Source organism: Marmota monax, unplaced genomic scaffold (assembly GCF_021218885.2).
Source record: "Marmota monax isolate L192 unplaced genomic scaffold, Marmota_monax_Labrador192_F-V1.1 WCK01_AAM20220418_F8-fsc00208, whole genome shotgun sequence".
Lineage (NCBI taxonomy): Eukaryota > Metazoa > Chordata > Mammalia > Rodentia > Sciuridae > Marmota > Marmota monax.
In genome coordinates, this window is record NW_026693914.1 from 2,687,439 (window position 1) to 2,753,910 (window position 66,472).

The 66,472-nt window shown below is 58.0% G+C and overlaps 2 protein-coding genes and 1 long non-coding RNA gene across 5 annotated transcripts; all 3 read left to right on the forward strand.

Moving 5' to 3' along the window:
* Positions 1–13,903: 13,903 nt before the first annotated feature.
* Rpl38 (ribosomal protein L38) lies at positions 13,904–18,165 on the forward strand. Of its 3 annotated transcripts, none has more exons than XM_046463444.2 (5): positions 13,904–13,983; positions 14,182–14,218; positions 14,381–14,441; positions 17,604–17,726; positions 18,096–18,165. In XM_046463444.2, the coding sequence occupies exons 2-5, from the start codon at positions 14,216–14,218 to the stop codon at positions 18,119–18,121; spliced, it is 213 nt and encodes a 70-aa protein (XP_046319400.1). In that variant the 5' UTR covers positions 13,904–13,983; positions 14,182–14,215; the 3' UTR covers positions 18,122–18,165. The 3 variants fall into 3 exon arrangements, with proteins under 3 accessions (XP_046319400.1, XP_058441283.1, XP_058441282.1); XM_058585300.1 differs by having other exon boundaries at positions 13,983–14,074; XM_058585299.1 differs by lacking the exon at positions 13,904–13,983 and adding an exon at positions 13,985–14,013.
* Positions 18,166–21,865: 3,700 nt separating this feature from the next.
* Positions 21,866–58,759, forward strand: Ttyh2 (tweety family member 2). The gene is made up of 14 exons (XM_046463447.1): positions 21,866–22,045; positions 28,282–28,454; positions 33,923–34,034; positions 39,747–39,967; positions 42,809–42,904; positions 43,278–43,350; positions 47,169–47,238; positions 47,510–47,565; positions 48,229–48,321; positions 48,521–48,613; positions 50,436–50,578; positions 51,085–51,270; positions 51,675–51,753; positions 57,028–58,759. The coding sequence occupies exons 1-14, from the start codon at positions 21,917–21,919 to the stop codon at positions 57,106–57,108; spliced, it is 1,605 nt and encodes a 534-aa protein (XP_046319403.1). The 5' UTR covers positions 21,866–21,916; the 3' UTR covers positions 57,109–58,759.
* LOC131424905 (uncharacterized) lies at positions 25,704–26,538 on the forward strand. The gene is made up of 2 exons (XR_009228538.1): positions 25,704–26,023; positions 26,296–26,538. It is a non-coding gene; the product is annotated as an uncharacterized LOC131424905 (long non-coding RNA).
* Positions 58,760–66,472: the final 7,713 nt, after the last annotated feature.

The following is a 66,472-nucleotide window of genomic DNA, read 5'->3' on the forward strand; positions in this document are numbered from 1 at the left end:
ACACCCCAGCAGCCTGGACAACTCGTGTCCCACATCACCTCCAGGATGAAGCCGAGCCCCTCCCCAACCGCAGGCACTCCGGCCTCGGCCTGGGGCAGGTCCAGGATGCCCCAGTGTCCTCACGGTCTTCTCTCCCCCTTAGCAGGTACCATCACCCTTGTTTCAGGTCACCTCCTCCAGGAAGCCCCCTTACAGACCTGGGTGGGGCCCCCTCTCGGGCCTCCTGGTTAACAAAGAGGGTGCTTGGCTCCTGACCACCACGTCTTGACCTCAGGTGACCCTCCACTCGGAGCCTCCAGCAGGGGCTCTTTCCCAGAAGAGAAGCAGCCAAGCCAGAGGGTGACCAAGGCAGAGGGTGACCAAGGCAAAGAGTGGCCAAGGCAGAGGGGACCAAGGCAGAGGGTGACCAAGCCAGAGGGTGGCCAAGCCAGAGGGTGACCAGTGCAGAGGGTGACCAAGGCAGAGGGTGGCCAAGGCAGAGAGTGGCCAAGGCAGAGGGTGGCCGTGCAATTCAAAGTGCAGACCAGGGTATTTCTCAAAGTAAAAAAGAGCCATAAATTATGATGCAGGGACACCAGCCAATGAGAATGTGCCACCAGCCACCAAGGAACTCTGGCCCAGGGAGGGGTCTGTGGCAAGGACCTGGGAGGAGGAGACAGCAAACACTGGCCCTGGGGAGGACCCTAGTGGAGGACTGGAGCAGAGGACCTTCGTGCTTCTGTGCAGCCCCATCTGGCCACCTGCTCAGTCACAGGCTCATCTTCCTGCCCAGGAGTCTCTGACCCCCACCTTGGAGGGGCGATGGGCTGCCCCTGTCCCATCTACGCTGAGTTTTAGCTTGTGTGGACCTGGGTTCAGCATTTATGGCCAAGTTTCCAGAGCCCTGGGGAATACAGTGAGAGAAGGGGGGACCCCATGGTCCCTCACTTCAGATGGGGACATGAATGGATCAGCTAGTTTAGCACATCCCACTCTGTCCGCAAGAACAGGGTCTCCAAGTACCGGCAGCACCCAACCTGGTGAGCTCCCAGTAAGTGTTGGGTGGACAGAGGGGGAGAGGGCAGGAGGTGGGGAAGGAGGAGGGAGGGCGGGAGGGAGGGAGGAGGGAGGGAAGGAAGGAGTGAGGGATGGAGGAGGGAGGGAAGGAGTGAGGAAGGGAGGAGGGAGGGAAGGAGGGAGGGAGGGAGGGAAGGAAGGAGGGAGGGAGGGAGGGAGGGAAGGAGGGAGGGAGGAGGGAGGGAAGGAGAGAGGGAGGAGGGAGGGAAGGAAGGAGTGAGGGAGGGAGGAGGGAGGAAGGGAGGAGGGAGGGAGGGAGGGAGGGGGAGGGAGGAGGGAGGGGGAGGGAGGGAGGGGGAGGGAGGAGGGAGGGAGGGAAGGAGGGAGGGAGGGGGGGAGGGATGGTGGAGGGATGGTGGAGGGAAAAGTCTGGGCGCTGTAACCACCAGCTGGATTTCCAAAAATCCAAAGACTCTTGGGCTTTCAGAGGCTGGAGACTCAGGCCAGGAGCCACCTTGTCATGTGGAAACCCGAGACAAGCCCCGACTCCCCTCGCTGGGGATCACCAAGTGGCAGGTCCCCTGGGGTCAGATCTGTAGACCCCTGTTGAGAGCCGAGGTCTAATGGACTCGCTGGGAAAGGCTTTTCAGCGCGTGGTAACCGTCTCCCGGGCGCCTGCAGCGGTCATGACTGCACAGGCCGATCCCTCCCTACCTGGCCCCTGCAGGCGGGTGGACAGGGGCTCTGCACAGTGGGGCCTGGGCACTTCTCGGAGGAAGCCAAGGAGGCGGGGGTGGTGGGTCAGTTCCTACCTGGACAAGACGGTGGTGGGGAACCAGGCTGCGCCCCTGGGGGGGGGGCGGTGTCTGCCCCGTGGAGCCTGCAGCCTGGGTGAGTTGGACTTAGTTGTCAAAGCTTAACTAAGCACCTGGTAGTGACCAGGCTCTGTGCTGACCAAACCCCTGAGAGGCATGGCCTACTTCAAACAAGGCAGGTGTTATGGTCCTTCCTTCCTTACAGAGGGAGACGGTGGCTCAGAGACATCAGAGCGACGGTGACCAGCACCGAGCAGGCCTCCACCTCTACCTGGTGAGGTCACGGTCAAGGGCAGGAGGGCCTGAGTGCTCATGGTGACTCTGGATGCCCCCGAGCAGGGACGAGGCTCCGGAGGGGAGATGACGTGTGCACCAAGTCTTGAAGGAGGGATGGGGCGAGGCGGGCTCTGTGCGTGTCTGTAGCAGCTCGAGGTGCGCCAGCCTCCCACTGCCCAAGTTCATGTGCCCCAGGTCTCACCTGCCCACCTCTGGCTTCTGAAAAAGTCAGTGAGGTCCAGAAAGACCTGGGCTGGCTCTGGGCCTCCCGACCTCCCCCAGAGGCGGAGCTAACAGGACTTCTCTTTAGCTGGGTGAGGTCACGGTCAAGGGCAGTGGGTCAGAGCCAACCGAAACCGGGTCAGTTTTTTAAATAAACTTTCCATTAAATGATAAAATGCGTACACTTATGTGATAAATACTTATTTTGTTTCTTGACACTGGGGCCCACCCGGGTCCTGCGGGTTAGCACCAGCCCTGGCTTCCTGATGCCCATGGAATCCTCCGTCCCCAGCTGTACCATCCAAATGTCCTCAGTGTTCCTGGGGAGGGGGACAAAACTGTCCCCAGCCCACAGGGTCAGTTGTAAGGACAGCAGCCGTGGCCCATAGCGTCGAGCAAAGACCCAAAGACCCGTGCGCTGTCCAGAGGACCCTGGCCAGCCTGGGCCTGAAGACAGAGGGAGGGCTAAGGGGGCAGGGCTCAGCACTGGCCAGAGGTCCAGCAAACACCTGGGCCCTCGGCTGGCTCCCTGCTCCAGGGAGATAAGGAGGATTTCAATTAAAGTGATGAGCACTGTTTACCTAGACTCCACGGCCACGTCCCATCTACCGCGTGTTATTGAGGGTTCACAGAAATACAGGAGGGGCGTGGGGGAGGGGAAGCCATTCAGCCCAAATTGGAAAAGTCCTCCTGTAATTACGAGATGGGAGAACATCCACTGAGGGGATCGATAATGGGAAAGCTAAGTGCCACTGTTGGCCGAGATTACAGTTTTGAATCGCTCCATCTTGGATTTTAATTTTCTCTCTCATTGTCACGTCGTCGTCGCTGCCAGAGGTGATCGCAGCCCCACCCCCACCCCGCTTGAAAGTTGGCAGGCAGTGGGGCTCCATCAAAGCCAGGAAGTCCACCCGTATCTGACCTTCTGGAGTTTTTTTTTTTCATTGCTCTGTAACAAATGACCGCACGCTTAGCACTAGAGTCACCCACCACACACCATCTAGAAACTTCCACGGGGCAGGAGACTGGCCATGGTGGAGCTGTCTTCTGCCCAGGGTCCCATGGGGCTGCCCTCATTGTGTCAGCCAGGACTGGGACTCACCTGAGGCTCAGGGTCCTCGTGCAAGAGCGTGTGGTGATGGTGTTCCAGCTGCGCCACTCACCCAAGCTGCTTCTTCAGACCAGCAGGAGGGTCTCTGATCTCCAGGCCCTCTGTGGGAGGGAGACTTTGCCTGATTAAGCCAGGCCCACCCCTGGATAATTTTCCTTGAGATTAAAGCTCACTGTTTCGAGACTTAATTGACATCTGCAAAATCCCCTCACTTTTGCCATTATTCGATTAACTGGAAACAAGTTCCACATCAGACTTAATCTGTGTTCTCTGGCTGTAACAGAATGCCACAGGCTGGGTACGGTATAAACAACAGAAGTTTATTTGACTCATGGTTCTAGGGAAGTCCCAGAGCACGGAGTCGGCACCTGTGTGGCATCCTAACCTGACAGAAGGGCAAAGGAGTATCCCTGGATGGAGGGAGACAGGGCTGGGGGCCAAACTCGTCTTTTTACCTGAAGCCCACTCCCATGGTGGCAGCATGAGTAGCATTATGGTGACGAGATTGCCCCTTAGCGGTCCCACCTCGTGAGGCCGGGTACACTGGTGATCGAATGCGCTTCTGAGTTTTGGAGGGGACCTTCACCCATGGCAACGTCTCACCCACAGCAGGGAGGGGACATTACATGGGGGCAGCATCCCCCGGCTCTCACCAGCGCTCTCTCCAAACCTGCTCCGGGATGCCCAGACGTCCACCCTGAGCCGATGTCCCTTCCCAAAGCTGGGCCCCCACCCACAGGCCTCCCAGCCCCAGCTGAGCCCAACCAAAAACCCAGCAGCCAGATGGACAGAGGTCCTGCCCGCGTGGGGCAGAGGTGGACAGACTTCCAGGACCCGGTTGATCCCCGACCGCCATCCAGTGCTGTGTCCTGCAACCAACTTTGCTATCACTGGTCCCATCTTCACCGTGTCCCACACCCCAGCCAGAATGCCGGCTACCCTGGCCCGGCCGCCTTGGCCAGCTTCCCCCCTTCTTTCTAGGGTGCTGACCCCTGGAGAGACACCACGAGCTCCTCCAGGCTGGACGAGGAGGGAGCGCACTGTCCTCAAATGACACCCTCCTCCTGTCATATCGCTGCCTGGCTCCCAAGGCTAAGATGGCTGCTCCAGCCCCAGCCATCACCCCTGCAGGCCCAACAGAAGGAGGAGGGAGGAGAAGGCATGGCTCACACCTCCTCCTTCCACCCCTAACTATGAGCTAGTCACGTGGCCGCAGATGACAGCAAAGAACGCCGGAATGTGTCCTTTTACTTTGCATATGCTACGCAGGAGAGGGTGGATAGGGGGAGTTCTGCCACTCTCCCCTCTGATTTCTCTGTCTTGTGTAGGCAAACTCAGGTGTGGGGTATCTCCTTGGTATCCAAACACTTGCTCTCTCTCTCTTTTTTTTTTTTTTTTGTACCAGGGATTGAGCTCAGGGGCACTCGACCACTGAGCCACATCCCAACCCTATTCTGTATTTTATTTAGAGACAGGGGCTCACTGAGTTGCTTAGTGCCTCGCTGTTGCTGAGGCTGGCTTTGAACTCGCGATCCTCCTGCCTCAGCCTCCCGAGCCGCAGTGATTACAGGGTGCACCCTGCGCACGGCTGGCCCTCCCTTTGCATAGCCTGGACGTGATTCTGTGTCCACCAGTTCATGGAGCACGGTGTCTGCGCTCACCCCCCTCCTGCCTCCGCCTGCTCACGGACCTCGTTCCGCCTTCTCTCTTCTCTCAGAAGTTCTCCTTTGTGTGTTGCACGGTGCTGGGCGCAGGGTCAGCATCTGGGATGGGCAGGCATGGACCCTGCTCTCACAGGGGCTGCGAGTGGGTGCAAATGCCCCATCGGGGCTGTGGGCGAGGTTTCCAAGGTGATGTCCGTCTGAGTGGTGTTGGGCCGGGAGCCAAGGGCCAGGAAGGGATACTTCAGACCAGGGGGTTCAGAGGAGCAAAGCAGTGCCCTGTCCATGGTGCTGACCCGCTGGCCCAGCCGCAGCCCCGTTCTGAGAGATGTCAGTCATCTCCCCACCCTGCCTGGGCCTGCTCTGGGGCGCTGGGCGGCAGGTGGTGGTGGTGGAGTGACATTCAGCTGCTCGTTCCATTTTCGTAACGACCTTCCAGTTTCCCCTCTCCGTCTCCCTGTCAGTCTGTGACCATTAAATTCCTCATTAGCAAACGAGATTCGGATGAGCTCATTAAGATGAGGGATGGCCCCGACGTGCAGCTGCTGGGAGCGAACCCGCTTCTTCCCCTTCTTTATGTTTTCTCCTTTAATAAAAAATAATGCACCTCACATGGTGTCCAGTCCGTGGCCAGGCCCAGGCGCCCTGGGTCTCTGCAGTGCCGGCCGGAGGCGCAGACAGGGCCCAGGACAGCGAACGGCAGCATGGCTGCCGATGCCAGCACATTCACAAAGTCACCCGGCTGGGCTTTTGCCACTTCAACTCCAGAGTGTGACATTTAATCCCTTCTTGGTCACCTCTGGGTCCCCTCTCCAGCCTCTGCCCTCCTCCCCACAGGTCCCTTGCATCCTGGCAGCCACAGAGGACCTGCTATCCCTGGGAAAGTGTGGCAAGACAATTGACGAAGTGCGCCCGGTGGGGGCTCACTCCCCAGGAACCGGCACAGGCTGCAGATAAAGCCTTGGTTGGTTGGTTGGTTCGGTCAGAAACTGGATTCTAAGCAACTGCAGCACATGTCAGGCACCTGCACGTCTCCCGTCTTTGTCCTGCCCCTGTCCCCTCTGCCTAGTGAGGAACCAGGCCCCTTCCCCTCCCGGCTCCTACAGGACCTAACCTTGCTCTTCAGAAAGCAAAGCAAAGAGCCAAAGGAAGAGGTAGGAGCCCGCGGGAGGGGGCGGGAGGGGGCGGGAGGGGCCCTCACTCACCCAGGACAGAAGGTGCAGTGGGCCTCGTAGGGACCAGGGAGTCAGCGGCTCTGCTCTTCCTCGGGGCCACCCAGGCTCAGGCTCCTGCCTACACCTGTCCACCGTGGCTTCCCCCCAAGAAGCGTCTCTCGCCCTCTAGTTTGCATGAAATCCCAGATCAAGCGGCCACAAACCTGCGTCCCTGAGGTCCAGTTCCAAAGTCAGGAGGGTCCCAGGTTGGTCCAATCAGGAGGCCACGGTGCGGGGTCACGCAGCTCTCCCTGCAGCAGGGACTGACAGGTGGCTCTGAGCAGCAGCGGCTGAGCTGGGCACTGGCCCCTCTCACAGGCTGTAGGGCAGACTCCACGAGGACAGGTGTTTGCTCGCGGCACCGATCCCAGTCTTAACACAGAGGAGTTGCTTAACAAACACCTGCGGAATAAAGGAGCCCCCACCTGGTTTTGGCCCTACTCTCAGCAATCTGTGGAGGAGGGCGGGAGGCTTTGGGGAATTCAGAGGCAACGCTCCACACACAGGTGACGAGGCATCTTCGTCCTCCAGTGTCTAGCTGTGTGATCTTGGGTCAATCACTTAAGCTCTCTGTGCTTCTGGGGCCACATCTGTAAATGAGGCCAACTGGCCTAACTTAGAGCTGTTGTATGACAGGAGATGATCTTGGCACATGTCACATGTGGTCACAGTGGTGGCTTTTGTCCCCTATTCTGAGTCCACAGAGTAGTCCCCCAGCAGGCTGATGGGGGCCAGGTCTGGTGTGACTCCAGCCAGACATGTGCACTGACCCTCTCCAACCCCTACCCTGACCCCTCTCTCTGGGGGTTAAGTTCAAGGGTGAGGCCACGTTGCCCGCAGAGTGTGGCCGCTCCTCTCCGGTCCTCTGGACCCGGGTCTGCAGATTTCATCTGCCGTAATTAACAAGCCAACTGCGGCTGTCTTGCTCCATTAACAGAGATCGGCCTGACAGGCCAGGGCTGCCAGAGAGGCCCAGGGCAGGGGGCTAAGAAGGAAGGGGACAGGGACAGGGTGTGACCCAGCCAGGTCAGCGTGCTGCTCCCACCTGCGCTCCCCACTCCTGCCCCAGGCCACACTGAGCCGGTGGAGGGCAGAGCCAAGGGAACAGCCCCCGTGACTTCCTGCTCAGAACAGGCCAGGTGGGGGACAGCCATTGCTCAGGGGACCCGACCGCAGCAGAAGTCCCTCCCCAGGCTCCGTGGGCACCAGGCTGGTTAGTGCCACTCCCGCCTCCCTCCTTTCTCCTCGAGGATCAGGCCGTTTCTGTCCTGTGAGGGCAACAGGAGGCGGGCGGGCCTCGGGGAGGGGCAGGCAGTGGCCCGTTCTCACAGGTGACCCCAGCAGCGGTCTCCTTGCCCTCGAGAGGTACAGCTCCTCCTCCCCGTCCACCGGGATCCAGTCCAGACGTGCACAGGTCTTCTCCTGCCCGTGGCCACCAGAGAAGAAAACAGAGAGAAGGGGCCGCGGGCAGGGCCAGTGTGCCCGCGCCCGCGCCCCTGCCCGCGCTCTGCCCCCACTCTGCTGGGCTTGGAGCTCAGCTCAGCCGGGGGCAGCCCCAGGCCGGCGGCCCCCACCCCAGCCAGCCGCATCTCTGCTGTCCACACCTCGGGAGGCCGCGCTGGTAATTGCTTTGGGAAACTCGGTCACCGGTTTAATTGGTACAACTTGTCCTCGGCGATGTCACGGGAGGAAGCAACCTCAGGCCCATCCTTCTTGGGACGCGTGGGGACCTGTGGGTTTTCATGGGACCAGGTCACCTGTGTGACCCACCTGTGCGTGAGGCGACTAGCCACCGGGCATCGTCCCTGTTGACGGGCACCTGAGTTGGAGGCCTGGCTGGGTGTGGGACCAAGGGCCCCTGAAGGCCGGTGAGACACTGGGATGAAGGACAAGCCCTGGGGCTCCTCTGCCTTGGGACCTTGAGGGACATGGGACATACCGCCCTGTCCCCAAAGAAGGCCTCCATGAGCCTGTTGGGAGGAGTCCCCAGCGGGGAACAGGGAGGGGCAGACCGTGGGCCGGAGGTCCTCTCCCAGCCTGTCCCTGGGGAAGGTCTCAGGCTCCTTCTCCTCATAGCCCAGGCTGTCTGAGGCCTGGTGACAAAGGACCCTGAGGCCAGCGGTCATCATAGGGCCCCTGCTGTCCCTCCACGGGAGCTCTGCACTTTCCCTCCTCACTGCGCACTGCCCACACCTTCAAAACCAGCCCTTTATGGCAATGCCCCTCAGACTGCCCAGTGGGGCTAGGCCTCTGCGTCCTGTCAGGGCCTGGAAGGCCCCTGGGGTGGTGGGGACAGGGACACGGGAAGCAGACCTGCCCCTGGAACCGGGAGTCTCTGTCCCTAGCAAGGAGCGCCCTGGGGGCAGCTGTCGGCCAGTGACCCCTGTGCGCCCCCAAGGCGCTCCTTGCTAGGGACGCAGAAGGCAGGAGCCTCCAAGGGTGGAAGGAGCCGGTGGCCATGGGACCCCACAGACTCAGGCAGGGACAGCAAGGACAGCAGGACAGACAGACAGACAGGGAGAGGGCGGGGGTGGCAGGGCTGGCTGAGCACCACCAGCTGGAGGGCTCCGCGAGGTCAGCTCTGGGCCCCAGGGCTCTGGCAGAGGGGCCATGACCCACTGGACACTGCTGGGATGCGGAGGGCCACCCGTCCTCATGCCCCGGTGCTCTCTGCGCCCCGGGGGGCCCGGGCTGTAATCTCCGCGCCCTCAGTCGGGCCCTCCTTTGCCTCTGGCCTGTCGGGTGTTTCTCTGGGCCCCTCCGGTCTCTCCCCCTCCCTCTTTTTTAATTTGAAGCATCCGTCTGGAGCATCCTGAGCCGGGGACGTCCGCCGAGCCGCATGCATTAAGCCGCGACGGCTCTATTGATTTTCTCTCCAGCACTGCATAATGCAAGATATATACAGCCGGTGGGCTGGCCCCTGTCCCTTACTTTGAAGGGACTGTGCCCTTTTTCTTTCTCACTCTCATGTCCCCTCACCCTGGCACATGTTGATGTATAGGAGGGGAGCCTGTCCCTTACGCTGAAGATAGATTCTCCTCGGCCCCGTATTACTCTCCTCGCCGCGGGGGGACGAGGTCTAATCTATCCTTTTTACGGGAGCAGATTGGACACGGGGAAAGCGGCTGGTGGAGTGAGAGGGGCCCGTGCGGGGAGGCAGGTGGCTGGGGAGGTGTCATCGATCAAGACCCACTCTGTCCCCCGGGGGGAAGGCAGCCACTTTCCCAGGTGGCCCCTGCCTGCGGGCCACGGCTGGGCAGGGGAGGGTGCTGGCCACCGCAGCCTGCCCCCTCCTCCAGCCCTGGCCTTGGCCTCGCATCCTGTCACCCCCGCCCCCCGCAGAGCCACAGAGCTGCTGCCAGGCTCACGGTCCTCTGTCCCTCACGTCCTCTGGTTCTCAGAGGCAGGGCAGCTGAGACAGGTGTGGAGGCCACCTACGATGGGGACGTGGGCTGGTCTGGGGACGAATGAATCCCCCTCCTCGACTGGAACAAAGGCCAGAGACCAGAGGAGCTTCAGGAACCCCAGCTGGACACAGAACGTGAACCCAAGACTATCCCCCTCCAGTGCTGGACCCCTGGGCCACACCAGCTCCTCCGGAAGACCACCTGGACTAGAGCCAGCTCATCTGAAGGCCCCGACTCTTGTCGCCCTGGAACGTATTGTTTGCACGCTCTGGCTGGTGGCTCTGACCCCCACAGCCCCTCCGGCCCCACAGTGAGAAGCGCTGCCCACAGGTGGCCCGGCCTGTCACTGCTTCCCCTGCAAGTCTGCGAGTCCCCTGAGATGGCAACAGAGATGGCGACGGGATCTAATTTCTGCATCTTCACCTGCTCAGAGCCTGGCCCTAAACTGGAGCCCCACAAAGATGTCCAGAATGGACGTAGCTGTGGCTGAGAAGGTGCCCAGCCTGGGCCCTGGCCGGCAGGGGAGCAGGAGAGCAGGCCCCGCCGCCCTCCGACTGGGTCTCTGAGCTGGGGTGGGGTGCTGCTCTCCCAGGGGCACCAGGCACCGGGCAGTGGGCTCAGGGCCTCTCCTCCCTCCTCCCACCCATGCTGTCCCCACCTGGACACCAGCCTTCCCACCGGGAAAGGTCCCAGCTGAGGACAGAAGCCTCCAGGGTCGGGGTGAGGCTCCTGGCCTCTGGACATTGGCCAGGGGTAACTGACAGGCCTCCTGGAGATTAAATGAGATGGTAGATATGAAAGCACCCCACCTCTCTCTGTGTACTGGGACTGAATCCAGGACGCTCTCCCACTGAGCTACATCTCCAGTCCTTTTTATTTTAAAACAAACTCTCACTAAGTTGCTGAGGCTGGCCTCAAATTTGCAATCCTCCTGCCGCAGCCTCCCAAGCTACTGGGATTACAGGCATGTGCCACTGTGACTGGTGACCTTGGCTTTTCTGTGATGTGCCAACTGGAGCCTCATAGCAGTCCTGTGAGGAAGAACAGAGAGGCAGTACACACTCACACACACACACACACACACACTCACATACACACACACCTTTCAGAACCAGGAAGCGGGGCTGGGGAGTTTGCCTCTAGTGGGAGAAGGTGTGGAGCTGGACCCCAGATGCTGACAAGGGTTCACTGTCCCTGGAGGGGGAACTCCAGCCCCACACCCCCCGGCCTCTGCTCCCCCTGCCCACCCTCAGACCCCTGCCTCTGCTCCCACAGGCAGAACTTCCCCCCGTTCCAGATGCACCTGCACTCAGCTGGTGGGGTGAGTGTCGGGTCCCTCTGTCCTTCCACCTGGAAGCCCTCCACCACCCACTTCTGGCAAATTCCTGTTCCCCCCACAGAGGCCAGCTCCATGTCACCGCCTCCACGCAGCCTTCCAGGAGGCCTCCAGGAGCAGGGGCCCGGCTGGCCTCTGGGCATCGTGTCCAGCTTGCTGGGGGGGCCACAGCCGCCTGTGCTCGTTCAGAGCCTCCTCCTGCTTCTTCCTGGGCCGCGGTGCCCGGCACAGAGCGGGACCCGTTAACGGGAGCCACAGTAGTGGGACCAACAGAATTAGAGGAAAGCCCAGAGGCCAGGAGGACGTCACAGTCCGCTCTGCTCATGCGATGTCTGCAACTACCTCTCTGCCCACCTGCGAGTGGGCACTCGTGTTTTGACCAATTCTGGTGCCTTCAAAACTGGAGGGAGAAATCTAAGCCAATTGGCCTTCCCGGGGCTGCAGGGTGGTGCCTGCTGGGGGGCAGGGGAGGGGTGTGTCCCCCTGGACCCTGCTCTGTCCCCCGCACACCCCTCCAGGGCAGCCCCTGAGCCCAGCAGACCAACAGAGGGAAGCAGGTGGCCAGGATGGAGCTCACCCACTGACCCAGGCCGTCAGGCAGCTCCAGTCTCCGGCCCTGCGTCCACGGCCCTGGTTGAGACTCTCCTTTCTTGCCCCTCAAATGTGGGAGACACTCTGGTCACGGGGTTGGTCACTCTGAGGGTGAGCAGCCCAGCAGAGTGGACTGGCCCTCTCTCAAGCCCGGGGCTCTCATCTGCAGGACCCACTGGAGCCCTGTAGCTCCCCGTGTGTGGGAATCAGGGAAGCCCACGGCCCGGGCAGCGCCAGGGCCCCATTCACAGAGGCGCGGGGCGGGGCGGGGGTTGGTGGAGGCCAGGGCTGGGCCCCTCCTTTCCCAGCTCCAAGTTGTGTCCTGACACTCGGGCTCCTCCACTCTGGAGCCGGGAAGCGCTCCCTCGGGGCCCCTGCTTCAGCTCTCCTCCGCTGCCGTTTATGTGGTCTCCCTGAGGAGCCAGAGGAGACCTGGGCACTTGAACAAATTCGCCTTTGTGTTCCTTGCTGCACGTCCGTGTTCTCTTAAACGGCTCAGCTCGAGTGGGTGAACATCTGTCTCTCTGGGATCGCTGCCAAAAAGGAGAAGCAGCCCCTCCTCCTGTTCCCCTCTCTCTCCCCGTTGGTCCTGCACAGACGGGAGAAACCCCGGTCATTCAGTCAACAACATGTCTGAGCACCTACTATGTGCCAGGCCCTGCTTTGAGAATATCAGTCCCTCTCTCCACGCCTCCCCCCCCCACACACACACACACAGTCAGTCATAGAGTAAGCGCTCTCAGAGGCCAGCCTGAGAATCCTCCAGGTCGGTATCCGGCGTCTGCTACACGCGTGAGTGCTGCTTTAGACAGAATGCCCACCCCTGCCCTCGCCCTCAAAGAAACACCAGTGCAAATGTATGACAAGCTCAATGCGCAGTCCATCAACCGTCAACCGCAATGAGTGACAGGTGACAGTGACGGCAGTCAGAGGTGAAGGGCTCCGACGAGGGCAGAGAGGCAGAGATGGGCTGCAGACACAAGGTGGGTGGTATCAGAGCAGGACAGGGCGCACGTCAATGCCTGCGGGTCAGAAAGGCCCGGCAAGTTGAGGCCCTTGGTTTGGCTGAAAGGGGCAGCTGTTGGGGAGGGACGAGTGGTAGAAGAGATTAGCATCTACCAGGACGGAGGATGCTGGCCAAGTCGGGCTGAGAAATGTGTGGCCGTCCTCGGGTCAGGGCTGAAGAACCCACGGTTCTGATCCCATCTGGGCCTCCAAACACTGAAACCAAGTGCCCATCAACCAGCTTTTCCCCGGGTTACACCCAGACACACTCTGCGTGGCAGAAACACCGTCTGGCTCCTTTGAAAGTGCAATCAGAATAGTTGGCCATCTCTCTGCAGCAAGGACCACTGGTCTACCTTTCCCGGTGTGGCCAGCACCCCTAGGCAGGGCTCACCCTGGGCCTGTTCATCAGAAGGGAGGGTGGGGGCGAGAGGGGAGAAGCTCAAGTCCAGATCAAGTTCCTAGCAAAGGGCAGTTTCTCCCGGAGAAGGCGGTAATGAGCACAAGGCGATTACATTCTGCTGAGTGGTCATTAAATTGGGGGAAACAAAATATAATAAAATGTGGACATTTGCAGAGAGGTTGAAAATAAAGTAAAAGTAGAACATAGAAATAAAACCAATAACCAGAGCCTATCTTATGGGGGTGGGGAGATCTGCATGTTCTGGAGCCTTCTGAAGAGGTGGTGGTGGGGATGGGAACTGGGCTGGGGAATCTGGCCAGGAAGCCTCAGGTAGCAACGAAGCCACCTGTCACACTGCGATGTGTGTGTGTGTGGGGGGGGGGGTGTTGTAACTTCAACTACTGAAAGTAGTAGCTTCTTTTTTGTGTACACCGATTCATAAAGGAATGGGAACCAGTGAATGGGAAGGCACCACTGGCTGGACGACAGCAGGTGTCCCCCAAAGAGACATGATGGAAAAGTGAGAATCCCCAACAAGAGGCGCTCAAGGTACACAGAATAAATTAGGAAAGAATTCTCTGCATGTACGGCCAATGCACAGGTCTAACGACTCTCAGATAAAACCCAGGAAAGCCAAGCTGGGGTGTGGGGGACTTTGGGGTAAGAAGGTGGAGTGGAAGGTGAAGGGTGAGAAAGGAACGAATGTGGAGGACAGAGGAGGAGGAAGGCAGGAGGTCTGGTCGGCAGCCAGGGCGGTCCGTTACTTTAGGGAGCTGCACTACTAACCTAAACCAGAAGGGGGCACGGCTGCTGAAATTGAAAGGGCGCGCGCATAATTCTTGATCCTTTGCAGACACCGTACGACGTTTCCTGCGTTGGGAGGGTTTAACTGCCCGGAAACGGAAGGCTCGCTCTTTTCCGTTCCCTTCGGTTCTCGGCGTTGGTTGTAAGTGTCTCCGCCTGTCCGCGGGGAGAGGTGGTAATCCGGGGCAATCCGCAGCCGGGTGGACTGTGGGGACCCCAGGCTTGCGCCCAGGGTGCGGGAGGGGAAGGCGGGAGTGTGCTGGAGCCGGTATGTCGGGTTGGGAGTGGAAGCTGGGGTCACGACCCGCGCCCCGTTAACGCCGAACACTGTCCCTTGCAGGTGCCGGTCCTCGCCGTCCGCGTGCCTCGTCGCCATGGTGAGTACGACCCCTGCCGGGCACCTTCCCGGGAGGCGCGCGGGGACTCGGGGCGAGGGTGAGAGGGTCTTTCCGAGGCTCTCGGAGGCCGAGGGCTGGTGGGCTTGACCGTCCCCGTAGAGGGTGTCGCTGCCGCTGATGCTCCGTCCCCGTGTATTGCAGCCCCGGAAAATTGAGGAAATCAAAGACTTCCTGCTCACCGCCAGGAGAAAGGACGCCAAATGTAAGTGCGGCGAACGGCCGGGCGGTGGGCCCCGCGAGCGCTGGCCGGGTGGGACCTAGAGCGGGGACTGGCGATGCACGCTGTGACCCCAGGGGCAGGGCAAGTTCGAGGCCAGCCTCAGCAACTCAGCCAGACCCTGGCTCAGAAGGAAAGGAAAGCCTGGGGATGCAGCTCGGGGGTAGAGAATCCCCGGGTTCGATCCCCACTTGTTTTATTGTGTGTGGAGGAGGATTTCTGAGTAGAATCCTTACCCCACAAAAATTCTGGGCTTCTGCAAACACCGAGTTCAGTGTTAGGTATCCTGTTGGGGTCCTACTGTGGGCCACACACACTTCCACTATTAAGTAGGCAGGCATCTATCGGTGTCCCTTCTACAGCTTGTAAGTAAAGGGATAGAGGTGATGGGTCGAAATCATTAAAAAGCACATTTCATCAGGCACCCTGGCACATGCCTGGGATCCCAGCAACTCAGGGGGGCTGAGGCAGGAAGATGCAAGTTCAAAACCAGCCCTGTCTATAAATAAAATACTTTTAAGGGCTGGGGATGTGGCTCAGTGGTTACATGACCCTGGGTTCAATTCCTGGTACCAAAGGGGAGCGGTGCAGGATTTCAGCTGCGGAGCTCCTGCTGCCTTCTCTGTTTGCCCTGTACTTGGGGGTGGGGCACTTGGGTATCTCTTTCTTATAGTTCAAGGTCGTTTGGGGATATGTGTCTAACACAAGATAGATCTTGAATTTTTTTACCTTTTGTTACTTTAACCTGGGGTCTTTTTTTTTTTTTTTTCCCCTGCCACATGAAAAACCCCAGAAGACAAAACTTCCTTTTCCTCTCACAGATTTGTCTTAGGAAGAGCCAGGTGCTTGTGGCAGTAGAACAGGGTTGGGCTGGTGTGTTAAGGTGAACTGAGCACAGGCATCTGTAAGGCTGTCAGTGGTGGGACCAAGATGGTGGCTGGGAGATGGGGAGGGACCGACATGCTTGTGTATCCATTACCCAAAACAGCCTGTCCCCTTTCATCCTCTGTTACTGTGAGCTGGTGATGCCTATGGGAGCAAGTATCTGGTGGGAAGGATGCCTCCCTGCCCCTGATGGGGGCAGCAGGTGATGGAGTGCTTGTTGTGCACACGGTCATGCTATAGAGAATCTATTATCTGGTCAGTTTTAGATCTAACCATGCAGTTTATCACTGTTCTGACAAGTTTAACACAAGGCCACCTTCTCTTTAAAGTGGGTGGCAGTAGGACTCTGAGTTTCTGTCTCTCAAGATTGGCTTATGGATCCAAATTGGATGGCCTATTAATATTAAGTTTCTTAACAGGGACTCTAATACCAAATACATTGGATTTATTTAGGGATGTGTTTGGAAACCTGAACTTAGATGGGGGTCATGATGAATAAACCAATTTTTTAAATTATGGTAAAGTACACATAAAGTTTGTGCTCTTCATTATTTTTAGATTGTATGCAGTGTATTGGCATAAGCACAGCATCCAGAGCTCTCTTCATCTAACACCTACTCCTCATGCCTTCAGGCCCTTGGCCACCACCCTTCTTTTCTGTCCCTGGTTTTGGCTACTCTTGCTGTCTTGTATTAGTAGAACCTTTTGGTTTTTGATTGGCTTATTTAACTGAGCATAGTGTCCTTATGATTCATCTGTGTTGTATGTCAGATTGTCCTGTTTCAAGGCTAAATTTCCTACTATGCACACATCACATCTTCATCCCTGCTCATCTGTTGCTGGGCTTTGCTTTGCTGGCACATTTTGGCTGTAGTGAACAATGCTGCTGTGAACATGTGTGCGAATATTTCTTGTTTTTATGTCTTTTGGATATGTACCCAGAAGTGGAATTGCTGCATCAGTTGTTTAGTGTGGTAATGCTAAAATAACATTTTTAAGAGATCATGTGCCTTCAGTGGTGTTCAGCTAACCTTGGTGGTTTGTGCCTGTACTCCCAGCAGTTTGGGAGGCTAAGGTAGAAGGATTGGGAGTTGGAGGCCAGCCTAAGCAGCTTGGCAAGACCCTGTCACGAGACTGGGGGATGTGACTCAGTGGTTAAGTACCTCTGGGTTCAGTCCCCAGGACCAAAAATAATCAACAAATAAATTAATAAGTAAAAAGAAATGGTGTTCCACTTGGGTTTCAGGAGTGAAGCCGCGGCAGGGCAGTGCAGGGTACTTCATGTGGGCATGCTGAAATAGGATCGGGCGCTTGAATGAGCATCTAGGCACCTGGCTTTGTTACAAGGATGAGCCAAGGCAACCAACCAGTGCCTCAGGCAGGCTCTGAGCCAGGTGCTTCTGCTTCCTTGAGGGGCCCCTTTAGCAATTATTGGCAGAAATGGAGTCGTAGGAGTAGGAGTGCAAGTTAATCTTGTGCTACTTCTGTGAGGCCAAGTGCTGTGTGCTTTTGTCTGGTGAGGTACTTGGGTTGAAGCAATAGGCACTTCACTGCTTTTGTAACAGAGTTGTTGGAAGTGTGTGAGTGGCTTTTAAGGAAGCTGGAACAAGGGATTTGACAAGTGCGTGAAATGGCTAACTTTCTCCCGGGAAGCTGTTCTCTTCCAGTAGCCAGATGGATGGAAATGTGTTGACCTAACACAGACTCTACCTAACCAGACTCTGCCCCTTTGAATTTGAGGTGCATTTGAGGCTCTTGTCTAATCTGTGATCCCTACAGGTGTGATCAGAGCCCTGTCCCTGCAGTCCCCAGCATCCACCCAGAAAACAGGGACCACATACATTTTAGGAGATGAGTGGGCTGGGATATCCTGAAGGAGAAGCTGCATGTTAATGCCTGCAGAGAGTAGTTTGTTTTTTTTTTTTGTTTTGTTTTGTTTTCTTCCAAGTAATGATAAATTAGGTCAGTATAGAATGTTCTACAATGTTGTGTTCACTGTACCAAAAAACCTGTTTTAAACATAAATCAATGAGTTGAAATTGAGAGAGGCCCAGGCTTGTAAGTGTTAATAGGGGGAAATGTAGGTTTCCGACACCATATTTTGATCTTGAAGGCAAAGGGACAGTACAGGGGGTGGGCGCATACTTGGCCCTTGCAGTGGCACTGACTGGCCGGTTGCAGTCCCTAGTGCCTCTTGCACAAACGGTGAGGCATCTGTTTTCTGTGACATGATTTAATGACATATTCTGCTCTGCTTGGTAGCTGTCAAGATCAAGAAAAACAAGGATAATGTGAAGTTTAAAGTTCGATGCAGCAGGTACCTTTACACCTTGGTCATCACAGACAAGGAGAAGGCAGAGAAGCTGAAGCAGTCCCTGCCCCCAGGTGAGTTAGGCCGCCCACAGTGTGGGGGGTCCTGGTTTACCCTTGTGTGGTTTGGGTGTCTGCGCTTGCTGCTGGTAGTGCGGGGAGGAGTCGCGATCTGCAGTTAGACCCAGTGCTGGAGTGGAGTCCTTGGGTAAAGGAAGTGCACGGCTCGATCCTCACAGCCCTCCACACTGGCTGCTGTACTGACCCCCACTTTGCAGGGAGAACAATCAGTTAAATCTAATGGACCAAGTTTTGAGTGGAATGTTTTTATCGAATACTAGCTTGATTTTAATCCAAACCTTCTTTATGAGCCCTAGGTGGAGTACAAAATCAGGATGGCAATAACACAAAAATGACTTGCTTTTGGTTTGTCTTTCCCTCTAGGTTTGGCAGTGAAGGAACTGAAATGAATCAGGCAGGCCGATTTGAACTGCATTAAAGTGTTTACAAAGCCTTATGTGTCCTTTGTCTTTGAAGCTGGGGAAGAGGTGCTGCTGGGTGGTGCCATCTGCTGGGGATGGGTGATGGATCCTGCTTGCCACCTCCTTGTCTCCCAAGTCTAGGGCTGGGATCTCAGTAGACAAATAAGGCCAGACTTCTGTTTGGCCTGTTTGAGACATAGTAGAGGTAGGTAGGCTCTGCCTCGGGGGTAGGGCACCTGCCTAGCGTGTGCAAGGACCTGGGTCCCATCCCAAGCACCACAAGACAGGGCTATCGGGAAGCCCCCATGGGAAGAGGAAGAAGAGCTGGGCATCTGTGTGAGTCACCGTCTGCGTTTGGGACTTAGAGTGGGTTAGGTAGAATGGGTTTCCTTCTGACCAAAGTGAAAGGGAGGTGTTGCTGAGCACAAAGGTAGCCTAAGATTTTTTTCAGCGTGACTTACGTGACGGAGTGGGATTGAAAGTGAGATGATTGCAGAAAACAGAATTATGCTAGCCTAGCATGAGGCGGCAGGACTTGGAGTGACATTTCAGAGGAAGGAGTGGTTCTTCCAGAGGTCTGAGCTGGGCCCTCCAGCCTTGGAGAGAAGCCCGGACAGTGATGGGCTTTCACTGGTCTGGAAGGAGGTGAATCTGACCTGCGAGGGCCAGCCAGGCTCGTTCCTTGGCTATTAGAACTTTGTCCTGCCACTTCTGACTGTTTCCTGAAATGAAAGTAACCACATTGATACCTTTCCTTGTCACTGGCTTACTCAGTGAAATGGGCTAATGTGTGCAAGTTTTTGAACTTCCAACACTGGGAACATTGAGTCATGTTGAGGTGGGCCACAAGGTGGCGCCATACCACCACAAATGAACAGTAGCTGGTAGATCCTTCCTGAGATGATTTTCCATCTCTTTAAAAAGTGTATTTGGTATTGCACTTTAAGTGCTTAAGCAGGTTGTGACACCAAGCACCAATCTTTTTGTAAGAACTCTTGGGTCTCATGAATTCATTGAAAGGCGTGAGTTTTGTTTACTCCAGGAGAGGGTGGCACAGGGAGCCCTGGGTTGTTGACAGACCCAGAGGTGGCTCTGTCAGCAGCTTTCAGTCTTTCCCATTCTTTAAACATTTAGGATTCCCAAGGGGGAGTGAGTTACCACTTAGGCTTTCTTTGTCCCCAGCACATTATCCAGAGACTTGTCCCCGCTCCTAGGAGACGAACCCTGCAGGGATTTGTCTGGCCGCCTGGTCCAGAGAAGGCATCCTTTCATGCGGCACTTCCTACCCTGGCTTGTGCTATGGTCACTTGGGGTGCTTCACCCAAGTGACCAGGGTTAACACCAGTCAGGGTTGCCACTGCTTTGTGAGGCTGCGGCTAACTCGGCTGTAGAAAGCACCTGGAGGCTGCTGGTTCAGGTGGGATGGGGGAGCTATTCCTTCTGGAACCCTGGGAGGTCTATTCTTGTTGGGCCTCTGCTTCCTGGCCTCCCCTCTAGGTCAGTGGGCCTTGGGGGAAGCAGCTGGAAGGCTCGCTGTCTTACTGGCTGAAGATCAATCTGGGCGTTGGTATTCCAAGCACCACTCAGCTGTGGCCATCTCCCAGGGAGAGCCTGCAGCTCACCTACCCAGTGCCCTACACCCTACCCGTCCTCTACCAGCTTCCTCTTGACCCGGGCCCTACTCTGGGGTCCCCTGCACCAGGTCCAGAGTCAGATCTTCAGGTGAACACCAGGACCTGAGTGGAAGATAGACGCCTCCTGTTTGTCATCCCATGATTTGCCCTCCTTCCCTAAGGCACTACAGTGATCACAGCTGGGACTTTATTTTTTCCAAGAAGGACACCTTTTGACATTCAGGGTGCTGAGCAGCTTTAGCTGTGGGTGCCATTGGACTGGAGAAGGAGGACAGGTAGGAAGGTATACCAGGCACCCAGCAGTGCCTCTCCCAGGTTGCAGGGGACATGGGCTGTGGCTGCGTAAATCATGTCCACATTCAGGGAGTGCCCACGGAGGGCGTGAGCTATAAAATGCCCCTGGTAACTTGCTTCGTGTCCATCTTTCTCAGCAACCAGCCGTGGCTGCGGGGCTGTGTGTGACATGGCCATTCTTGCCACTCAGAAGCCTCCCCAAGGACACCCCAGTTAACTCATACACCAACTCCTCCCACTCTGGCTCTGCAAGAAACCTCCCAGCAGCAACTCCGTCCTCCCTCCTCATCCCAACACCGGGCTCTTCAAACCCGCCTCGCCGCCCTCTCTAGACTAAACACCATGTAGACCAGATGTGTGTGCTTTATTAATCACTAGAACCCCTAGAACAAGGAAGGTGTCCTACAAAATGTGCAGCACTCATGAAAGAAACCCCTAGGAGAGAACAAAGTGTTCCCCAGCCTCCTGCTCCCCTCTGGCCTCAGCTGTGGGCATGTGTAGGCAAGATGGCAGCCGCCAGGCTCCAGCTGGCCCAGAGGAGAGGCCCCAGGGGCAGGGCAGGATAGGGCTTGCTCTTTTGGCCCCAGGATCTTTGATAGAACAGGCAATGGCTGTACGCTGGCCCCACTAGCAGTCATGCAGGCCCCAAGATGGAAACCTGGGAGTCCCTCGTGTTCCCTTGAGTCCCCTTTCTCACCCATGCGCTAACCACCCTCAGGCTGGCTGCCCAGAGCTCCCTCCCACCAAGCCCCAACCCAGCACAACCCTTTTCACCACCCACGACCTCTACAAGCCCTTCCCTGCCCCTCACCTGCCTCCAGCCCGAGCTCAACCATATTCTCTGTCTACTGGAGGAAACCTAAACCCCCGCTGGATCTAGAAGACCCCTAGGTGGAGGAGGGGCGGTAAGGCCTCCCTCACTCCACTGCCCCCAGACTTGCTCACAAGCCGTTTGTACTCGCAGGCTGGGTGCTCTTTAAGTGTGCAAAGGCGTGAGGACCAAGGGCCCACAGGGCTTTGCTGAGGATGGCTGCCCCACCCTGTTCCAGTTTTCCCCCAAGCACCTTTTAAGACAAATGTCTTCCTGGGCATACAGTGGTCCACACAGAAGGACACACTGCAGTGGCTTCCGGCTGCTTTGCTCACTGATGGAGCCATGCCTGGCACCTGGTAAGTCTAAGTGCTGCCGAACGCGCTTCATCCCTCCCTGGGCTCCCATGGCCCCTTCACTTCCCTCTAGACAGCCCAACGTTACCCGGCTCTGGAAGCCGGCCTGACCCTTCTGCTAGGAGGAATCAAAACTTCTCAGTCCACCAGACACCTCTACCTCACTCAGGGCCTGCTGCTCGGGCAGTCTGTGCGGAGCTGGAGGGCAGGGACCGACCGAGTCATTTCTCCGAGTGGACATGGTTTACACTACAGATGGGCCAATATATGATTGAGAGTGAATTTAAAACGAGTGACCCAGGGTTGGGTCCTTTTGCCCCCAATAGCAGTTTACCCACCCGGATAAAGCCCTTGGAACCGCGAGCCAGCTCTCGGGCTGTGACTTCGAGCTGCACTGCACAGCTCACACTGATTCGATGTTCAGTCACTAGTAAGAGACGCGGAGACCGAGACTGAAACGCACTTCTTCCACCTCTTGCACCGTCGGGGCAAGACGATGCCAGCCCAGAGGGCACAGCAGGCTTTTGGGCTCCCCAGGATTGAGCCGAGATTGGGTTCAGGCCGGGGCGGGGTCTGGGCGGGTCCGGGGCGGGGCCTAGGCCGCGGCGGGGCGGGGTCGACGCGGGTCCCGGGCCGGGTGGCGGAGGCAGAGGCGGCTGCGGCGCGCCGGCTGCACTCGGGCCGAGCCATGCCGGCGGCGCGCGTGGAGTACATCGCGCCCTGGTGGGTCGTGTGGCTGCACAGCGTCCCGCGCTTCGGTCTGCGCCTGCAGCCGGTGGACAGCACCTTCAGCCCGCGCGATGAGAGTTACCAGGAGGTGAGCGCGCGCCAGACCTGAGCCACCGCGGACCCCCGGAGCCGGCCCGCGCGCGCTCAAGTCCCCGCACCACCCTGCTCCTCTCCGCAGCCCGCGCTCTCCACCGCCTCCCAGACCCCTTCCTCCGCCGCAGCCCCTTCCTTCTCCCATCGCTCCCCTTCTCCTCCAGGACCCTTGGCCCTGCGGCCTCCTCGGGCTGGGACCCTCGGGGTTCAGGGAAAGCGGCGAGATCGGAGTTAAGCCGGAGCCGGGAGGGGAGGACCGGCGCGGAGACTGCCTGCGGGAGGCGGGCGCTGGGCGCCGAGGGGCCGGGCAGCTCGGGTGGGGGCTGGGGCGTTCGTGACCGGGCAGCTCTGGCTCTGGAGGGGCGGGGATGTCGCGCGGCGCCCCGAAGTTCCCCTTGTGAGGTTCCAAGACCGGATGCTGCCTTCCCCAGGATAGCCTGGGGGAAGTTTGGGCAGAAACTGAGTTGAGGCTCCGGAGTCCGCAGCGCCCCTCCTCCCCACCCCGCCTGCCGGGTGGGAGCCGCTGCCGGGACCTCTCTCTGGGCCCCTTCTGCAAGGCTGCAGGGCTGGGGGAGGCGGCGTGGTGACCTCCCTCTCGCGCGCCGGAGCCCACGGCCGCTTGTGTTTGTTTCAGGGAGGAAGGTCGTCCCGGATCAGCCCCACCGCGCACCATCGTCCCCTGGTGTTGACAGCCAACCCCCTCCCTTTGTCCTCGCCTGCGCTGCCCCATCCCTGGCTCGTCCCCCACCCGCATGCCTTCCAGGCTCTGAAATTCTGGGGTCTCCTGCTCCTGGCCCGCCACTCCCCTGTCCTGGCACTTCTGCCTTTCCCTGCCCTGCCCACCCTTCCCTCCGCCCTTTCTGCACCCCACAGACAGAGCCCGGCCTGCCGGACCCTTGTCCAAACGGAAGTGCAGCCCCCGGCTCCGTCTCAGGTGTGCTCCAGGCCAGCCCGGCCCTGTGGCCCTGCTGACTCAGTTCCTTGGTTGGGTAGAGATGCCGGGGCGGGGCAGTGAGTGGGGAAGAGGCGTTAGTCCAGTGCTCTGGCAGGTGGGAGGACTTTGACCCCTCGGCCTCGCCTGGGGTGTCATGGGTGATTCCCCAACCCCTCCCCCCACGCTGTGGGGGGCCTTTCTGGAGGCTGTCCCCTGAGGCCCCTGTCTGCTCCTCCCCTTCCAGGGCTGCCTCCTTAGGGCCCAGGGGATCCTGAAGCCTAAGAAGGACAGTGACCAGGAGTCTAATAATAACCCCTAGTGGCCTCGCTGCCTTTGGGCCCAGGCAGTTGGTGCCAGTCCTTCTGGAGGAGGGGAGAATCCACCTTCCTGCCATGGAGGACGCAGGAGGCAGTTCAGGGGGCGTGCCTGCCCCTGCCTCTCCCTGCGCCCTGCCAGGGCAAGGGCCTGGAGCGCTGCCTGGACTAGCTCGGGGCTCCCCGACTCCCACCAGGGCGTCAGGAAGCCGATATGATTTCAGGAACAGCTGTGTTGTTGGGGGGGGGGCGCCCCAGATCCTGTTCCCGGGTCCCCATCATGTTTTTCTGTCCATTGGAGGAAATCTAAGCCCCCAGCTGGATCAAGAAGACCCCTGGGTGGAGGAGGGGTGGTGAGGCCCCCTCTGGCCGCTCCCGGACAGCAGCACCTGTCTTGCCAGCAGCTGGGCCGAGGGGCCTGTGCCTGCCCCACCCGCCCTCGGTCCCATGGACTGTGGGTAGCTGAGCTGGAGGGACCATTTATGGTCCCTGCCCCTCTCTACGCCCAGCGTCCTGCCCCAGACACCCTTTGTGCTGGGCTTCAGAGGGCACCCCTTCCGTGGCCACTGCTCCTCCTATTTTGTAAGTCCCTCTGTTTTCTGACCACTGGTCTTTCCTTTTCTCCTGAGCACCAGAGGCAGCCGGTCAGTTCACAGCATGAATTGGGCGGCTTCTGCGGTAGGTCATCTCAGTCCTCAAGGCCACCTGCTCTGCCAAGCCTGGGTGACTGTGATAACCGAGGCAGCCAGAGTAACTCTGGACAGTTGCTGAGGGCTCTCTGGGGCGGGCCTTTACAGCGTCAGCAGCCAAGTAGTTTGGCCCTCCCTCTGGGGGTGTTGGACTCCACTTCTCTCACTGTGTGACCCTGGGCAGGTTTCTTACCCTCTCTGAGACTTGCCTCCCTCATCTACAAGTGCTCATGGAAAGTAATGATCATGTAATAGGATGGACGGTCCCTGGCACCTAACAGGACCCAGAGGTAGACGTCACGAGATGATGGGCCTCGGGGTTGCAGCTGTCCAGCCACAGCACCTACAGGAGAGAGAGACCCTGCACTCCTGGAAGCAAAACGCACACAGGGCTTTAGCTCATGCCGCAGGTGTCCAAGCCTGAGGGTCCCTGTGGCTGCATTAAGAACTGGGTGAAGGTGGGCGTGGGCAGTGTGGGTCTCCAGGGAGGCTCTCAGGCGGAGGGACCTTAGAAGAGCAGGTCCCCTGGAAGATCCTGAGCAAGCTCGGTGCACCAGGCTCTGAGGAAGGAGGGGCTCCCGTTCGGTTTTGGGGGAGTGGCAGGAACCCCCAGTTCCCCAGGTGGCTGCCCCTCCCCCCTCGCCTGGGTGAACTTGAATTTGGGTCTTGGGGAAGGGAAGGCCACTTGGGCTGCGCCCACCATGCGGAGGTTGCCCAGCAACGGTGGGGAGAGCCCTCCTCGCCCTGGGGCAGCCCAGACCGAACCTTTGACAGGTGAGAAGGTCTGACAGGTGAGAAGGTCTGACTGGAGACGTCCCCTGGAGGAGCCAGTGAGAGCCCTAGAGTCAGCACGTGTCCACAACCCTGCTCGGGAAGGAGGAGACCCCCTGGCCCAGTGCCCCTCGGGCAGTGTTGGGGACGACAGGAAGGGCACCCGGCCCTAACCCCAGCTGTGTCTCAATGAGTGAGCCACGTCAGTGTCCCGGTCACCATCCACCCAGCGCCCCGCTGGGGGACAGAACTCAGGCTGGTGTCCCCGCCCCACGTCCAGCGCAGGGCAGGCAGAGGCGCCCTGGTCTCCACCTTCTCCCCACTGAGTCCCAAGTGCCAGTCCAGGTCCCTAGGCCTGAGGAGGGTCAGGGTGGGGCTGTCTGGAGAGCTCCAGGAGCCAGCGCAGGCGTCTGAGGAGGGAGGGCGGCCACTGCCCGGCGGAGCAGCTGAGGTGGGAATGAGGAAGGCCATTCACCCTGAACACTGCGTCACCGTCATCAGACAGTCACGCACATGAGCCCCGAGGGGTGGCCTTCCCGTGGGCCTGGGGCTCCCTCTGGGTGCTGCTGACTCCCCTGGCCTCCCCCCAGGAGGGTCACCTCCCCAGCTGTTGCCCCTCCCCCACCCAGGCCAAAGCCCCTGGGGGTCCAGCTGCAGTGTCATGCCACCCAGCTTGGGCCCTGCCCTGTGCCCCCCACTCTGGTTTTCTGACAAACCAGAAATAACTGAAGTGCCTTTGATGTGGGAGAGGCCTGAGCGCTATGTGGAGGCCGTGGGCCTGGCGCTGGGGGGCACGGGGGAGGCACGGGTGGAGTGGGGACTGTCCTCCTTAGCCCTGTCCCCCAGAGCAGGAGGGCCTGGGCCAGCCACAGGGCTCTTCCACCCCCTCCCCTGCCCCTCCCCCCACCCCCTCCCCTGCCCCTCCCCCCACCCCCTGCCCTTAGGGACTGGAGTGTTAATTAGGAGCAGGGAAATAATTGCCTATTAGAGCAGCAGGTGACACCAACTCCCTGCCACCACCTCCCTCCTCTTGCCCTTCCACCTATTGCTCCCTCCCTGCCTGTGCCCCGCCCACTGACCCCCAGCTTCCTGCTCCAGGTCTTGGCCTCCAGCACCCTGGGGGGCTGCGGGTGCACCGCCTACAGGAGCCCTGAGAGCGTTCCCAGGCTTCGCGCCCTTCCCTGGCTGGACGCATTGTCAGGACCCTAATTGAGGCCAGCTGCTGGCTGGAGAGGCCCAGGCTGCAGCCCCGGGGGCTGCCGGAGGTCTGGGCTCCCAGGGGCTCAGGCCAGGGAGGCTGATCAGGCCAGCCAGGCGCGGGGGGCTCTGTGGGTGGGTTTGGAGGAATTGAAGCAGCACCAACCCATACGTCATCTCCACGGCTTCATGGAGGGGGTGCTTCCTTGCACGGTGGGGACACGTGGTCAGCTCAGCAGTGGGACTGTTCAGGAGGCAGCAGGCAGTGGGGCGCATTAGCTGGCTGCATGGGAGGCCTGCCTGGGGGCTGGTGAACTTTTTTTTGTTTTTTAATTATTAGGAATAATTAGGAAGCCAAGCATGGTGCACACGCCTGTAATCCCAGCAGCTTGGGAGGCTGAGGCAGAAGGATCACAAGTTCAAGGCCAGCCTCAGCAACTTAGTGAGGTCCGAAGCAACTGAGCAAGACCCTGTCTCCAAATAAAAGATAAAAAGGGCTGGAGATGTGGCTCAGTGGCTCGGCACTCCTGGGTTCAATCTCTGGTGCCAAGAAAAGCAAATAAAAAGAAATAACTTACAGGAATATGAACAATTAAATGTGCAGCTCAGTGGATTTATTGGTTTTGTGAAATACCATCCTGGTCAAAGTGTGCTCTTGACCCTCCTACAGTCGCTACTGTTCACACCTCTGCTGCTGCCAGTGAGCATCTCTGACCTTGTACTTCATATAAACTGAACATACAGCCTGTGCTGGTTTGTTGCCCTCCTATACATTCCTCTGTGGCATCCATCCACCTTGTGTGTAGCTCCTATTTCCTTTTCATGGCTGCGTACTAGTCCATCTCGTGGCTGTAGCACATGGGCACTATCTTGTTGGTAGACATCGAGGTGGTTTCTCTGTATTAAGCTTCTGTGAACTTTGGTGTATGGATCTTGTGGGAGCATGAGCCCTCCCTTCTGTGAAGTAGAATTGCCTTGGCCTGGGGCTCCAGGGCCTTCCACGAGGGGGTGGACTGGACACTGGAAAACAGGTGACTACCCACTGTCTGAGAGGAACCTCCTGGGGTCACTGCTGGGGACAGTTGTGCTAATGAGTGCCCCCCCCACTTTCTCACCCGAGGGTCGTGGGATGGGGGTGGGGTCTGATGTGCTGCGGCCACTGGTCCTGGCCTCCCAGCTGCCCCCAGGAGGGAAGCCAGAGAGTCCCCAGTGCTCCCCTTGTCCCTGGGGAGCTGAGTCCTGCAGGGCGGAGCAGCTGGACAGGCCCAGGGAAGGGCCGGGGGCTACTGCAGGGGCCCCTACTGCTGTGCTCTGCCCAACCTGGAAATGGCCACAGGCCTCGGGCTGCAGCCGCTAGAGCCACTCTGGGCGTCAGGACCCAGCCTGTGTGTGCCCCAGAGCCCGGCTTGGCCCCCAGACCCCCAGCTCCTGCGGTCTCCCCTGCTGATCGCCACCACCACACCCGGGGGCCCTGGCTCAGGCTCTCCCTGACGGGCACGCTGGACCCCAGGGAATCTGGACGGGGACAGTGCCCGGGGGCACCTGGGAAGCGGGAGAGGCTGTCAGCTCAGGAGTGGACTTAGAGCCAGGTCCAGCGCTGGATGGCGGCCACCAATCCTGGGGCCATCTGGTGTCCATCTGGCTGAATCAAGAGATTGGAGGACGTGGCGGGGGGCTCCCGGGCATCCTGACAGACAGGCTCCCTCTGCAGGACCCTGAGGCGCTAGGTGGCCTGGGAAGGGACCCTGACCGCTCTTGCTGCTTCTGCTGGCCCCTGGATCAGCTGTCCCCTGTGGGGCTCAGTGAAAGGGGCACCACAGGGCGGGGAGGGTGTCCTGTCCCCACGCCCAGCACCGAGCCGTCTCCTCGTGGCTCTGGATGGGCAGCACCTGGAATGGGCGCACTGGGCTCTGCGTGGAGCGTGGCCGGCACAATGGGCCCTTTGCAGGCAGCAGATGTGCCAGCGTCCCTTCCAGGCCCCGCCTCAGGTCCCACTTGGTCCCCAAGGCATCCTGCCCAAGCTGTCCCCTCCCAGAGGCCTGTGGGAGCTTTGGTCCGCAGGACACCCTGCCCTGGTCTGCCTCCCTAGGCGGCCGGCTCGCGGCCCACACCAGGCACCTGGGCTCCACTCCCTCGCAGGCCCACTGAGACCCCCAGCTTCTTCTCCCTGGCCTCCACGTGGGCCTAGTGCCGGGCTCTCTGCCTACAGAGGAGGGGCTCCAAGCAGAGAGCAGGGTGGGGGACAGACGCACAGCTGCACCCCTGCTCCCCTCTGGGCATTCAGGGCGAGGGCCAGGGCACAGCTGACCCTTCCCTCCCCTTCCAGTCGCTGCTGTTCCTCGGGCTGCTGGCCGCCATCTGCCTGGGCCTGAACCTCGCCTTCCTGGCGGCCTACCTGGTGTGCGCCTGCTGCTGCCGGCCGGACCCCGTGGTGCAGACCAAACAGCGCAGCTCCTGCTGCGTCACCTGGACAGCAGTGGTGGCCGGCCTCGTGTGCTGGTGAGTGGCCCCTTGCCCCGCCGGGGTGCGCCGCTCCATCTGCCTGGGCCCCGGCCACCTGGGCTTTACCCACAGCTGACTCGAGGCCGGGGCACCCCCTTCCTCCCCCACCTGCAAGCCTGAGTGACCCTCAGCTGTCCGGCCACCTTCCCCTGACCAAGCTCCTGCTACCTGAGGAAGCTTGTCCCTAAATGAACACCGTCCCTTTTCTGGCCAAGCATTGGGCATCGGATGCCCAGGGTGGCGACGGGGCCCCAGTTCTCCTGCCCCCTGAGTCGACCAGGTGACACTCCCAGAGGGGGGCCTCTGCTCTCTGCACCCCGTCCCCTCCCACCTGCCGCTGGCTCTGAGGTCAGGAGAGTCTGGCTCCAGCCCCAGGATCGATAGCTTTTAGTGCCTTGGGCCCTGGGGGAGGGGGAGCGCTCTGGGCCACCCGGGCAGCGTCCACACAGTGGCGTTCCGGGAGGAGTGGGTTCTTCTTGTTTTTGTATCTATAGTGGCTTTTCCAAAAGCCTAGTGTCCCCAGCCCCAGGTGCTTGTGGGGGGTGGGGACCCTCTGGGATGGGGTCCTTCACGCCTCCACGGCAGGGCTGGCGCCTGGGAGCAGGGACACCTGGGTTCCAACGTCCAGGTTGAGTTGGAACACGTTCTTATCCCAGAGCCCAAAGAGGTAGCCCCGGGGCAGGAGCATGTGGAAAGGACCCGGCAGCTGGGGCTTAAGTATCAGTTTTTTTTTTTTTCTTTTTGTACTGGGAGTTTAACCCAGGGGCACTTCGCCTCTGAGACACCCCCAAGCCTTCTTATTTTTTATCTGGAGACGGGGTCTGGTTAAGTTGTTTAGGGCCTCGCTAAGTTGCTGAGGCTGGCCTTGAACTTGTGATCCTCCTGCCTCAGCCTCCCAAGTTGCTGGGATTACAGGTGTGCACCGCGGTTCCCAGCTTAAATGAAACTTGAAGTGTTCCAGCCCAGGTTGGGAGTTCAAAGACTTGGTATCACCCTCCCCCCACCCCGGCCAAGAGGGAGAGCTCCTGAGAGGTGACTGGAATGTCAGATCCTCCTGCTGAGTGCGGGCAGGGGTGACCAGGGAGCTGGGACCCCGGGGGCAGGACACCAGCCGTGCTCTCTACACAGGATCCTCGGTCCCAGGAACTCAGACTTAAATAAGTAAATAAATAAACAAACCTGTCCTGCAGAGCACAGGCACTCCCAGAGTTCTGACGGGGCATGTCTGTAAACCCATTGTAACATGGAAGACCATCGTCACTGAAGACGCATGGCACACACCTACCCTGCCCACAGCCTGGCTCCCCCCCCGCCCACCTGGACCAGGCTCGGACACGCGCATTCGCCCCTCGAGGGCAGAGTCCCCGGACACAAAGCCTGTTTCACAGTCAGCGCCGCCGAGCTGTCGAACACCGCACTGGAGGTGACCAAGGGGCCGTGTGGGTAGGTCTTCGGGTCAGCAGGTGGAAAGTCTGCAGTAGGGGACCGTGTACTTTAGAACAGTCCAGGTGGCTCCCGGGATGGCCACGTCCCATAAGCAGTAATTGCCTGTGGTTGAAGGAAAACCCAAAGCAGAAGGCGAGTCTGTGGCGGGATTCGTTCACAGCCGTCTTCACATTCGTCCCAGGCAGGAGGGGACCTGGGACACAAAAACCAGGCACAGATCTGCCTTCTGATCCTGTGGCTCTGGGTCTATTTAGGGGAGACAGAGGCATGCACTTGTCTGATGTGAATCATGACAACTAGAGAGAGCCCTCTGAAGGAAAGGAGCTGGGTGGCCTCCGGAGTTAGGTGGCCCCGGGTAACGTGGGCACCGAGGCAGGGTGAGGAGGCACTAACTAGGCAAGGGTGGGGCAGGAGGAGCAGATACTTCCAAGCAGAAGGGAGTGGGACACGTGCCAAGGCCCTGTGGCCGGGGCGCAGAGGGCTGAGAGTGGCCGCTGTGGCTGGAGCAGAGAGCCGGTGAGGCCTGAGGGTGCCGCTGAGGGGTGAGCAGGAAGCAGCCATGGGGGGGGGGGCGCAGTGTGGTGATGGGACAAGACCCCAGGCCAGACAGGACCCGAGCCACGCAGCAGCTTGCAGGCTGCCTTAGGGATTTGTGTCTTTTATTTTTAGAAGAGTGGGGTTCACAGAGACATAGGGTGACCCCATCAGCCGGGTTTAAGCAGCAGCCAGACCCCCTGGAGCATTTAGAACAGAGGGGCTTGAGTGTGAAGAAGTGTGGGTGCAGGCGGTGGTGGGCAGCGTGGCCGATGGGCCGCCTGGGGCACGGGGAGAGGGGAGCCCTTTGGTGGGTGGGTGGGAGGTGAGCTGGAAGGAGCTGCTGGCGGTGGCCCGGGCTCTGGCGCAAGCACCTGGTCCCAGAGGAGGGAGGGGCTCGCTGCCCAGGAACCTGTGAAGCGTCCAGGGGGCAGGGTGGGGGCACAGTGTAGGAGGGAGACTCGAGGGTCACCAGGGAGGCCCATGCTGTGGCCTGGCACATGGGGACAAGGAGCCTGGCAGAGATTGGAAGAGGACCGGGGCCAGGCCTGGAGAAGGAGGACGCTCTGGGGACGGCCTGGGGGCAGAGAGCAGCTGGCCAAGGAGACAGGAAGGCGTGGCCAGGCAGGGAGAAGGCCACGGGCAGAGGCCGCTGGCCACACGTATCCGGAGGGGCTGGGGTTGGAAGGTGCCCTTGGGTCGTGGCGTGGGGGTCATCAGTCACCTTCGCTGGAGGGAGCGGCCAGCAGGGGAGGGGCGCCGAGGGAGCAGGAGTGTCAGGGGACACACCCAACTCAGCCCCCCCCCCCCCCCCCCCCCGGGACCCAGGGAGAGGGGTGGACCCAGGGAGAGGGATACTGTCCCTAGAGGAGCACGTGCCAGGGTCCTGGAAGGCGCAGGGAGGGGCGTGGCCTGCTCTGCAGGGCGGGGACTTGGGATCTGGGAAGGAGGGTGGCGTGGCACCCCCGGGGAGGCAGGGCCGGCAAACCCTTTATTCTGTCTCTTCTGTCCAGCAGATGGCTTCCCACAGCCCAGGCAGGACCTGTGACACCAGGAGGGACCCAGAGACCCTCCTTAGGGCAGGCTGGGGAGGCGAGGTGGGGGTCAGGGAGGATGGTTTGAGGCCCACCTGGGTGAGCCGGCTTCCATCCCCAGGAGCCCAAAACGCCAGGGCTCCCCTGTCCACAAGGCAGCTGCCAGCCAGGCCTGGGCCACCGGTGACAAAGCCACAGACTAGGAGAAGGGCAGACCGCCGGGTGCCGCCATGCCCAAACAGGAGCGGGGACGAGCATCGGCTCAGGGTCCTCAGAAAACACCAGGCTGTGGCTGAGACTGGAGGAGAGGACCGTCCCCAGAGAAGGAGCGGTTCTTCAGCACCTTGCTCACTTTGGGGCTGGGGTGGAGGCCGCCTTAGAGAGCCCAAACCCCCAGCCCACAAAACCAAGAGCAAGTCACCAGTGGAAGACGGTGTCGCAGGGCCACGCATTTAACGTCTGCATAGTTCAGTTCCTTGACACTGAGGAGAAAATGGAGGGCACCAGGTGCAAGTGGACTCGCGCCTTGTTACACGCTGGGATTTACACTGTGGACCACGGACTGTGTGTGTGAGAGACGGAGGGAGAGAGATCCCGACAGAGGGAGAGAGGGAGGGGGAGAGGAGAGGTGAAACGCGCAGGACCCTCCTCCTAAAACGTGGGGTCCCTAGGCCAACAGATCAGTGGGGGCTGCTTGTCCGCACCTTGAAAGCCTTCCAGGTGGGTCCGTACCTGTGCCATGGCCACATCCTGAAAAGCCGTGAACCAGGGGTGACGGTGTCCTGGAAGGAGGTCCCCCAGGGGGTTCCCTCCTGGGTAGGCCTGTGGGCCTCTGGCCTCTCCCCACAAATGAGTGTTCTGGCTGGACGCGGGAAGCCGCTGGTCAGTCTCACTACAACCCCGGGAGGCGTGGACCAGATCGAACGTGATCGATGCAGAGTCAGATCTGAAATGGTGTGCTCAGGCCGGAACCCTGGGCCAACACCAGCCAGATGAGATTTCACAGAGGGATTCAGGTTCTGCTTTTGGTTAAGACTCAATAAAAATCCACACAGCACTTTGGAGGGAGGAGGGACGGGGCTTAATGGCAGCTCTGCCAAGAGACGCAGGCTCTGCGCTAGACCTCAAGGTCAGTGGGGGAGGGAGCCCAGAGCATTAGCCCCCGAGCCTGGAGCTGGGCGGGCAGCTCCATGTTCCAGAGTGACACTGACCAGGTAGACGGTGGCACCGAGGGGACAGTGGTGACAGGGACCAGGGCCTGCAGACCTACCCAGGAAGGATACGTGCCTGACCTGAGGAGCGGGAGACGGCAGGAGGCCGCACGGAGGTCAGGGCAGTGTGGGAAGATTGGAGGCACCTCCTGGGCCACCCTGAGAGCAAGCCAGGACCCCAGGGGCGGGAACCAAGGAAACCAGGTTCACAAGCTGGAACTGATCTGCAGGGACGTCAGAGGACAGGGTCGAGGATGCGAGGGCGCCCTGATTCCTGAAGGTGTCGGGAGGGCCGGGGCTCAGCCCTGGGCATGTGCTCTCCCGGGACCACAAGGCCAGCTGTGCAGAGTCCCCTGGGGAGGTGTGAAGGTGCGGGTGCCCACGCCCAGCCCAGCCCCGCTGCAGTAGAGTCCCCAGCTGGCCCCTGGTCTCCCACCTCCCAGGGTCAAACAGAATGTGCTATATGGAGCCAGCTGAGTCCTGCTCTGTGGCTTGGGGGGACCCTTAACCTTCACCCCCAGACATCGTCCCACACTCCAGCCCCCAGGAAAGAGCTCCTCACCCCGGGGTCGTCAATTCCGTGGTCCTCAGTTCCGTGCCCAGCCCAGACGCCCCGCAGTAGCTGAGCAGATAGGGGTGGGATTGGTCTGGGTGGTGGAATATTACTCAGCTCGGGTCGCAGAGGACACGGAGGAGCCTCCCAGGGCCCTTACTGAGGACGAGAAGCCGATCTGCAAAGGCTGGGTACCATGGGATTCCCACTGTGTGATACTCTGGAAAAGGCTCAGCCGTGAAGACGGCAATGAGATAGGGGAGGGGACAGCGGATTGAACAGCAGGGCTCAGGGGCGTTAGGGCCCTGGAACTCGCCTGCAGGACACAGTGACGGCAGATACGCGTCTGGTAGATACGCGTCGCTGACTTTTGTCCAAACCTGCAGAAGTGGCAAGACCCCGAGTTAGTCCCCTTCCCTGTGGGCTCTGGTGGCCCTGCTGCACCCGCTGCTCCGCAGCCGTAGGAATGCGCAGGTTGGTTTCCGATGTCTGTGTCCGAGGCGGCCACACAGAGGGACAGGACGGTGGCACGCTGCTTGCCGTTCCGCTTGGCCATGAACCTAAAAGTGCTCTAAAACTCGTGTTGGTTTGGTTTGGTTTGGTTTAAGGTGGATCCAGACGTCCCCTCTGGTGTCACCTCTAACCTTCCGTCTGGGTGTCACCACTAACCTTGGGTCTCTTTGGCAGTGCTGCGGTGGGCGCTGGATTCTATGGGAACAGCGAGACCCACGATGGGGCGCACCAGCTCATCTACTCCTTGGAAAACGCCAACCACACCTTCTCTGGGATCGACGAACTGGTAAGGCCCGCGGGCAGTGGTCCCCGCACGGACACCGATGGGTCAGTGTGGCCAGGACAGACGTGCTGGGCAGCCCGCAGCACACGGTGGGCCTGGGCAAGGCCCCAGGGCAGGCCTCACCTCTGGGCCTTGACTGCGGCGAATGGGCAACTGTTTCCCAGACCAGGGGGACTTCGAGGCGGCTGGGGGTCAGATCCCACTCATTTTCAGGAGCTGGACACTTTCCCATTTGCTGGTCACCTTTCCCCCTTGGACTTGGAAAGTCAGCCCCCTGCGTTTTTAATGTTCTCTTTAAGGGCTGCACACAGTGTCCTGTGGGGTCCAGGAGATGTCAAGGGGAAAACCTAGACACAAAGAAGGGCCTGTAATCCCAGTGGCTCAGGAGGCTGAGGCAGGAGGATCGCGGGTTCAAAGCCAGCCTCAGCAACTCAGTGAGGCCCTAGGCAACCTGTCAAGACCCTGTCTCAAAATAAAAAATTAAAAGGGCTGGGGATGTGGTTCAGTGGCTGAATGCCCCTGGGTTCAATCCCTGGTATCAAAAAAAAAGAAGGGCTGGGGTATAGTTCAGGGGCAGAGCACCTCTCTGCAGGTGTGAGGCCCAGGGTTCCATCCCCAGTACCCCAGGGAGGGAGCCAGGGAGATTCCACCTAAAACCCTGTAGCACGTCCTCAGGGATCTGGCTTCCCCTGTGACCCTGGCCAGGGGCTCCCGGTCTGCAGGACTTGGCTGGGCTGGCCAGAGAAGCTGGATTTCAGGGGAAGGGAAGGGCTTCTCTGCTGAGCCCCAGACACTGAGGGCGAGGGATCGCGGTCCTCCACTTCCACCTTGACCCCGTGTGCCTGTCCCTTTCCCTGTGCGTGCCGGGTCTTCTCTGCTGGTTTTCGGCCCGTCCTGGGGCAGCCCCCGGTGCTGGCCAAGAACCAGGCGCTGGTAGGAAGGCAGAGGGAAGCCTTCAGGGAAACCAGTCCGCGGGCATCTGCCCGTTCCTGATCCTGTCTGGGTCAGGTCCCCAGCAAAGGGGTGACAGCCACAAAGTGCCCATCCGTGTCAAGCAGCCTCAACCACAAAGCCCAGCGCTGACTGGAGAATCGGTGACGGCCCAGCATCCGGGGAAGAGGGCTGACCTCGTTAGCCCTCCGCCTGCTCCCTAAGCTCCCCTAAGGCTGTAATCCCAACCATCCCGGGGCCAGCTCACCTTAAAGAGACAGCAGCCACTGCTCATGCCCATGACAGGCGGGGGGCAGCCTCTGGCCTCCAGGAGGACCCTTCCCAGGCTCCCCGTCCTCCCCTGGTGTCCCCTGGACTGGTTTCTGGGAGACAGCTGATACCCTTGTGTCTGGGTGCTGGGCTGCGGCTGGGGTGGAGGAGCTGAGGGTCAGCTGCTTGGGACGGCGTGCCGCCTGGTCAGCACCGAAAGGCCTGGTGGGAAGGAGGTCTCATGGTGGCTGCCCTCTGGCCAGCTTCCCTTCCGTGGCATCCTGCTCTGTCCCCTTCCCCACCCCTCAGTGCCAGCACCCCTGGAAAAGGAACCCAGCCTGGAAATGAGAGCCCTGGCCCAGGAAAGCCCCGTGGCCTTGACCTTCACCGGCTGAACCTCCCTGAGAGGAAGAGGGAGTCCTCCAGGAGGGAAGGGGACGCTCGGGGGTATCTGGGCGTGACCCGGGGCCTGAGTCCTGCGTGGCCAGGTCTGGGCCTTGGCTGCAGGTCCCATTCTCAAATCCCCTGGGCCCTCAAGTCCCGCCTCTTGCCCTCCCCACCGTTCCTGAAGACTGGGGACACGTGCCTGGGCCTCGAGATGGTCCAGCCAGCCGGGCTCTGCTTCTGACTGGCTTCCCCTGCTCCTCTGGTGGGGTCCCAGACCACCCGGGGCCTGGGGGAGGCCGAAGATCTTGGAACCCAGGAATCAGATAAAAGTGATGTCAGGTGATTAAAGTTGGTGAGAGTGTTTGGTAAACCAGGAAGTGCCCTCCAACAGGATCGCTAAGATAAGGAGGGTCATTATAATAATGGCCGTCATCACCCTGGAGTAGAAAGGGGGTGGGGGAGGCTGTGGGTGGCAGCGTCAGGGTGGGGAGCTGGTGGGCAGGTTGGGCAACTTGGGCCTGGGCCTTGCTGGAGCCCAACTCAGGCCATCAGGTCATCAAGAGGCCTCGTGGGACTGCCCCCCAACAGCCCAGGAGGTCCTCTGCTGGAACCCCACCCTGTCCTTCCACGGCCGGGAAGTGGCAAGGGGCGGGGCTTGGGGCACCTCAGGGCTCGGGCAGGCTTAGCAGGGGCCCAGGCCAGCTGCATGCCCTGATGGGGGGCTCAGAAAGGGTCGGAATGCTGGGTGGGCCAAAGGACGTGGACCCAGTCCCTGCATCCGGCCACCTGGTGGGGGGAATGGATTCCCAGACCTCCCCCAGGGCCCAGGCCCAGGCCCTCACCCCTAATGGGCTCTAGAGTGAAGCTGGCCCCTCAGCCTGTGCCCTCGCTGACTTGTGCTCGCGCTGGTCGGTTCATTTTGTCCTGGGGATGGAGCCCTGGGGCGCATTACCCCTGAGTTCCATCCCCAGTCCTTCTTATTTTTTTTTATTTTTATTTTGAGACAGGGTCTTGCTAAGTTGTCGGGGCTGGCTTCAAATTTGCAATCCCCCTGCCTCGGCCTCCTGAGTTGCTGGGCTTACAGGAGTGCACCACTGCAGAAGGTTTCTGTGCCCTGTTCCGGTGGCCAGTGTGGCTTCCTCAAATGACCCTGAGGCAGACAGTGGGCAGCCCTTAGGGGACACGCTGGGAGGTGGATGTTCTGGAGGCTGAAAGCGGGTCCCTTCCCAGCAAGGTCTTCCCAGGCTCCTCTTGGCCCTGCTCTCTCCTGCCTCTGGTCTTCATGATCTGAGATCGACCCCTTCAGCCTCCTCTACCCCTGGCCGACCACCCCCAGGTAACCTTGCCAAGTTGAGGAGCTTTTCCCTCCGAGAGGTTCTCAAACTTGAGCTTGCATCAGAGTCCCAAGGAGGGCTTATTAGGCTGGAGCCCAGCCCTGCATTTCCGGTTCTGTGAGCCCGAGGCAGGCTGAGGCTTTGCACTGGTAACGAGCTCCCCGGTGATGCTGCTGGCCAGGGACCACACTTTGAGAACCACTGTCCCGGCCTGTGACACACAGTTTCCACCACTTGTCGCTGGTCCCCAGCCTGCCTAGCAGGGGGGTGAGCTGCCCCTCTGGCTCTCAGAGACGGAGCTCTGAGGCGACTCACCTCTGCTTCCCTGGGAAGGGGGTGCAGGAACTGGGCTCAGTGGGAGGAAGGGCAGACCCGTAAGTAGGTCAGGGCTGTGATTTTAATTTTATTTTTAATTTTGTTTTGTTTCCTACGGGGAAAACATCAAGAGGAAGGACAGGCCTGACAGCTGTTCGCTGCCTTGCGTGTTTTATTTTCAAAGAGGGGTTTAAGAGGTAGAGGAGTTAGAAATGCAGGGCTGGGAAGAAGGAAAAAAGTGGACGTGGGGGCTGGGGCTGAGGCTCAGTGGCAGAGCTCGCCTCGCACGTGTGAGGCCCTGGGTTCCATCCTCAGCATCACATAAAAATAAAGATATCGTATCCACCTAAAACTAAAAAATAAGTATAAAAAAAGTGGACTTGGGGGAGAGTTTACAGATAATTTTTAACAATAGCCCTTTGCTCTCAAGTTTTATATAATGCATAGGACTGGGTTTGCTCATAATTTACCGTTTAATGATAGATAGTGTCATTTGTATCCGTGGTCCAAAGCCTCTGTCCCTTTGTCTTGTGAAATTGGACGGAAGCTCAGCAGGTTGGTGCTCGGATACTGAACTTGCTTTGATAGGGTTTGGGGTTTCCTCCTGGGTGAAGCTGCAAGCTGCAGGGTCTCTCCAGTGCCCATTTCTATCTTGGTGTCCCCTAGTCCTTTCACCAGCTCCTAGAATCAGGCACAAGCCAGAAAACTAACGAACAGGCCACTGACATTGAGAAAATAGAACAAAATGAAACAAAGAGGGCCATTCTCTTCTGGAACCCGGAAGTCACAGTGTGGGGCAGATGTAAAAAGCCACAAGGCCAGTAACGTGGACGTTCGTGGCCACACTTTCCCTGGGGAAGCTTCTGCCCCTCCTCAGCCTCGTTTTTATCTCCCAGGCCTCTGGGAGCCGCGGGCTGCAGGTTGAGGATTAGCACAGCTGCCCGCTGCCCGCTGCCCACCGCTGCCCGAGACTGTGCTTCTGGGGCTGTTCAGAACAACAAAGCCCTTCCAGCCCCAGCTGCTGACTGACACATGGCCCAGAGCAGGCGCCACAGGCACGCACTCAAAGCCACCAGGCTGTGGCCCTGGGCCTGGGCTGCTTGAAAGCACCTTTGCATACAAGCCCAGCTGTGCCCCTTATTTGAAGGACAGTCAAGCGAGAACAGTCACCGCCATCTCCTCCCATGTCTACCTCTGCACAGATAGATGCTTCCTTGGGGTCCACTCATCTGCAAGCCCTTAGGGCCCTTACTGGCCAGGGACCACACTTTGAGAGCCACAGTTCCAGCACCCCCCACCTCTGTCTAGGGCTGGAGCCTGTCCACACACCTGGCAGGACGTCTGTCCAGGAAGGAATAAACACCCAGAGAAGGCGCTGATTTCCTCCTGCCGCCTCCTGTCCAGCTCTTCAGAGGAGGACTGCGTCTGTCTTTGTCCTTTCAAAGTCCCATTGTTCTGCCTTTGCTGGGAGCCGAGCTTGCTCCACAACAGAGCCCCCCTCTTGCAGGGCAGTTAGAATCCTACTGTGGGGAGAAGGTCAAGGTGGCAACATAAAGTGCTTCAGTTTAAACTTTCTGTTTCTGTAAAAGAGAATTCATAATCCCAAGTGTTTTAAGAGAGTCTTCAAGGAAGAAAAATGGATCATTGTTTCTCCTTTGGCATCTTCTTGACACAGATGGAATATCCCTCATCCACAGTGTTTAGGACCAGAAGTGTTTGGGACTCGGGTTGGTTTTTTTTTCCCTCCATATTTTGGAATATGAGCACAGACTCGGCTGCTCGACCTTTAAGAAGTTTCGGACTTTCAGATTAGGGAAGGTCCACCTGGACGAAGGCGCTGGATCTTGGAGTCCAGGCCCTGGTAGGGTCAGAGCAGGGCCTGCCGCCTGGTCTGAGGAGCGGGGTGGTGTGTTAGCCAGCTTACTGTCACGTGGCCCTGGGCCTGGCTGCTTGAAAGCACCTTTGCATACACAAGACACCTGAGATGATCAGCTCATAAAGAGACAGGGGCTGGGGGCTCGGTTTGGGAGGTTTCAGCCCCTGCCTGACCTGCTTTGGTTTTGTGCCTGTGACGAGGTAGCGTGTTGGGAAGCACATGGTGGGACCCAGCCGCTCCCCTCCTGGCTGGGAAGCAAAAAGGAGAAAGAGACCGTGGTCCTGCTGTCCTCTTTAAGGACATGCGTCCAGTGACCCCAAGACCTCCCACCAAGAGTTTCCACCCCCACCCCGCAGGATCGCCAAACCAGGAACCAAGCCTGGCACCTGGGCCACTGGGGGACTTTGTAGGCTCCCACTATATCCGTGGTGACGGGGCCTCTGTGTCTGGTCCCTCCTCCCGGGGAGCAGCCTCATGGATTCCTCAGGGCTGGCTCCGCGGAATGTGTCCCTTTTTAAGCCCTGGTAGCCGTCTGCTGTGCTGGCAGAGACCTCCTCCTGCCCACCCACCCAAGGGCCAGCTCTGAGCCCCGCCTCTCCCTAGGTGTCCGAAAATGCCCAGAAGCTGCAGGTGGACCTGGAGCAGCACCTGGCCCGGCTCCACGAGCTCTTTGCTGCCCGGGGTGACTACATCCAGACCCTGAAGTTCATGCAGCAGATGGCAGGCAGCATCGTCGTCCAGCTCTCAGGACTGCCCGTGTGGAGGGAGGTCACCACACAGCTGACCGAGCTGTCGGACCAGACCGGCTACGTGGAGTACTACAGGTGAGGCGCTGGGAGGCCCCCGCCCCGGGAGGTATGCAGACCCGCCCTCCATCCTCCAGCTTTGGGGGTCCGTTTACGTCTCTCCTGACTCCCCATCCCAGGTGAAGTCCCCGGACACAGGTCAGAGACTGTGGCTGGCCCCCCTCCCTTGGGAGGGGGCGGGGGGCAGGGGTCTAGGGAGCGTTTCTGTAGCAAGAGTCCAGGAAGGAAGCAGCAGTCCGGCTCGTAGGGTGACCCCCCGGCCAAATGGCAACCTTGACTCGCAGAGTGTGTGTCCTGGTGCTCCCGGGGCCTGGTGCCCACACAGAGGAGGCCCAAGGGTGGAGCGGATATGAGTCGTGGAGAGCGAATGTCAGCCTTTGAGTCCCCCCACCCACCCCCCCAGTGTGCTGGCTCCTGTGAGGCCATTGATGAAGGCAAAGCCTTTTCACCAACTTGCACAGTGCACTCTGGTTTTCTGGATTTGCCCTAAAGCCCCACCCCAGGAGGTCACTGCTGGGCTGAATCCAGAGAGAATGCTCCAGAGACTCCCCCGGGGCTCCCCTTCCCATGAGGAGGAGGAAGGGGGCTATGAAGTCCCTGCCGCAGATGGTGCTCCCGGCCCTCGGCCCCCAGCCTGTCCAGCTCCTACCTTGGTCCAGCTCCCCACCAGACAGATGCTGATGGGCAAAATGACTCCCCCCGCCCCCCAGGACAGAGAGAAACTGCCAACTCTGAAGGTGGTCTGAGACCTCCCCTGGCCCTAAGGAGCACCTGAGCCCAAGGACTTGGGGACCCTTCATAGCCGAGCCCGTCAATTTACATATTGAAAGGAGCTTACTGTTGAGATGAATTTGTTTGAAATAGGGGCAAAGTGACAACCGAAGTGCAGGTCCCTTCTGTGCCCCATTTCCAACCCCCGCCCTTCATTCATGATGAGGCTGTGACTTGAGGAAATGGACTGTGGCGTCTTGTCACGGCCCCCGCAGAGCCACTGTGGCTCACAGGCCTGTTCAGGGAGCTCGGCAGCAGGGGCCTCTCACATTTGCCTTCCTGGTGGCTTCTCCGTGTGGCCACCCGGCAAAATAAATGCTTCTGGGACAACATGAGGTCTGGCAAGGGTCTGACGGGAGGTCGGGGTCACCCAAGCAGCTTCCAGGAGAGAGCCTGGTTTGGGAGCGTGGAACCCACAGTTTGCAAGGGGCCCGTGGCCGGCTGTGCCCCACGGAGAAGGAGAGTGTGGCGTCCTGCGCAGCATCTGGAACTGGCTGGCGCCTTGGAGTCCCCAGTCTAGGATGGGATCCTAGGGCCAGGGGTTCCAAGGTTCCTCCCAGCTCTGAGGCTAAGGAAACCAGTTCCTTCGTCACCCCCAGCAAGTGGGGGGGTGCACTCTGCCCTCCCCCAAAGTCACATATCCAATTCTGGGAACCCAAGGCCTGCTGTGTGCTGCCCCCTGCCCCGTGTGGGAATCACGGACTTGGACCGGGCCCCAGCTCTGGACACTTAACCTCCCTTCTCTTGGCTCCCAGGGTCTGCAGTGTGCTCCTTCTGCCACGGAGCCTCTCTCCCTCCCTGCCAGCCCTGCCTGGGTCCCTGAGCAACACTCCAGGTGCTCCCTCCCCCTCTCTTACGCTGTTGGAGAGGCAGGAGGGAGGGGTCAATGAATTCAATCGGCCTTTGCATCAAGACAAGTAATGACCAAGGGCTTCCCTCCGTGAGGACCTCTCCCATCCCCTACCTCTGTCCCTGCTGCCTTCGCTGTGCCCCTCTGCATCTAGCAGGCCTCGGCCCTCGCCCTGTGAGATAAGGGTTCTGACTCCCTCACAGATATGGAAGCAGGTTCAAAGGGCAAAGTGACTTGTCACTGTCTCCCAGGGGTATGTGACAGTCTTTCCCCATTAGCTCAGCCTGAGGGGTAGAAAGGCCCGAGGAACCCAGGGCTGGGAGGCCTGGAGGTGCGTGGGTGCCTCGTTCCCCAGTGGTCAAGAACAAGCCTTCTTGTGTGGACATCCCTGGTGCCAAGCTCAGTGCATGTCACAAACGTGGGTTGAAATGAACCTGAACAGCCTACATCGTGGATCCCACACAGATGGGGGCAAGATGGGAGACCTGGGGGTCAGGATGGGGGGCTAGATTGAGCATTCATTGAAGAAGTGGGTATTGCTAGGTGAGGCTGCACATTTCTGTAATTCCAGCAACTTGGGAGGCTGAGGCAGGAGGCTAGCAAGTCAAGACCAGCCTCGACAACTTAGTGAGACCTTGTGTCAAAAATAAAGTGTGTGGTGCAGTGTTTGCCCAGCATGCACAGGGCCCTGGGGTCAGTCACCAACACTTAAACAAATAAAGGAAAAAGAAGAAGTAGTGGGCACTCAGGGGCCTCCTTAGGTCAGAGGCTGTGATATCAGGCTTGGCCTGCTGCTGTCAGAGGGTCCGAGAAACAAAGGGAAACAGGAGAGGCCTGCAGGTGGGCTCCAGAGACTCTTCAGAGCTGTGCTGGCCTGTGTGATGACCAGGAGCCACGTGGACAGTTTAACTGTTAGGTAAAGCTAAAAATTCATTTCCTCGCCTGCACAGGCCACGTCTCGGGTTCTTAGTGGCCACCTGCGGGCAGTGGCAGGTGGACTGGGCAGAACCGCTGTAGAGCGTCCCCACGGTGCTCAAGTTCTAGGGCACGTGCTGGATGAGACACGGCCGGGGAGTGAGGCCAGGGCAGGGAGGTGGGATCAGGGTGCAGCCAGGGCCCCTCAAGAGCCTCCAGCCCCTACAGGCTCCAGGAAGCTTGTCTCAAGGAAGGGTCCAGCAACAGGGACTCCAGGGTGGGTTCTGCCTCGCTGGCCTGACCGTCCCTCTTTCTCCTCCCAGGTGGCTCTCCTACCTCCTGCTCTTCATCCTGGACCTGGTCATCTGCTTCATCGCCTGCCTGGGACTGGCCAAGCGCTCCAAGTGTCTCCTGGCCTCGTGAGTAGCCCTGTCCATGGGCCTGGGACAAAGAGCTGGGCCAGGTGCCGCTAGCAGAGAGAGGCCAGGGCCTGGCTGGGCCTGGCCGGGGGGGTAGGGGGTGGGGATAGCCCGCAGGGGCTCCCTTGTGTCCCCTCCCTTGTGGGTCTGATTGTGGGGCACAGTGTCCCCTCCTAACTGCTGTCTCTCTGCTGGGTCCCTTAGCCCAGGACCTCTGCTCTAGGCCTTGGGCCCCATAACGCTGTCCAGCACTCGCAGGGCTGTGGCTGCGTGGGGTAGCAGCTAGAAAGAAGGGTGCTGGAAATAGGGTGCACGCTGTCACAGGGGACCCCGCCTGCCACCCTGCGGGACCCATGCCCCTGCCTCTCTCTAGGACGCTGTGCTGCGGGGTGCTGGCGCTGCTCCTCAGTTGGGCCTCCCTGGCCGCCGACTCGGCCGCCGCAGTGGTGAGTGGGGCAGTGGGGGGTCGTCTGTCTGGTGCTGGGTCCTGTTGAGAACCCCCAGGCCGGGCCAGCTTCCCGCCCTGGCCCCTCACCTAGCATCCCAGAATCTCAGGACTAGAGGACTTGGTGTCTTTAACCAGCCCCTCTCCTTCCAGGGAGGAAACAGGAGGGAAGGGTGGGCACTTAGGGACAAAGCCAGGACAGGACGGACGCCAATGCTTGTGAGGCTCATGCTGACCGGTCACTTCTGTCTGGGGGTGGAGAGCTAACCGGGTCGGGGGTCTCTAGCTCAGGCTGGAGGGGCCCGCTTCCCTGGGCCTGGGGAATGTGGGGCTGTGGCTCGAAAACCTGGATATTTCCTGGTCCCTCAAAATGTCATTAAAAGCAGGGGCTCTTATGAAGGTACATCAGGACTTTAATGGACCTGACAGTTGTATGCACGCTCCTGTGTGTGTGTGTGTGTGTGTGTGCATGCAAGGGTATGTGTGTGTGCCTGTGTGAACACAGATGCTGAAGGGGTGGCATGTACCAGAGGATTTCACGGGACCCCTCCCTGAGTCAAGGGCCTCAGATGAAGGCCCTGAGACCTTGGCGTCCTGCCCTGGGTTGTGATGGACGCCCCCAGCCCATGCTCACACCAGGTTCAGAGTCTCAGGGACTGCCCAGTAGCTCTGGCCGTGGGCACGTGGCCTCCACGAGGCCCACCCAATCAATGGCCCCTGGTGCCACTTGACTCTGCATCTTGTGCAAAGGAAGTGGGCACCTCCTGTCTCCCCCTCCTCTGTGCCATGGCCACATCCCCAGGACCGGGGCAGAAAAGGCCAGTGTTGTCTCAAAGCTCCCCTTGGCTCTGGAGCCGAGAGGGCTGTAAACAGAGCCGAGGGAGCCCCCGGGCCAGAGTGACCGGCACAGCTGCCTGGCAGAGTCTCGAGAGCAAGCACAGGGAGGCCTCCCGGGCAGGCCTCCCGGGTCCGGCCCCCCATCCAGGGCTGCGTCTGCCTCTGGAAGCACCGGGGACTTCCAGCTTGCCACCACCAGCTGCCCCTTAGGAGCCGGCCCCCTCCCAGGGGGCTTCTCTCACCCAGCTCCCTGGGCAGGGGACCCACAGGGATTGATTTCAGCTCACAGCCGGGTGCCCTGGAATGCCAGGGACTGGGAGCACTGCCATCTCCCTAATTCCATCAGTCAGGCCCTGGTGCCAGGGGGGAGGGGGAGGGGGGCTGAGGCCCTGCTGAAAGGGCCTTTGATGGCCGGGGACGCTGCCGCATCTTAATAGGAAGAGGAGCAAGGAGGAGCAGGGGCCGCTGGCTGTCAAGGGGTCATTGTGCTGAGCTTTGTGTGGCCTCTGCTGCCACCCTGTTCTCTGAGGCCCGTTTTGAGAGTCTCTGGGCCAGAGGACTGATACTGCCACCCTTCCCCCACCTTCCCCAGAAAGGCCCTCCGTAGGACAGGCCCTCCACAGGCCCCTGAGAAGCTGGGCCAGAACGACGCTCTCGGCTGGGCACAGTGGCGCAGGCCTGCACCCCCAGCAGCTTGGGAGGCTGAGGCAGGAGGATCACAAGCTCAAAGCCAGCCTCGGCAACTTAGCAGGACCCTGTCTGAAAATGAAAACTGAAAAGGGCTGGGATGTGGCTCAGTGGTTGAGCACCCCTGGGTTCAGTCCCTGGTACCAAAGAGAAAAAAGGAGAAGACAAGAAACGATGCCCTCAGATGCCAAGAGAGGAGGGTAGTGGGCGCTGGGGCTGAGCTGAGCCTCCAGGCCTGTGACCCAACCTCACCCCCCGACCCTCCTGACCAGAGGGCGTTAGGAGGTGCAGGGCCGTTCAGACAGAGGAGAGGAAACCCCCAGAAGAAGGAAGGGGTGGGCCACAGAGCAGTGTGGCGGGGCTCTGTAGTCAGAGGCGTGTGGCCGCTGGAGCCCCCCAGCCTGTGCCACGTCCCCCTTCACCCCTTCCAGCAGTGGAACCTCAGGAAAGTCTCTGCGTGCCTCGGTTTCCCCGGGAATAACACGGAGAGGGTTCCAGTACCCAGCTGAGAGGGCGGGGGAGGCAAAGATGAGGGGTGAATCCAGGGGGTTCTTGGTCAGTGTTCCCAGGTCTGGGCAGCTCCTCCCGCCACCCCATCTGTGCCAGGCGCCCCTCCCTCTCCCCTGCCCTTCCTCCTCCTCCTTCCCCACTGTGGGAGTGCTGTACACACTCCCACACGAGCACACACACCTGTGCACGCATACACGCTCACACACGTGCACACACACGTAGGCACTGCCGTGATAGGAGATGAGGCTCCTCACAGCCACACTCGGCACACCATCCTGGCTAAGCTGGCCCACCGGAGCGGGACTGGAGTAGCCAAGGGTCTAAAGCCCAGGTGTGTCAGCTTTTCATCACTGTGACCAAAATGCCTGGCGGAAGCAACTCGGGAGAGCAAGGTGATCTGGGCTGGGGGCTTTGGAGGTCTCCGTCTGAGGCTGACCAGCCCCATCTCTGGCTCAGGGTGAGGCTGAGCATCGGAGCAGAGGAAAGCTGCTTCCTTGGAGGTGGCCAGAAAGCAGGGAAAGAGGGGGAGGAACCTGGGGACAGCCTATAACCCCCAAAGGCACGCCCCAGCCACCCACCTCCAGCCACGCCCAGCTGCCTGCCCCCCAGGACAGAAGTCCTTTCACATCATCAACTGGCTCAATTGACCAATTAGGTCACGGCTCTCAGAATCCACTCATCTCACCCCTGAATAGTCCTGAGTTAGCACAGGAGCTGGGGGGACATCTCCTATCCAAACACAAGAGCAGCCCTGGCCCAGAGGGAAGGAGCCACGTCCCTGCTGGAGCTCAGCTGGGGCCCTCCTGTCCCTCCCTCCCCTGGGATCCCCGGATCCCCCGACCTGTAGGCCTCCCAGTACAGCTTCCGGTGCCGGTTCTGCTGGTACCTAGTAGGTACTCGCCACCTCTGACTCAGCGAGTGAGGATCCTGCAGTGTGGCACCTCAAGGCAGTGGCCCCCAAAGAACAACGGGGTGCCTGGCACTGCGGGCTGTCTGCAGAGGTGTCCCTGCTCAGGGAGCATGCACCAGGCCAGGGGTTGGTGCCTCAGAGGGTGCTACAGGACTGGAACTTACCCTGGCTGCTCTGAAAGTGGGGGCTCCCTTCCCCCAAAGCCCACGGCACCCCGGCTGGATCTGAGGGGCTTGGCTCAGAGGATGGCATCCGTGCCGCCACCTCTCCTAGGGCCTGTGCCTGTGCCACACAGCCACACAGGTCTGTGGCCACCTAGCTGGGCCGTGCTGCAGGACCAGGTCCCCAGCTTGTCCTGACTCCCAGCCCCATGTCCTTCCTGTCCCCTGTCTCATCAGTGAGGACCTGTCCCTGAAGGCTCTAGGATGGATTTATCTGTCACCTCACTCCTTAGGGAGCCTTCACAGAATGACGACCGGAGCTTGTAGGCCTTGATGACAGTAATAAAGGTAGACTGAGATGAGCACATGAGGCCGGGGTGCAGGGAACTCCCCCACGCCCTGCAGCTGCCCCCGGCCCAGGGGCACCTGACCCCCTGAGCGTCTGCTCCAGAAGAGGCATGAGCAGTCCTGTGCCAGGTCACTTTCCAGAACCCCTCGTACACACTCGTAAGGTGCAGTTACCGTTCCCAGGTGACAGACGATGCAGCCACGGCACAGGAGGAATGAGTAACCCGTCCAGGAAACGGCCAGGGAAGGGTGGGGCAGGGACTGGAACCCCGGAACCTGCTCCCACTGTTATGCTCTCCCTGGGAATGGCCGGAGGGTCAGAGTGACTGGCCTTCCTCCACTCCCTTCCATCTCTCCCTGACCCAGGGCACCAGTGACTTCTGTGTGGCTCCTGACACCTTCATCCTGAACAACACGCAGGGCCACATCAGCACAGGTAATGTGCGCTCCTAGACCTCTGCTGTTGGGGCTTCTCTGGACACTCAGGCCAGGCCCATGTGGCTGGCCACTAAGTACCTTGCTGAACCTCTTTCAGCCCTGTCACCATTCAACCTCTCCTGCCCCAATCTTCAGGTCCACTTGGACCTCAGGGTCTTTTTCTAGAAACTGGGAGCATGGGTGGGGAGGGAGGCCCAGCTCACCCACTGAGGGTGGTGGAGGGGTTGGTCCTTTGTGAGCTGCCTGACACCAGTGTCATTGCCTTGCAGAGGTGACGCGCTACTACCTATACTGCGGTCAGAGTGTAAGCAGCCCCTTCCAGCAGGTACAGCCACCCAGACACACCCTCACCCTACCACAGCCCCTGCTTCCCCTCCCTCCCTCTAGAACCCAAGCCCCACCACTGACTGGGAGGCTGGGAGGCTGGGAGGCTGGGCCGGGCCTCACTCTGGTCCTTGTGTAGCTGCCTGAGGGGGCTGTGCTCTTGGTCTGTGTGTTCAGATCTGTGTTGCTCATACATTCCCCTCCTCTGGGGTGCTGTTACCCCGCAGGTGCTGGTCAGGGTTAGAATTCCTCCTACGCTCCCAGGCTAGGCCCATGCGCTGGTCTGAGGACCGCATCTGAGAAGCAGGAAGTAGGTCTGTGTAGGTCTCAAGAGGCCAGAGGAATGGGGTGGGGGGGACTCCTGCAAGCCAGAGGGCCTGTAGTAATGACCACAGGGAACAGCTGACCAGATGGCTGGGAGTGGGAACCCTGGGGAACTGCCACCCCCAAATGGACCAGGGTCCCCAACATTCTACAGCCTACCCGGTCCCACCTCTTATCCCTAGCCCCTGCATTTTGAGTGTAAGCAGCCCCTTCCAGCAGACACGGCCCACCTGGAAACCTGTGCCTTGGCAGGAGGGTCTAGTGGGCGGTGGGGGGCTACAGGGGCTGTGGAGGCTTCTGGGAAATGGAGCCTCATGGGGGCTGTGCTCTCTCCGCCCAGGCGTTGACCACCTTCCAGCGCTCGCTGACCACCATGCAGATCCAGGTGGTGGGGCTGCTGCAGTTTGCCGTGCCCCTCTTCCCCACGGCGGAGGTAAGGCCGCGCCGCCCGCAGCATCCGTGCTGGAAGAGGGGAGCCGGGTGGCCCCACCGCCCTTCCCGGCCACACTCCCCCCCGAGCCCCAGGCCAGCTCTGAGTGTGCCCCGCTCTGCCTCCCGCAGCAGCTCGGGGCCCTTGTGTTTGGGTCTGTGAGCCCACGCCCTTGCCTGCCTCTTTCCCCCGCCTGCTCCAGAAAGATCTCCTCGGGATCCAGCTCCTGCTGAACATGTCAGAGACCAGCCTTCACCAGCTGACCGCCATGTTGGATTGCCGAGGGTTGCACAAGGTGCTCGGGTGACCTCGGGGGTACATGGAGGGTACGGGCCGCTCCCCCCAACCAGGTCTCCCAGAGAAGCCCGTGGAGGCCCAGGAGAGAGATTCCCTGGGCCCCCTCAGCTAGGCCGTGGGAGGGGAAGAGGTGCGACTCCTTTGTTCTGTCCAGTGGCTGAGACAGGGTGGCTCAGTGGGGGTTACTAGGGGTGGGGTCTCAGGGGTGTGAGGGACTGGGCCAAGAACAAAGGGACCCCAAATCCTTAAAACCCCAGACTCCGCAGAAGCCACGCTGCTCTCCTGGAGGCAGAACACGCAGGGCCGGCCCGTACCTTACCCTCATTTCTCACTTTTCCAAGGGGCTCCTGTCTATACTCAAAAGAAAGGTGGTGGGGACAGGAGTAGGAGGGTCGCCCAGCTTAGAACTCTGGGGCCCAGGCCACTGAAGAAGACAGTTCTCCCTTATCCCAGATGACTCCCGGCTGTCTGGGAACCCATCTTCCTGGGTTGCAAGTGCATGTCCTAATCTCGTGACCAGCGTCATCTTTCTAAGAAGTTGGAATGTCGGTGGAGGGGGTAGCCGGGCACTGTGGCACCCCCGTGTCATCCCAGCCACTCCAGAGGCTGGGGCAAGAGGATAGCACGTTCAAGGCCAGCCTCAGCAACTTATCGAGATCCCATCTAACAATAAAAAGGACGGGGATCAGCACAGTGGTGAAGCACTCCTGGGTTCAACCCCAAATCGAAAACAAAAACAAAAAAATAATAATTGCTGGGAACACAATGGAAATATGCCAGTGCCCCCCACCCCCACCCCCACCCCCAAGCATTGAGCCAATGCGTGTGATCCTCTTCTGTGGATTTAGAGGCAGTAATCAGAATAACTGTCACAGCTGCCATTGATTAAGTACTCAGCCCTGTTCTGTGCACTGTGTAGCCATATGTCATTTATCCTCACAAGGGTCTTCCACAGTTACTTCCCCAGGACACGTTCTAGATATGGAAACCAGACTGTGCCTGGGTGTGGAAGGGAGGGGGAGGGTGGTGCCTGAGAGGAGCTTGCCATCTGGCCTCGGGTGACAGAGGGATGACACGTGCTGAAGTAGCTTCTTGAAGATACCGAGCTGGCAAGTCAGGGATTTGGCTTTGGGACCCTGGCTGTGTGACTTTGGAGCTAAGAGCATGGGAGCCACCCTGTGCCCGCTCTCCCTCCCCTGACATCCAGCACCTCAGCAAGTCCCAGCGAGGACACGCTCAGGCGAACCCTGGATCTGCCCACTTCCGTCTTCACAGCTTCCCCACAGTGCAGGCAGTCCTGGTCCCCTGGGTGACAGGCATGACCTACCTGTTCCCCAGGAAGGCAGAGCACCCCTCAGCTTCCTCTGGCCCCTTACCACCCAGACCTTCCACACTAGCAGCCAGAGGTCCTTTAGAAAATGAGTCCGTTGGCTCCATCCACCCCCAGACCCTCCGGTGACCTCCACTTGCCTCCTCTCCCGCTGGCCAGCCTGTGCCTTGGCCTTGTCTCCTAAGACGCGCTCCTCCTGCCCTCCTGGCCCCTGTTGTGCCTCCCCACAACCCCCTGTGTGGTTCAGAGCCAGCTCTCTGGTGCCCGGCAGGCGGTAGGTGCCCAGGAGACGCTTGCAGGGTGAACCCAGGAAGCTGCCTTGTGCCAGCTCCAAACCAGGGAACCTTTAATGACAGTAAGAGATGCTTGGGATGGGAGCAGCCAGAAGCCCAGAGTCCAGGCTGGGAAAGGGCTTCCAAAGAAGGGCGTGGGCTGCAGGTCCTGCTGGCTCGTTCCCCCTCCAACCTCTTGCCCACCTGCCCCTCCCCAGGACTACCTGGACGCCCTCACCGGCATCTGCTATGATGGCATCGAGGGCTTGCTGTACCTCGGCCTCTTCTCCCTCCTGGGCACCCTGACCTTCTCCACCCTCATCTGTGCGGGACCACGGGCCTGGAAGCACCTCTCCTCCAGGTGGGCTGCCAGAAAACGGGGCTTCCTGCTGACCGGGGGCCCCTGGGGGAGCAGAGGAGAGCTGATCACCTGACCAGCAAGGCCGTCGAGGGCCACCACGAACCCCAGCACAGCGACGGGCTTCCTGTAGGGCCCTTCCCAAGAGTCCAGACAGTCCCCAAAAGAAGGCTCACGGGCCCAGGGCAGCCTGGCACCCCTTGTTTCCCCTCTTCTTCAGCAGGACTCTGCAAAGTGGGGTGCTGAGACGTGGGTGTGCAGGGAGATGCATTCTGTCACTGTCGGGGAGGACCTGCCTCAGCATGGTGGGCTGCCTGGGGGAGGAGGACCCGGAGTTGGGAGCGGCGGAGTGATCTGCGTGAGGCGGGGCCGAGGATCAGGCTTTTGAGGAATCTGCAGGAGACTCATCTGCCCGGGGATAGGAGTGGGGGAGCGTCCTGGGTGGAAAGAGCAGAACAGGCCTCCGGCCTCCCTCAGCCCCGCTGGCTGAATTCCACGTGTTGTTCTAGGGACAGAGACTACAACGACATCGATGACGACGACCCCTTTAACCCCCAAGCACGGCGCATCGCGGCCCACAACCCGCCCAGGGGGCAGCTGCACAGCTTCTGCAGCTACAGCAGCGGCCTGGGCAGCCAGAGCAGCCTGCAGCCCCCCGCCCAGGCCGTCTCCAACGCGCCCGTCTCTGAGTACATGTAGGCAGGCTCGGGCCCAGCCCTTCCCATCCCTGGAGGGCAGCTGGGTCTGCGGGGGCGTGTGGGGGAGGGAGGTCATCAAAGGCCAGCTGTGGTCCTCCAGCTGCAGCCACGGAACACCCGGTGGCAAGCATCTAGCTGCCTGTGTGCCCTGGGGGAGCCCTGACAAATGTCCAGCCGCGGCCCCTTGGCAGGTCCCAGGGGCCATGCTGCCCGCTCTGGACCCCACTGCTCCTGGCCCCGTCCTGTCTGCGCATGGCCTCGTGCCCCTGGAGGACTCGCTCCTTATTTGCCCACCCACGCTCCCGCCACTGTGTCCATTTCTGCACACCCAGGGGACCCTCCTAGAAACCCGCAGGCCCTCCCCCCACGCAGACCCTGCTCAGCCCCCTCTTGTACCCCAGGAACCAGGCCATGCTCTTTGGTGGGAACCCACGCTACGAGAACGTGCCGCTGATCGGGAGAGGCTCCCCTCCGCCCACGGTAAGTGCCCTCAGCGGCACAGTCACGGTCTGCCCTTGTTGGGGACATACTGACAAAACGCCCTGGCGACCCAGCGAGCGCTCCCCACAGAGGCAGAGAAGGAGGAAACCATCTTGTTATGGAATGAGCATTGGACCAGCCCCCGGGGCGCAGACAGGCTGCCCGAGAGACAGCAGCAAGGGAAGTCAGGCCCTTTCCTGTGGCTGGCCTGGCCGGCCTGATGCACCCCTGTCCTCTGGATAAATGGTACCTGTCCTTAAGCAAGAGGTCACACAGCACCACCCATCCCTCTGGCCCGTCCCGAACCCCTCTGGTGGTTGGGTGGATGTTAGGTGATGGCCTTCATCATAGGAAGAATTACATTCCTCATATCTTCACGACAGTCACGGAATACCAGCTCAGAGGTAGGTACTTCAGTCAAGCTCTGAGGAGCAAAGACACTGCCTTCCGCTATGTGACCTTCCCCAGGGGTGGCTCTCAGGCCCTCAAGGAGCCATCCCTCCACTCCTGCACAGTAAGCCTGGCCAGAGTCTTGTTGTCCTTTTGGAAAGCAGAGGGCTGGTGGTGAGGCTCAGGGGTCGAGCGCTTGCCTAGCACGCCTGAGGCCCTGGGTGCCATCCCCAGCAGAGAAATGATTTACAGTAGGTTTTCCAAAGAAAATACTCCAAGAAGAGCCACGTGCGGTGGCAGACGTCTGGAAACAAGAGCCACTTGTGAGGCTGAGGCAGGAGGATCCTGGTCCAAGGCCAGCATAAGCAGCTTAGTGAGACCCTGTCTCAAAATGAAAGGGTTGGTCGGGCGCTGTGGCACATATCTGTGATCCCAGCAGCTCCGGAGGCTGAGGCAGGAGGATCATGAGTTCAAACCAGCCTCAGCAAAAGTGAGGCCCTAAGCAAAGTGGCTCAGTGGTTGGGTGCCCCTGAGTTCAATCCCTGGTACCCAAAAATAAATAAATAAAAGGGTTGGGGATGTAGCTCAGTAGTAACATCCTCCCCAGTATCACACACACACAAAGAAAAAAAGAAGGAGGAGGAGGAAATGACTCCGAGAGGACCTTCTCTTCCTTTTGTAGCAGGGAAAGTTACAGGAGGTTTCCTTTTTACATCTGTTTCTCCTCGGCCCTGGCCTCTGGGTGGCCCTGGGCAGGAGGGTGGGTCTGGGAGGCCAATGCCAGGCAGCCTCTTCGCTCCGTCAGGACTGTGCCCACCCCGTGCAGCCAGCAGGAGCAGTGGCAGGCAGGAGCCCCAGGTGTGCAGGTGGGCAGCTGAGAAGGGAGCGCTCTGCCACTTCTCAGGGAGCATCTGCAGGTCACAGGGCCACTGCCCTGGGCACAGCATAGGCTCCCGGGCCAAGGGCCTGCCTTGGAATCCTAGCTCTTGCTTGTGGCCTCTGTGACCTTGGACCAGGACAGTGTCTTCCGGTGCCTCGGTTTGAGATGGTGGTCACAGACCCCTGCGAGGGTGCTCTGAACACGGGAGGACCCGGTCTTAGAGTTCTCCAGTGACCCCTAAGACTGGCCGGCCGCTGCCTGCTCCTTCCATCAACAGCACTTCCTCCCCACCCTCTTCTCCACAGAGGTGTGGCCTTAGGAGAAAGGCCCAGGTCAGGTGGCTGCAGGACGTGGGCCAGAGAGTCTAGCGGCAGGGTTTGCCTTCACTTGACCCGGGAGGCGTCCTGCCTGCCCCACCCAGGGAATCTGGAAGGGGATCAGAAACTGGTGCAATAGGCACTGGGGACCAAGTACCTGGTACCAGGGAGGGAGAGCCGGGAAGCAGGTGGGTGAGGTGTGGGTGCCCTGCCCTCCACCAGCCTTCCCCACCCTGCTGTCTGCCCAGAGCACCTCACCAGCTGTCTGCTTGGTTTTTGTTCTTGGTTTTGCTTTTTTTTTTACAGGGGATTGAGCCCAGGGTCACTTTACCACTGAGCTAAGTCCCCAACCTTTTTTCTTTTTTTTGAGACGGGGAGGGGGCGGGTCTCATTAAGTTGCTTAGGGCCTCCCTGAGTTGATGAAGCTGGCCTTGAACTTGGGATCCTCCTGCCTCAGCCTCCTGAATCACTGGGATTACAGGCGGCCACCATGGTCCCTGGCTCATCTGCTGTCCTTTCTAAGCAGCTTTCCAACAGCACCAGACCCTGCCTCACTTTGTTTTCTCCCCGGGACTCAGGGGAGTGAACTAGTTGAAGCCTATATTTAGAGTAAGCACCTTTTTTTTTTTTAATTTAAAATGTTTAATTTTTTAGAATTTTTATTTATCTATTCCTGTGCTGGGGTGGAACCCAGGGCCTCGCGCATGCCAGGCAAGCCGTCTACCATTGAGCTCCACCTCCAACCACCCAGAGTCAGCACCTGGCTTCTCTCCTAATCAGAAGCCTGCTGGATCCCTTCTCCCACCAGCGGCTGGGCCCCAGGAATTCAGATTGACTTTAATATTAATCTAAGCAAAACATAATTAGGGGAAATCTGCTGCCTTGGAAAAGGAATTACTGGGTGCCTTGTGACACTAAATGAAAAGATTCTCAGGTTAAAGACCAGGCCCCTCCCCCTGCCCCCAGCAGAGGTAGATAAGAACTGGCCTTCATGCAAAACTCAAGGACAGAATAAGCCTCCCCCTAGACCAAGCCTGCCCCGAGACCCTCAGTGCTTTGGCATAGTTGGCTGTGCGGCGCCACCAAGCTCAGCCCTGCAAGAGGCAGAGGACATTGCTAAGGACCCCACTGGCCCCAGCATGGAGGGTTTCTCCAATGTGACACAACTGAGTGGGGGTGTGGCTCAGTGGTAGAATCGGACACACCCCCACCCCCAGTGCTGAGCTCCCTATCGGGGACAGCCAGAGGGTTTCCCTGGCTGGCCGACACCCAGCAAGGCCATCTGGAAGGTACAGCCTGTTCCTCCACTGGAAATGTGTCTTCCCCCAGCTCTGCCTTCAGGGAACCCCTCCTCCCAGGCACTGCTTCCTGGACCTGATGGACAAAAATGGCCCAGGACAGTCCATCCAAAGAACAGCATTACAACAAATTGAGTTAAAGATCCGTGGCTTTGTTTGTGGTTCTGGGATTGGACAGCACCACATTCCATAAATAGAAGGAGTGTTCCACTGAGCCCAGCAGAGGAGGGGCTTCTTGTTTGTTTGTTTATTGTTTTGTGATGCTGGGGTAAACCCAGGGCCTCGCCCAAGCTAAACCACATGCTTTACCTCTGAGCTGCTCCCCAGCCCCCAGGAGGCTAATTTTATAGACAATGAAAGACTAAAGAAAGCAGGAACAAGGAACAAAAAGTGGAGTGGTCACCGGGCACAGTGGTGCATCCATGTAAACCCAGCAGCTCAGGAGGCTGAGACAGGAGGATTGTGGGTTCAAAGCCAGCTCAGCAACTCAGCAAGGTGCTAAGCAACTCAGTGAGACCCTGTCTCTAAATAAAATACAAAATAGGACTCGGGGTGTGGCTCAGTGGTTGAGTATCCCTGAGTTCAAGCCCCCCAGAACCCCCCCACCAAAAAAAAAGTGGATTGGTCATTTCAAAGTTATCTTCCCTTAAGACTAGAATGGAGTGAGAACAGTGGAGATCACTGATTGGTTAATGCCAGGTCACAGTGCCAGGGATCAAGCCCAGGGCCTTGTGCATGCTAGGCAACCACAGGCCCAGCCCCCGGGTCACTTTTTCTAAAGATTAAAGGGGAGGGAACTTAATGATCATGCTGGTGGAAACCGACCTGCTTAGGAGGACACTCAGTCTTTCTTATTCTCCCGATATCTCTGAAGATCAGATAAACAGCTTAGCTTTGGTTTGGTGGATTGAGACTCTAGGTCAAGTGACTCCGTTTGGATTTGTAGCTGCGTCTCATGGGGACCCTCGCAGAAGTTCTGTCCAAAGCAAAATACTGCTTTAAGGGGATCATCCTACAAAGGAGCATCAGAGTCACTCAAGGGGACTGGTTGAAACAGACCTTGGGCCCACACTGCCTCTGATTCAGGAGCTGAGGGCTGGCCTGGAGACCGTGATGGAGGACCTGGGCTCTGGTCCTTGCTGCCTCAGCACTGTGGAGGGGCGGGGTCATCCTTTGTGGTGGGCTGTCCTGTGCATTGCAGGGTGTGTAGCAGTATCCACTGGGTGCCAGTAGCACCCCAGCCCCCAGCTGTGATGATCAGAACCTCCCCAGACATTGTCAGAAGCCCTGGGAGACAAAGCCACCTGTCATGGAGACTCACTGGGCTGCAGAGCCTCTGCCCTCTCCTCCCCGACACCAGCCCAAGTGGTGGGAGTATTCAGTCCCCTCTGGGGTGAATGGCCTGCACCTCCAAAGCTTCCCCAGGCCAGGAGACAGTCAGAGCACACGGCCCTTGCTCAGGCCGGCAGAGCAGCAGCATCCATAAGCTCATTAGAAATGTGGGATCTCAAGTCTCATGGACAAGGTCCCCAGGTGCTCTGGGCTCAGGGCGTGGTATGAGAAGCCCTGTCTCTGCTGCCTGAGGAGTGACTAAGTGCTCACCCTGTACCAGGTCACTACTTCTCCATGTTGGAATTGCCTGAAGAGCACTTTGCAAGTCGCGGGTGGCGTGCATTCGTTTATGTATTTTTGGGGATCTAACCCAGGTTGTCATGCATGCTAGGCAAGCGCTCCACCACTAAGCTACTCCCCCAGCCCACTGATGTCACTTAAAAAGCAACCATATACAGGGTCTTGCCTGGTGTCGTTTCATCCTCTCTCTGTCAGAGCATGGGTGCTCTGTGTGTGCATGGTGTGTTTGAGGCTGGAGCAAGACACCCTGAGGGACAAGGGACAGAAGGCATCACCAGGCACAAAGCCCACCCTAGTCACTCTCAGATCCCTCAGCCCCTCAATGACTTGTGATTGAAACTCCCTGCCCGGCTGGCCTGGCTTTCCCCCTCTGCAAGCGCCTGGCCCCTGGGGGTTGGTTCTAGGACCCTGAGGACACCCAATCTGAGGATGCTCAAGTCCCTGATGTAAAATGATGTGGCATTTACAGGCAGCCCACACAATCCTCCTGGATCAGTCAACCCATCTCCTGATCACTCTTAATTCCTCATACAATGCAAATGCTGCGTAAATAGCTGGTGTCCTGTATTGTTTAGGAAATAACAAGAAAAGGTCTGACCGTGTTCAGTGCAGACGGTTTTTTAAAAAAATACCTTGTCTGAGGTGGTTGAATCTGTGGGGCCACAGGATACGGGGACGGGGTGGGTGGCGGTGGGCTCTACTGTGCCCCGTTCACTAGTGACAAGCTGTGCCCTGCCCGCCCCTCTCTCTCCCACAGTACTCTCCCAGCATGAGGGCCACCTACATGTCTGTGGCAGATGAGCACCTGAGGCACTACGGGAATGAGTTTCCAGCCTAACGGGTGGACGTGGACTTCCTCCGGCAGCAGCTGCCTCCCCCTCCCAGCTGGGTTTTAACGAGTGCAAATACCAGCGAGTTCCTTCAATGGAAACCAAAGGCACTGGAGGCTCGCAGCCTCCTGTGGCAGCAGAGGCGAGGCTGAGACTCCTGACCAAAGCCCTGGGTGGACAGAAGGCCCCCGACTGGGCCAGCCTCTCTCCTGCCTTGCTGTGCACCCCAGAACACCCCAGGGCCTGGCCATCATTCCTGAGCCCCAAGCCTGGTTCAGCCCATCCTGACGTCCCTCTAGCCAGGCTGGGGGAGCTGTGGTAAGAAGGGGGTCGCCTCTGTCTGCGCTGGCCCCTGGGCTGTGTTCTCTTGCCCCCCGCCCCCCCCCCCCAGACTCTGTCTCGTGTTAGCAAGGCCAGAAGCCCAGGCAGCTACACTCTTGTCCTTTGTTCTTCATTTCCCAGCAGGGGCTAGTGGGAGGGCCGGATCAAGAGATGTGCTTAGGGGCAGTGGTGTCCCTGAGACCAGAACACTGTCCCCTTTCCCAGGGCCACAGACTTCCTGAGCCCCGAGGCACTGTGTTAAGAGTGGAGGGGGAGGCTGGTGCGGCAGGGCCTGGCAGCCGTGGGTGCACACAGGAGAGAAAGCTGTCGTGTGCCGCCGTGTCTGGCCTCCGCTGCCCACCTCTGCCCAGGAGTGGATGCTGCAGACAGGGACCGGGGTGCGCAGACACCTTGAAAGCATCTTCACTCTTTTGTGCAGTGTTTTCAACGTGTTGATGATCCAAAGAATCGCGACGCAGAGCACTTCCAGCTCCTAGGCTAGGTTCAGGGCGCGCTCCTTACAGATTCTGTGCCAGACACGTGCAGGTTTCCCTGGCACTGGCCAGTGCTTTAAGATCTGGAGGACAGGAGAGGGTGGGCTTTTCAATAAAAGAAAGGTCAGTGAGACTTCCTGTCCTGAGCTGCTGTCGGAGGGCATCTGGAGAGGAGAGAGCCAACAGGAAAAGCAGTGGGTCCCCTGTTCTGGGGAACACCTGGCTCCCAAGACAGCTGTCACTTCCCTTGGCTCCTGGAGCAGGTTTGTCCTCAGGCAAAGTGCCACTATCCTGGCTTCATGTGACCACAGGCTGTTCCCACCGCCCTGTCCCCACCCCAGTGTCTGGGACCCCTGACCTGCCGGTTGTGAAGGAAGGAAATGGCGTTGGCCAGGAGGGAAGGATGACCCCCATCCTGCCTGCCCAGGGTCCAAGGTGGGGTCTTTGGTGCTCCCACCCTCCTGCCAGTCCAGCGTGCCCAGCACTGGGCCCCCAGGGCCTCCACACCAAAGCAGGACCACAGCTAACAGCTCAGGACGAGGGCTCTGCTGCCATTTGGGAAGAGCCACTTTGGCATCACAAACCGACAGCCCAGCGCTCCTCCGAGGCCACTGTGACTCACTGTGTTAACCTGTGCATACCTCAAAACGCCATCCGATGCCCGCATCGTGTGCACCGACCTCGAGGTGTTGCTTCTAACTCGTTCTTGGTAATCTGAGGGTTGTTTTTAATGCATGTAAACTAAACTGAAATTCCTGGGGGTTGCCATAGGAGCCAGGTGGGCAGACCCTCACCTGACACATGCACCCTCACCTGGAGAGGAATAAACCACTGTACTAACCTGTGCGGCCTCTGACTTCCTCCCTGTGGGACGGGGGTGGGGGGGGGCATGGAGCGGCCCCTCCCACAGGCTCCCACACGTGGCGGGGGCTTCCAGGTGGCTTCCAGAGATTTGAAAGTGGGCTCTGAAGGTCATGGGCCCATCAAGGTCTCTAGCTGCTCCTACAGGACCAAGGACAGCCCTTGTTTTCTGCCCCAGTCTTTCTCCAAAGTTCCCCTAAAGCACATTCTCGTCAGCCGTAAGCAGTATTTATCGATGACTCAAAGTGCCGGGGAATCTCCCCGGGCATTTATGTTAGTTTTTCATTGATCTTCGCAATAATTCCTTGAGGGCTTTAGTTTTGCAGATCGGTCAATAGGTGCATTCAGGATGCGGATCTGGTTGGTGCGAGTGCAGAGCTAGGCCTTGCTGCGGCTGTGCCTAAACACTCACCTCCACAGGAGCCTCTAGGGCAGGCACCCCTGAGACCAGCACCCTCCAGCCTCCTTTACGGTGTCTCTGGGGTCACACCTAGCCAGCCGGGTGGCTCCCCAGCACTGGCCCTAAGACACTGTGCTTCTCTGTGGCAGCTGCACTCCCAGAACCCACAGCGTTCCCGGGAGCCCCTGTAGTGAGCAGCAGATGCGTCCCCTGCTTGGGACGAGATGCAGAAAGCCCAGTGCAGCCTACCTCGCCAGCTCAGAACTGGGCACCAGAACCACCTCACTAGAATGGCAGACTTCCCCACCCCACCCCTGGTCTCTGGGCACCGAGATCAGTGGAGACGAGAGTTGCAGACAGGCCCAGCGTGAAGCAGAGAGGAGGCATGGGAATGCTCAGGCCCAAGGGAGGCTTGACCAGTACCACTGTGTCACCTTCTGTCCCTACATGGCGTGCCAGCAGTGTCTCAGCCAGGGGACAGAGGGGTGGGGAGAGTGGTCACTGGGTCAGTCCTCCCCCACCTCACCCTTACCATCCTCTGACAACAAACTGACTGCAGGAAGGGGGACATTTAACCTGCTCCCAGAGGAAGAGCAGGAACCATCGGGCCCCTCAGGCAGAGCTCCGCCAGGCGCCGGCGCTCTGTGGGCTGTGCGGTTCCTCCAAAGCCCTTCACCCCCAGCATGCGACGTCCATCCCCAACCTGGGGGCCTTCTTTGTAGGCCTGCAGGTAGGTTATCAACACCTGCAACTCCAAACACTGCAGACCAAGAGGCGGTGTTCCCAAATGTGGACACTTACCTTCCTTTCTTCCCATCATTTATTAAACTAAGATTGTATTGATCGCTTATCACAGGGCAGCCCTGAGCCGGCCGGACCTGCTGCTTGCATGGCCTGCCTACAGAGGTTTCTCCTGACTGACTGACTCAGAGATGGGGCCTTGCTACATTGCCCAGGCTTTAGACCCCTGGCTGGGCTCCAGCGATCCCCTGGGGCCTCAGCCTCCCCAATCCTCAGCCTCCCCAATGCTGAGACTAACAGACACGTGCCCCACACCCAGTTGGCTTTTACATTTTAAATGGTTTAAAAAAGAAAAATTCAGACATATGCAACTGATTTGGGTGGCAGAGAACACTAATTTCAAACTCCAATTAAACAAAATGTTTTCTCTCCCCCGAGGAATTCCATTCTTCTCATTGTTGTGTAGACCTATATTACAGAAAAAGTGCGCTCAATCATCATAATGTTTTTAATTTCATCAGTCCCGTGTGTGGAAATCAGTTTTCTCTTTTGTCCAAAGTACTTACGTGATTTGGGAGGCTGAGGTAGGAGGATTGCAAGTTCAAGGCCAGCCTCAGCAACTTAGTGAGACCCTGTCTCAAAACAAAAAGGGGTAGGGATGGGCCTAGTAGTACAGTACCTGGGCTCAATACCCAACGCCACAGAAATAAATCAACAGTACCTACATGATTTCTTTTTTCTCTCTTGGCCTGCAAAGCCTAAAATACCTGCCATCTTTTACAGCAGTTTCCAATGTGCTGACACCTCACTTTCTCTGAATTCTGAAAATTCAGAAGTACCTAAGGCCGTCAGGTCCTGGACTTCATGGTGATTACAAATGAGCAAGTACCACCCAACACATGTGCCTAGATGCAAATTCAGGATCGTGGGTTCGCGAGACTCCTGGAGTCCTGTGCTTCCAGCTTTGGCTTATCTGACTTTTTTTATTTCTGATTTTGCAGTGCTGGGGGTTGGACCCAGGACCTCATGCGTGCTGGGAAGTGCTCTGCCTCCAAGCTGCATCCCCAGCCCACTCTCTGCTTAATCTGAGCATTATTTTTTTCTGATTATAAAAACATGTGTGCTGCAAACATTCCAAACTTCACAAAAATGTGTGCAGAAGTGAAAATCCTCCCTAATCCTCAGTCCAGAGCATGATTGAATGAACAGTTTGGTGGAAATTCTCCCAAGTTTTGTTCTAAAATATTTGTGGAGATATTAACCACACTCCATGTACGTAGAGTTCTGCAATTGCTTTTCCTACCTAATGCTGTATCTTCTCATCGTTGAGAATTCCCCAGGGGAGCGCTGTCCTCCTGCCTGGCAGGTGATTTGTCAATTCGACAGGGCCTTTGGCAAGCACAACACAAAAGCCACCCTGAGGTTCACACACAGAGCAAGCAGCACTCAACATATGAGCCCGTGAATGACAGCCGTGGCCGAGTTCATCGAGTCCCCCGAACCTGTCACCCTGCTTCACAGAGATGGGACAAGGGTCATCCGTTACGTTCCAGCTGATGGGTGGATGTTGTGGTTGGGATATGAGGCGTCCCTGAGAGCTCACGTAGGAGACAATGAAAGCATGTTCAGAGGTGAGATGATTAGATCACGAGAGCTGCAGCCTCATCAGTAGATTAGTTCACCTGGGTGGACTCACTGGGCGGTAGCTGTAGGCATGGAGGTGTTAATGGAGGAAGTGGGTCACCTGTCACTCCCTTCGGCCATTATATCTTACCTCACCTAAGGCCCAGAGTTAGGGTGTCGGCCTCCTGCACTGAACCTCTGCAACGCTGAGCCAGAATAAACTCTTCCTCCTCTAAGTGGTCCTTGTTGGGTACATAGGTCACAGTTACGCAAAGCTGATTAACAGCGGATAACCAGGGCTGGGGTCATGGCTTAGCGGTAGAGCACTCACCTAGCACATGCGAGGCCCTGGGTTCGATCCTCAGCACCACATAAAGATAAATAAGTAAAATGAAGGTATCGTGTCCAACTAAAAAATAAATACTAAACCGTAGGCTGGGTACTGGGAGAGGGGCATGTGGGGGGGGGGTGAGGATCTCAGTCCTGACAGGTGGGGTCGAGGGGCTGTTGAAGCATCTGAACAGGCCACCTTGGGCAGCCAAGGCCAAGTCTGGAGCAGAACTGATAAAGAGGCCCGGAGACCTGGACAGGGGAGACAGCACATGCATGTGGTCACTGACGTCGTGGGGAAGGGTGGGGCCGAGCAGGAGGACTGGGGGGTCTAATAGACCCCAGCGCTGAAGGAGCAGGTGGAGACAGGGCCACGAAAGAAAGTGCAGAGGCAAACCAGCTCCTCACCTCCCTTTGAAGTGCGCGGCTGACATCCCAGTACTCCCTATTCCTCCCAACTCCAAGTGCTCTGGGGTGACCTAAACCCCACACTCTGACTCCTCCAGTCTCCCAGGTCTCAGGTGGAGCAAGAGGAAAGCAATATGATTAAACCTTCTCTGTCATCCACTCGGGAGGCTGAGGCAGGAGGATCTCAAGTTCAAGGCCAGTCCCAGTAACTTAGCAAGACCCTGTCTCAAAAAATAAAAGGGCTGTGGATGTAACTTAGTGGTAGAGCACCCCTGGATTTAATCCCAGAAAAAAAGATGGACCCCATACGATCCACAGGGTACAACAGATATAATGACATGGTTACTTTACCTCTGTGGTCTTCCTTCCCAAAACCTATAACTGCAGTCTAATCATGAAAAAAATATATATTAAGCATATACCAATGGAGGGACATTCTACAAATATCTGACTAGTTCTCCTCAAAATGGTCAAGGTTATTAAAAACCAGGAAAGTCTGAGAAACCTTGTCAGTCAGGAGGAATCTAAAAAGACATGATAATGAAACGTAATGTGAGATCCTAGAACAGAAAAAAGACGCTGGGGGTGTGTTAGTCAGCTTCTCATTGCTATGACAAAATGCTTGAGAAAATAAACTAGGAGGAGGAAAGGTTTACTTTGGCTCACAGTCAGAAGTTTCAGTCCACGGTCACTTGACTCTGCTGATTCTAGGCCTCTGGTTTGAGGCAGAACATCACAGTGGGGGGCTGGGGATGTGGCTCAAGCGGTAGCGCGCTCGCCTGGCATGCGTGCGGCCCGGGTTTGATCCTCAGCACCACGTACAAACAAAGATGTTGTGTCCACCAAAAACTAAAAAATAAATATTAAAATATTTTTTAAAAAAAGAACATCACAGTGGGGAGGGGGTTCTAGAGCAAAGCTACTCACCTCCTAGTGCCCAAGAGCAGAAAGAGCAAGGGTCTGCAGGATGGGGCAGCAGGAAATACCCTTCCAGGGCCTGCCCCCAGAGACCCACTTCTCCAAAGAGGCTCTCCCACCTTTCTTTTTTTTTTTTTAGTATTTATTTTTTAGGTGTAGATGGACACAACACAATGCCTTTATTTTTATGTGGTGCTAAGGATTGAACCTGGGTCCCGCCGGTGCTAGGCGAGCGCTCACCGCTGAGCCACAATCCCAGCCCCTCTCCCACCTTTCAACAATGCCATCTGCTATGAACCCATCAAGAGATTAACCCACTGATGGGGTCAAAGCCTTTGTGATCACTTCCCAAGACCCCCACCCCAACACCGCCACATCGGAGACCAGGCCTTCCACACCCGAGTCTTTAGGGACATCTCAGAGTCAAACCGTAACAGTGAGAAACTCATGATATTTTTCAAAAGTATGGACTTTATTTAGTTAATGATAGCATTATTCACTCACACATTTTAAAGAATTTTCCAGAACTAATGCAAGATGGTGATGATAGAGGACCAGAGATGGGGCACCTGGGGATTCTCGTACCATCTTTACAACTTTTCTGTAAATCCAAAACTGTTCTAAAATAAAAGGGTTATTTTAAAAGAGGAGGGACAGCAAGGATGCCCACTTTGGTCACTTCTATTCAACATGGTACTGAAAGTTCTGTCCAAAACCTTAAACAAGGCAAGACTAACGAAAAGCATCAACTTGGAAGGGAAGAGGTCAAACTTCCCCTGTTCACAGATGATGTGACCTTACATGAGGAAGTCTAAGGATTCAAAATAGTTGTCATAACTAATAAATCCAGCAAAGTAACTAGATACAAAATCAACACAAAAAAAATCAGTTACATTTCTGTACAATAATAATAAACTATCAGAGAAAAGAAATCTATTTATTTCAGATTTGCACTATAAAATTTTTCATCTGTAATAGCATCAAAAATAATAAAACACCTCGAAATCAACTAACCAAGGAGACAAAAGCCTAGTACAATGAAAACTAACAAACACTGAAATAAATTAAAAATGTAAATAAATGGAAAGTCATCCATATTTACATACTGAAACACTGAATATTAAGATGTCTACACTACCCCCAGATGATCTACAGATTCAATGCAATTTCTGTCAAAATCCCAATGATTTTTTTTTTTGTGATGGGAGTGGTTACCAGGGATTGAACTCAGGGGCACTGGACCCCTGAGCCACATCCCCAGCCCTATTTTGTATTTTATTTAGAGACAGGGTCTCACTGAGTTGCTTAGTGCCTCACTTTTGCTGAGGCTGGCTTTGAACTTGTGATCCTCCTGCCTCAGCCTCCCGAGCCGCTGGGATTACAGGCATGTGCCACTGCACCCGGCCCAATGATGCTTTTTGCAGAAATAAGAATAAATCATCCTTGGGCTGGGAATATAGCTCAGTTGATAGAGTGCTTGCTCCTCATGCACAAGGCCCTGGGTTCAATACCCAGCACTAATCAACCAATCAATCACCCTGGCTGGCGGTATAGCTCAGTGGAAGAGCACTTGCCTAGCCTGGGCCAGGCCCTGTGTTTGATCCCAGTACATCCAAACAATATGAAAAAGAAAAATCCATCCTAGAATTTATGTGGGGGTCTCACGGGACTCCAAAGAGCCAAAATAATTTTGAAAAAGAAGAACAAAACTGAAAGACTCACACACTTCCTGATTTCAAAACAGAACAAAGCTATAGAAATCAAGAGCGTGGCTCAGGCATAAAGACAACCAAATAAACCCATGGCCTTGAACATGCCAAGCAAGTACTCTACCACTTGGGCTATACCCCCAGCCCCAGAAAGACAGTTTTTTTTAAACAGTGGTGATCACCTAAATGTAAGACCTAAAACTACAAAACTCTTAGAAGAAAGCAAAGCAGGGAAATTTTTTGCAACATTGAACTTAGTAATTTCTTAGACATGACATCAAAGACAAAGGCAAAAAAAAAAAAAAAGTAGACAAACTGGACTTTAGGAAAATTAGAGCCGGGCACCGTGGTACACGCCTGTAATCTCAGCAACTCCGTGAGGCTGAGGCAGGAGATTTTTAAGTTCAAGGCCAGTCTCAGCAATTTAGTGAGGCCCTAAGCAACTTAGCAAAACCCTGTCTCAAAATAAAAAATAAAATGGGCTGGGGATGTGGCTCAGTGGTTAAGCACCCCTGGGTTCAGTCTCTAAAAAAAAAAAAAAAAAAAAATTTTGCTCAGTTCACCCAGCCCAGAGCACATTCTCCTTCTCTGCCCAGCTGAATGAGCCCATGCATTGGAGAGGGGGACCTGTTGTTTCAAGGGTACAGTTTCTATTTGGAAACTTGAAGAGGCTAGAGATGGATGGTGGGCGTGGTTGCATATGATACAAGTGTGCGTGATGCCTTTGAACTGTACACTAACAAACACTCTAGGGCAAATTTTATGTATGTAAATATTATCCCAATAAAAAAAAATTGGAAAAGAAAAGGGAGGGGGTGACTGTCAGTGGTGCAGTGGATTGAGGGCTGGCCTGGAGGATGTCCAGGGCCAGGGGCTGCTCTCCGGAAAGAATTTCTGTTGCCAGTGACACTGTGCCGGGGCGGAGATCTGGGAGATACTGCAATATCTTAAAAAACTAGTTTCTCATGAATGTCCCTAATTTTATGACCTCATGCTGCCTTCCCAGGGTGGCTGAGATGGGCCTGCCAAGAGGTTACCAAAGAACAGTTTCCGGCGGTAGTTGGCAGCACTCGGACCTCCTGATCATGGGTGGGGGTGGGAAGCCCAAAATAAACCTTTGAACAAGAGAAAGTGTCCTTTGGACTCTTCCTATTCCTCTTTTCTTATCTACCACCCCCATTCTCCACCCACATCATCAGACAGCCCCCCCCCAAGCCTCCCCAGCTGGGGGTGGGTGGGGGACTGCAGCCCCAGCCAGCCATTATTGGTCCGGCCGGCCTGTTCATTTCCTACCCCTGGGCGGTTTGTCTGGCTCCCACGGAACCCTTTCAGTGGGGTTTCACACCCCCTCACCCCCCCACCCCAGGAGTTTTGCCAGAGAAGCTGGTAGGAGCAGGAGCCAAGTGGGAGGGTAGGCGGCCCTGCAGGGTGCCCCTCCTTGGGAATTTCTTTTAATTTATTTATATTGTGACAGCAGGATGCATTATAATTCTTATTACACATTAGAGCCCAATTTTTCATATCTCTGGTTGTATACAAAGTATATTCACACTAATTCCTGTCTTCA

Excerpts from the sequence above, each read along its gene's own strand:
- Rpl38 (XM_046463444.2), top strand. Across the intron at positions 14,442-17,603 it reads CAGGAGAAAGGACGCCAAAT|CTGTCAAGATCAAGAAAAAC; the intron begins GTAAGTGCGGCG and ends TCTGCTTGGTAG. Across the intron at positions 17,727-18,095 it reads GAAGCAGTCCCTGCCCCCAG|GTTTGGCAGTGAAGGAACTG; the intron begins GTGAGTTAGGCC and ends CTTTCCCTCTAG.
- Ttyh2 (XM_046463447.1), top strand. The coding sequence starts at position 21,917 with ATGCCGGCGGCGCGCGTGGAGTACATCGCGCCCTGGTGGGTCGTGTGG. Across the intron at positions 42,905-43,277 it reads TCCAAGTGTCTCCTGGCCTC|GACGCTGTGCTGCGGGGTGC; the intron begins GTGAGTAGCCCT and ends GCCTCTCTCTAG. Across the intron at positions 51,754-57,027 it reads GAGGCTCCCCTCCGCCCACG|TACTCTCCCAGCATGAGGGC; the intron begins GTAAGTGCCCTC and ends TCTCTCCCACAG.